Below are 72,089 nucleotides of genomic sequence, written 5' to 3' on the forward strand. Positions count from 1 at the left end.
TTCTTTTGCTGACATATCTAGGCCACATGGTCTTCTTCAGTAACAGTCAGAAACTAAACATTTTATTTTATTTGTAGACATATCCTTCAAGTAGGTTCTTACAGTAATTCCCTTCGAGTCCAGTCACATCATATGAAACATATACATACGGGAAGACACAAGCTTCAAAGACAGCAATCCTTTTTGTGCATAAAGATAATCAATAGACTTATGAGCACTTTCTGATAATTCTGTTGTTTTTTTATGGCTGTACTTTCCCTGTATATGGTCATATTTGTATACATTGTACTCACACTACTTTCCTTAGGGTCCAATCACATCAAGTGCTACATATACCTAGGGTAAATAGCAGCTTTGAAACAGAGCAATCATTTATTTGCATGAAAATAATCAGTTCAATTATGAATTGCTTCTGCTACTACTTGTGCTTTTTTGCTAACTTCACTTTCCTTGCATATACCCATAATGGTATGTTTTCTTGTGTCTTTGTGTTTTGTCTATAGTAATGCAATTATGTAATACATGTGTTTTATTAGCTACTTATTACATATTTCACAGTACGCACAAATCTATTAAGAAAACAATCATATCATTATTCAACATATTAACATTACGAATATTATACCTTCATCTTGTACACTGCACACAATTATGTTTCTGTATGAGTTGCTTAGTATACTAGATAGAACCCCATAATAGAATGCTATTTATATCAATGCATCATTCAATGCACTAATTAGGGTATGATATTTATTGCAATGATCCTTGACACTTGTTTCGCAACATTATAATAAGAATCCCTTGTACACATATTTCATGAAAAGTACATACACATGTGATGTCATCAGTGATGTCATCAATGACAGTTGTGATGTCATCTTTGATGTCCTGGGTGTTAGTCTTAGCGGTGCACGGTGGTGGCGCGAGTTATGGTTGCTTAGCTTACCATAACTGGCGAATTTCAAGGGTTTTTCGGTTTTACTTGGAACCATAACGTCCCTTTGACAAAGTTTTTTCACTGAATATATATATATATATATATATATATATATATATATATATATATATATATATATTACATGGTATGCGGTAATGGTAACTTTGTCCCCCTTGACGAATCCTCACCAGATCTCGCAAAAAATGGATATGGCCCACTCTGAATTATTTTGCAAAGTTTGGTGAGGTTTGGTCCAGGGGGCGAAAGTTATGAGGGGGTCCCAAAATGTCTTTTTTCCCCATAGACATAATGGGAAAAACTTTGATCACACCTACAGCTCAAACCGCTGGACAGATTTCCACCAAATGTGCGGCAGGAGTGGTGGCTTCGTCCCGAAAGCGTGCTTTTGTTAATTTGTTGTAAGACCAATCAGTAGTTTCTTTTTTTTAAATGACCAAAACATAAGGAAAAAAAATTAGTGATATCTATGTCCGCTCCGTGGACACGTTTCCCTGTTCTCGCTACGCGGACAGGACACCGATTGGTTAATCTGCTTGCGTCATGTCCGCGGACACGCAATGTGTTCGCTGATTGTCTGGGGTGAGGTGTGTCACATTATTTCAATGTGCCTGCCATCTTGCATCCACGGACAGCACGGCAGCAAACAGAGGTGGAATGCAATTTTGGGGAGTGTGTTGATGTGCAGGAGTGCTTGGGGAGGGTTGGGGAGTAAGAGATGCGTCAAATACTGTATTTGTTTAGGTGGCAGGTGGCCCTGATATGTTTATCATGTCTGAGGACATAATAAATTAACTACTGGCTATTTTACTTTAGTATTGTGGTGGTTTTGGGTTGTTAGTAGAGCATTGATTGTAATAAATATGCCCTATAAGCAGCCCACATACCACAGTCAAAATGTTTGGTAGCATAGGTGTGTTATGCTGGAGTGGTTGTGGCCAGGGCATAGAGTTTTGGGTGCATGGCTGAAGGCCTTCAGCCATGCACCCAAACCTCTAGGCCCTGGCCATTACCACCGCAGCATAACATACCCATAGAATCAAACAGCCATCAAATATCCACAACCCGAAAGTTTGTGTACCGTTTCATTTGTAGAGTTTGTATGTGAATTTTTGGCTAGGCTATGCAGTTAAGATTGTAGAGTTTGTAACAAAGACTGTGTCATAAGATACCCATGGAAGTAAACATTTTGGATTGTGGTGTATGGTTAGATGTCTGCTTGAATGGGTGTGTTATGCAGCAGTGTTTGTGAGTCAATTTATTTTACACTTACTGGTTGATTTTTTTGTGGTTGTATTCAGTTTTTTCATGATACGGGTAATTGGACCCGACATACTTTTTCGATCTCTGTGATAAAAGAAAAGATCATATTAATCAGTTATTGCGTTGCATAATAGACATTTCTATATTTTTTTTACTCTCATATTTAATACTTTACAAGTACTGCAGTTCCAACCAGTGTACTGTGCAATTTGCTCAAATTATGTGTCTGTTTTCTAAATCATTGGATCTTTGAAAAAATAAATAAATAAATAAATAAAATAAAAATCGATGCTGGATTAAAAAAGACCTCTGTTGTGGTACAATATCATTCTTTCATTGGTTTACTGTTTATTTGTTTCTTGCAAATCTTCTATCTGTTGGCTTGTTGCAGATTTTTGGGGCAGTTAGATACATGTTGACATACTCTAATTGTGCATAGTTTTGAAGTTGAAGTTTTGCTTATGTTCATACACAGATTACATATAAAATGTTGTTTTTAAGAATATTAAGTATGTGTTTACAAGATTTGCTGGTAATCTTGGTTTTAGAGTAATGGTACTATCATTACATTCAAACCATCCAAAAATTATTTTTTATATATGCAGTTTAGTGACCTGTATTGGTTGTGGCTCCTGTGTGGTAGATTATGCGTATTGTTGTGAAGGTTTTCTTACCAAGTCATATTTGAATGTGTGTGAATCCTGTCAGCTTGCAGTTGTTTTTGGTACCATCTGCATTGTAACGTAAAAGCATTACTATTACGTATTTATTTACTATATGTCTGTATTTGTCTGTATTTGTAAGGTGGAACGATTATCTGAATTGCAGGTAGTACATAATCTGCCATGGTTTGCATTTTGTACAAGTTGCTGAAATGGAATGGATTCACAGTTAGGTATGGATACATACACAAAACAGTCATTAGGGACTTGTTCCTGTGCCACATGGCTACAGGGAGTGCATGTATGTTTCCACATGTATGAAATCTGGAAGATTTTTTTTGTAGGTATGTTTTTGTTTTCTAGTACTTGTAGTAAGTACATTAGAAACTCTTATTCCATGAACACCCCAAGTGTTGTCAGGATTGTTGGTTGTATTTCTATGAATGAATAACATGTGCAAACACAATTGGTCTGTACTGTGTAATTAAATTTTGTCAAAAATTGGTGGCAATTGCAATAGAATATTTATTGCTACATTTGCGTAGCAATTTACACCAGTTGTATTTGAAAATTTGAATGTACCTGACAGTTCTGTGGCGAAGTCATTTGTTCAGAGTATGTGTTGCTTCTTTGAAGAAGAAGTAGTTAAGTTACTTTGACCAGTAGATTCTTTGGTTGTGGTACTTGATGAAGTATTAGTTTCTTTTTTTTTCCTTTGGAGGAATTGCAGTGAGATCCTGTATCATTTCAGTTTGAAGTAGTTTTCTTTTGAAAAGTTTTGAGTTTTGTGGAACGGGATAGGTTTTTAGATGGGGGGGCTGTAGAGTGAACACAGTCCATTGTATTCTAGAATTCAACGAATATCAGCATTTACTTTACTTGCATCAAAGTTGATTAGAAATAGCCCGTCAAGTGAACTGCTGTGTGTAGGAAATAGAGCAGGTGGCTGCCTCAGATTCCTGCCAGTCTGACCGCAATAATGGTGTTTATGTATTGTAAAATGGACAAAGTAAGTTCATTTCGTACAATGAGTAGCAAGTTTCACTGTACCGTACGACAGTGCTAACAAGAACACTTCAATGGTTCACTTTCTACTATCAAGTCTCATTAATGCTCACCCTTCGAAACAGTGTTCCATAAGTGTAACAAGTGCATTGGTGTCTTCTTTGTTTAGTTATATTAGCGGCGATGGCTGCGTTCAACAGAAAACGAAGTAAACATGGCGGACGTATCGAAAGATTAAGACGCACTTCACGCTGTGCCACAACCAATCGGTGAATGCGCAACATGGTCACGGCCAGCTTGCCACGGAATAGCCCATTGCAATCTTCTCCATGACCGTGGAGCGGACATAGATATCACTATATTGTAAACACATACGTTTTGATCATTTTTAAGGAAACTACTGAACAAATTGTCACCAAATTTACAAAAGCACACTTTTGGGACCAAACCCCTGCCTCTACCGCAAATTTGGCAAAAATTCATCATCCAGCGGTATGGCTTGTAGCCGTGTGCAAAGTTTTTCCCTGATTCAGTCTATGGGGAAAAAAAGAAGTTTTGGGACCCCCCCTAGACGAATACTCACCACCAAACTTTTCAAAAAATTTCAGAGTGCCCCACATACTTTTTTTGCAAAGCTTGGTGAGGATTCGTCGAGGGGGAGCAGAGTTATAGGCCGCACAATAGGTGCTCTTCCTATGGAAACAGCAACTTAACCATAACTACCCAGGCACTACCGTGGCTGTGTAATTATATATATTCAAAAAAGTACTCACTCCCCACAATACCAATAAAATTCAGAATAAAGGACACATCCCAGTAGGGAATGAGACCACGAGAGATGATTGCGAGTTGTCAAAGTTTTAAATGAAATTCAGCATCCAGAGAACCATGCTGCCTCGAGGCTCTGGCAAACAATACAATTACAATAGGTTTATAAAGTGTTACAGCGTCATCAGTGATGAGCTGTATACAGTCTGAAAGTTACAATATCATTGGTTAGAAAAGGGGTGCACATATAGTTCTTCATGGGCCGGCTTCACGGGATTGGCAGATGACTTAGCGGGAGGTTGGACATCACGTGATTCAGCTGGGCCGATCCATGCCAGGTGAAGGTTAGGCCAGGTAGGAGAGGCGACTGGACCTCACTAGCTAATCTATACACTTATTCTAAACATGCAATAAACCATGAACATCAATATACCTTGAATACATCTTAGAGACCTGTAAAGTACGCACACATGATTATATTGTCATACATTGGGTTATTCATAAGGTGTGGTGTTCTTGCCTTCTATGATAACCTTGGGGCTGGGTTGGTCTGGCACATGAGGGTGAGGCAGGGAGTGGATTGACACATATTAGGTTAGGACAGGTTATACTGTGACAGCGTTCTGGTCTTATTGAGGGCACTCAGGGGTGGTCAACACAGTGGGGAACACTTCTTCTACATCAAGAGAATACCCTAGGAGGCCACAAGGTTACACAAGCTGTAATTTTCCAACAGCAAGGGTGAGGGGTGCAGGAACAGTATCAGTATGGTTTTCTTGGGTAAATGGAGGCATTCCTTGTTTTGCTATACTCCACACAGCCCTTGTCTGTTGTGTTAGATATTACTTAAATTCATCCCCCAGCACTGTAGCAGCTCTGTGAGCGTCTGATACTCTCCTTACTGGAGACAATGGCATTTGAATGCACCTTCCCGTCACTATTTCATGCAGGCTCAAATGGTGGTCCTTACTTGGCTGCGTTCTGAGTTGGAGCAGTGCTAGAGGAGAGCAAAATATCCAGTTTTTCTTAAGGCTGTGACATAATTTAGACAATCTTCTCTTGAGGAGGCCGTCTATTTTTTCTACCAACCCATTAGCTTGCGGGTAATAAATCAAACAAAGTTTATGTTTTACCCCTAACAATGTGGTCACTTCTTTGAAAAGGTCATTTACAAAGTGTGTGCCATTGTCTGAACGGATCACATATCCCCCACCTCGGGAATATGTCTCTTACCAAAAATGTGGCCACGCACTTGGCTTCTGGGTGCGTGCACAGTCCTGCTTCAACCCAATGTGAGAAGGGGCACACTACTAGTATGAGGTACCTTGCTCCATTACATCTCTCTCCCATGTCGGCATAATTTATGTGTAGTTCTCAAAATGGTCCCGATGGGCATAGCAGTGTTTCTCGCAATGTTCCAATTGTCATCCCTGAGCTGTAGGTCTGACAGGTGGTGCATTCTATTAACTTTGGTTCATATCCAATCTGCAGGAACATCTAGCATTCTTCTTGGATGTCTGCTGCAGTATGTGGTTTTGTAACATGTGCTGGAAGTGAAGCTGTTGGAATGCTATCTGTAATAACTCTACTAGCATTACCACCTTTCATGTAATTTCCTGGCACCATAGTCGGTCTGTGGGTGATTGTTTGTACCCTCATTTCTCCCATGACTCGTGCTCGCTGGGTGGGGCGCTCCTCTGCACTCTATTATTTGAAGTATGGGTGTAGAACTGTACCCCTCTTCTTTGTCGTCTGGTGCTGATGTTTTCACTATGTATTATGTGCTGGTGGGATGTTAATGTATGCTGCTTCTTTCGTGGTGGCGTCTGCAGCCGCGTTCCAGTGTGAGATTGCATCTGTGTTATTTCATGTGCCTGGCATTTCACTAAGGCCACTACTGATGGTTCTGATAATGCATCAATGAGGTCATTCAATAACACTGCATGTTGCACAGGGGAGCCATCCGCTCGCCTGAATCATCTTCATCACCATCGTGACAAGCCTGAGTGTACCATTGTTGTCACGCATACCGAGTCAGTGTATATCGTTACTGCACACCCCTTGGCTATAGGCAATGCTTCAATTAATGCAATGAGTTCTGCTGCTTGTGCTGAAAAATGTGAGGGGAAGCGCTTCTGCACTATCAATTTGTTTTCTTCCCCTTCAATTCTTACCATCTACAAAGTATATTTCACCTCCTTCTAAAGCGTCTTCCCCTTCATATGTAGCGCAATTGTGTGCTTGCATATCCGCCACTGTGCAGGGCTCTGTAATGAATGTGGCTGGGTTCACAGTTTTGCATTGTACAACGTGTACATTTGGGTTGGATATTATTATTTCATATCTAGTTGCTCTCTGTGCGGTGAGTGTGGATTTTGACCTTTCTAGTATGGCAAATAGAGAGTGTTCGCCAAACAGTGTGACTGAGCAGCCCATCTCTATGGTGGCACTTTTCTCTATTGTGAAAGTGGCAGCTGCGTGGGCCTGTTCGCATGCAAAGTGTCCTTTCATGACTGAATCTAACATGCTGCTGTAGTAGGCCAATGGCTTGTGATCTAGTGATGTTTTTTGTGTGAGTACTGCTGTCGTTAGTACTCCATCGCAATGTGAGAACAGGTAAACTCCCGATCACAATCTGGGGTCGCTAAAACAGGTGTGTGTGTGTAATGAGATCTTTAATTTTATAGAATTGTGTGATCATTTCTTGTTTCCATTTGAAATTAGCTGTCCTAGGTAAAATATTTCTGCTAGGCAGTTCTGTAGTTTACCCTTATCCACTGTGTACCCTTTTGCTGCCAGTAGGTTCAGTAGTGTTGTTGAATCTACTCTACATTGCTCTTCACTTTCGCCGCAAATAAGGAGATTGTCTACGTACTGAAATATTGTGCTTTTTACATCAATATTGCAGAGGCAAAATTCTGTTAAATATGCTGGGACTTTCACAGTACCCTTGAGGTAGCCTGTAATGTTCATATCTTTCCCCCTAAGGTAAATGCTGTCAAGTATTGGCAACTGGGGTCGAGTGGTATTGAGAAGAAAGCATTCTTCAAATCCACAACTGTGAAACAGGTGGCATTTTTTGGTACGCTGCATAAAATGGATGCAGGGTTTGGCACTAAGGGGAACTCTTTGTATGACATCATTAAGTGGGGGGAGAGCCTGCATTTACCTCCACGCCCCGCCCCTTGCCTTTTTTATCAGATTAATCACAGTATTGCATGGTGAATTTGATGGCACAATTATACCCTGCTGTAGTAATGCACATAATGTCTCTTTTATTCCCTCTTCTGCTTCCCGGAACAGTGGATATTGTTTTACTCTAGGCGGTACAGCACCTGGTTTTAGTTAAATTTTTATAGGTGTTATACCTTGCAAGAGTCCTACATCATGGGGTACTGTTGTCCATAATTCTGGTGGTACCTCTCTCATATATTGATCAAATATGGAAGTCGGTGTACTGACACTGGCCATGAGGGTTTTATGCATCTCACTGTGTTGGATCATTATGCCACATGGCATGCCGATTTCCATTATTATTTACCCGTCAGTGTCAGTGAACAGCTCTTCATCTGTCAGATCTCTCAGCGCTATGTTTGGGTCTATGCATAATACTGTTCTCCACTCGCATCCATGAGTGTCCAGTCCTATTGCCACAATATGCCTGCATGGTATCTGCACCCCCTGCAGGTCAATTGAAAGGATGGTGCCGGGCACAACTTCGGGGCTTATCACATGGCAGAACACAAAATCAGATGGCACCCTCCATTCTTTCTGGGTGATCTCTGGTACCACTCTAGCCACAACCTGTATCCCACAGATGAACATATCAACATCCGTGGGCACCCCCCTTACTGTAACCTCATTTGTCATGGTACTGATCATTAGCATTGCTCACATTGGACACACCCCTGGAGTGGAACACACTATTCCCCTTTCTCTAAAGGAGATGGTCATACTAAGCTTACTAAGGAGGTCCCTCCCCAGCAACTTTATTGACAAATCTTTGTGATACAGCAGGCGCACCCAACCGTTTTTCGTCCCACTGTTATTTCCAAATCTTTTGTGTAAGTAACTTTTAAAATTGCCCCAGAAAACCCTGCGTTTCCAGGTTTTTCCTGAGAGGGGAAACCGGCCCTCCTTGAGGCACGATTTTTCTGCTCTTGAGTCCACAATAAATCTCCGCCCCCACTAGTGGTTCCTCTTCTGCACATAGGGTAGTCGATCGGACTGAACATGCAAGTGCTTTCCGTGGGGTATGTGTTTGTTCCTGGGACGGAGAAAACACTGTCTCCAATTACTGCTGTACCGTGAAACGGCGCCGGTGCGCCATTGGCGGTTGTGGCGAAAATGTTGAGGTGGGCATTCCCCAACGTGTTCTGGCATGCTGGTTGAGGCTGCACGTTTTGTGCTTACACTTGTTGTCTGTGTTGATTTTGTTGTGTTCCTTGCGGGTAGTCATAATAATTTTTCTCTTGTTGTACATTACCACCCATTGGTAATCCATAGGGGCTGCCTGGGAGAGGGTGGCCAAGTTGTTAATTTCCCATGGGAGGGGGTCCTTGATAATATCCCATTGGTCGTGCTCTACATTCCCGTGAAAAGTGTCCCCACCTCCCGCAATTCCAGCAGGGCCCTTGGCCCCTCCTCGCATCCCTTGTCCTCCGTACCCTCTATTTCCTTGACCTCCAAATCTCCCCTCTGTCCCCTGTACCCACCTCATCCTCTGGTGGGCCTTCCCTGCCATTGGGGACCTTCGTACTGTTCCTCTCCAGCCCATTGTTCCTGTCCGTTTGCAGACCATGTGGCTGCCATCCTTGCCGGTGAACCTCCTGACCCCCTCCTCCCCATCTCCCAGTAGGTAGGGCTGCGTTAATCGCAGCAACCTTCACCAATTTAGTCTGAACAAGCTTCTCTTTGTCAGCCAACCTTCTCTGTGCAATTTCTTTTTCTCTTTCTTTGATCCTCCTACAATGGTGTACTATAATGCTCTGAATCTCAGGCCAGCCTTTGGCTTCTATCCCAGCTATTTTATCCAAGGCCTTCTGTACCTCCTTTGGGTAGCCTCTCTTGATGATAAAGTAAAAAAAAAAGGGATGTGAATTGGCCCCAAGCTATGCCCGTTTCTGGTCTCCACAAGTCCTGCACCCGAAGAATGAATTGCGCAGCCTCTTCCTCCTCACCCCTGGTATATTGCATTACCAAATGTAAATCTGAGGTTTCAGGGAAGGTTCTCCACAGTGCATCCCACACTTGGGCTCTCACATTGTTAAGGGCTGACCCATCATGGCGGTCACAATTTATTGTTACTCCTGCAAAACCTGCCTCCACCGCACCCCGCCTGCTTGATCTCCAACCACAGACACTAATAACCTTTTTGCATCCCTTATTGCCGGTGGCACTCCTGCTGTATGTTATTCAAATGCATGTATCCACTTTACAGCCCCTCCTGACGGGGGGGTGGGAGGGGAAGTAGTTTGAACAGGTTATTTTTGTCCATCTGTGCCCATGGTATGTAGTGGGGTCTCCCTGCTTCCTTGTGGATGAGAGGCATTTTCAACCTTGCTTTCACTCCCTCTTTACATCACCATTACTCCTTTAGCTTTGCCCAATGACATGTTTCCCAACCTGCTCCTCAGCCTTCCCTGCCATCTTTGCCTTACTACCCCATCCTCTGGGTCCTCTCACAGTGGTAGGGATAAACCTCTTCATACTCATCTAAATCACGCCATAACTTGTCTATTTCTCTGTCCGAGTCTCTGCATCCTTGTTCCTACCCTGCTTGGCTGCCTCCTTGTTCTGTCCGCACAATTCTTATGGGGGTATCATTAAGGTGGATGAAAAACTCTCTTGATTTCCACTCATGTTCTGGCCCTCTGGGTAAATTCCCCTGTGGTAGCGTCAAAGGTATTGACCCACCCACTGAACTTGATGGTGCCTCCCCTTCCCCAAGCAACAATTGTCCTCTGTCACATAGTGCTCGTAATCGTGTAAACTTCATCTGTGTGGAGGCAAGTTGATTTTCCAAATCCCCAGTGAGGCAGGCTATGTTTACTGGAGCGGTGCTAGTAGGTCCGTACTGCCCTCTATGATCATAAGTAGGCGGGGCTGTGGCTGCGGGGGTTGAAGGGGCACTCGATTCGGGCAAATAAAATGGGTCACTGTAGACCGCAGCGGGCCTAGTTAGTAGTGGATATAATCTAGTGACATCATGGTCCCCCATTTTTAGCACTTTTTCTTCTGTTGTTACTCCCCCCTCCACTGTTGGGGCTGGTGCCACTTCTGGAGTTACTTCTTTAATTCCATCATTACTAGGGAATGCATCTTCAAACATCCTCCAGAGATCCAATATTTCACGTTTATTTTGAAGCTGCTTACCCCGATAATTTGCTAGCAGGTGGGTAGTCACAAAGTCTAAAACTCTTATCCAATGGCCCTCCTTCTGGCCATACTTCTTTTAGTTCTGTGACCCACTGCTCATGATATTTTTGTATTTTTTCACTATACAGGGAGAGGTGCTGGCAAGTATGAGCTAAAGGTGTGTCTCCTCATGGCTCCCCTGTTTACCATTGTATTTACTTGTGTGTGGATAGTGCGTCACTAATACAATTGAAAAAATGATCTGTTTACTTTGGCAATGCTTAAACACTCACAGCATAATATCTCAAAAACTTTGTTACTTACACCTTCTTGCTTCTATGTGATCGACAAAGGACACACTTTCAGAACTTCTTACATGGATGACAAACTTACATATACTTTTTGAACGGACCAACAAATTTGACTTAAACAGTTAACATATAACATGTATTTTGCTTTGGTGCTAGTTATACTCCTACCCTATCCTAGTCACACTTATCCATATTCTGTTTTCCCATTCACTCTTCTTGCCCTCCTCCCCTGGGCCCCTTTGGGCTAAATTCTAAAAGAGTTACACTTACAAGAAAAAGAATTTACTAAATGTACTAATATCTCCCGAGTCTACTCAATATATGAGACTCCTCATCTCCACTTATTTCCTGCACTGGTTGAGACAATGCTACGTGGCGCTGCCTTCTACCCCCCTTCAGAGCTATGTTCCCATACTCTTCCCTTATTCCATTACCTCTGTATTCACAACCTAATGGCCATATAAAGAAAAGAGAAGAAAGAGCCTATCAGTTACAATCACAGTTCCTAGACCCAAAATCTTAATCCCCACTATTTTCTTATCGCTATCCTTACACCAATTATATTCCCCTTCTTTGAGATTCTCGCAACCAGTACTCAAGCGTCCAGGGTGATCTGAGAGCCTCCATTCACAGTCTATCCACAATCAGGGCCGCTCCCCAACCAAGCCGTGACCTGCCTTGGCGAGCAGTCGGGTATTCGCAATGCAGGGACACTTGGAACTGCTTCTTTTGTGTGCACACTGGTCAGCCACAGGAGGCGATGGTTTTTCTGGGGGCATCCCGGATCTTGCCGCATGGCATGGGAGTTTCTCTCGGTGCACCCTCGATCATGTCCCAGGGGTCACCAAGTGAAAGTACTCACTCCCCACAATACAATTAAAATTCAGAATAAAGGACACTTTGCAGTAGGGAATGAGACCACGAGAGATGATTGTGAGTTGTCAAAGTTTTATATGAAATTCAGCATCTAGAGAACTCTGCTGCCTCGAGAGCGCTCTGGAAAATGATACAAATACAATAGGGTTTTAAAGTGTTACAGCATCATCAGTGATGAGTTCTATATAGTCTGAAAGTTACAATATCATTGGTTAGAAAAGAGGTGCACATATAGTTCTTTATGGGCCAGCTACACGGAATTGGCAGATGACTTGGCGGGAGTTTGGAAATCACGTGATTCAGCTGGGCTGGTCCGTGCGAGGTGAAGTTTAGGCCAGGTTGGAGTGGCGACTGGACCTCACTAGCTAATCTATACACTTATTCTAAACATGCAATAAACCATGAACATCAATATACCTTTGAATAAATCTTAGAGACCAGAATATTACACACAATTATATTGTCACACATTGGGTTATTCATAAGGTAAGAGGTGTGGGGGTCTTGCGTTCTATGATAACCTTGGGACTGTGTTGGTCTGGCACATGTTAGGTTAGGATAGGACATACCGTGACAGGGGTCTGGGTTTATTGGGGCACTCAGGGGGGGGGGTTGGTCAACACAGTGGGGGCACCATTCTGCTACATCAAGAGAATACCTTAGGAGGGCACAGGGTTACAGAAGCAGTAATTTTCCAACAGCAAGGGTGAGGGGTGCAGGAACAGGTTTGTGGAGATGGATCTACAAGTCATGGTTCTGGCTGGTTCACACACAGGACAGTGATCTCAGAGGAAGAATGATATGATACAATTAAAACTATTTATCAGTTAGCTTTAGCAATCCATGAGAAAGGCACTTGGGCTGTGCAGAAAAGGTGGGGCGGTTAGTACTCACTGGGTGCAGCTCTGCAGAGGTGAGAGAAGACTTTGTAGTGCCGGATTCCAGCCTAGTCCAAAGATGGAGTCGAGGGCACACAAAATGGAGTCCAACTGTGTCTTGCAATAGCCCCAACTCTGCTCCAGCTGAGGCCTTATTCCTCGTGGAAGCAGAAGGGCGATGGAGGCGTCCCCACTAGTTCAAGAACAAGTGGTTCATTTTGTGTAGAATGTATGGGGGGCCTACTTCGCCCCTTCCTTCCTTCCTTCCTTACAATATATATTCAGTGAAGTAATGAAAATGGGTGTGTCCTACGCACACTTAACCTGTTTGTACTATGCGCAATTAATATGGAGGTGCCCGTAGAACACCTACCCTGTCCGCAAAGTTGGGACACACATTTAATTAGTTCAGGGACCCTAGCCCTGTCTGTCAGACACCTGTGCGCAAGTGCATTCCACCTTTGGGACCCTACAAACAAGCTGTCTGGAATGTTCATAATTAATCAAAATGGGGGTGTCCTACAGATACTTGACCTGTCGGTCTGTCCGCAATCATAATGGAGATATCCGTAGAACAACTGCCCTTGCAGCAATGTTGTGACACAACTTTAATTAGTTTTGGGACCATAGCACTGTCCGCGGGCGCATGCTCATCCTACCCACAGGGTCCTAAAAACATCACACCTGTCCGGAACTGTCTTCTGCATGTGATCGCACTTTTAATTAGTTCAGGGACCCAAACCCTGTCTGTAGAACACGTATATGCATGTGTACAACCAATCCCATGTAATAGGTGTCCTACGGACAGCCATCCCATTCGTGAACGTGTCCGCAATGTCATGATACCACATCCACGCTGAGTGTAGGCCCTTGACTGCGGACAGAATCTAGGTCACCGGACACCGAAAAAGCACTTTTTTGAGCAATCCAAGATGTTTTACTATGAAACTTCATCCTTGTAGGGGTCCCACACTATGCCCTTAATACTGGATACTTTTTGGAACTTTGAGCCCTTTTTGGTGTTTAAGCGTCCATGGACAGCGTGGCTGTCCACAAAGCACTCCCCAGCACCCCTATAAAAGGCTACACCCCAGAGCTTCTCCTTATTCTGTTTTTGGACTTCCAGGACAGACACTGCTCCACATTGCTGGATTGCTCTTTCCTGTCTACAGTTTCCTGATATCCTGACGGAAACGAACACCTTTGAAGAGGGCATCCATGACTGCTCCTGGTGCTACTTCTGCCTCAGTACCACCCCCACCCCCTCCACCATCACCTTCCCAAGGACCTGAAGAGTGGAACAGGCATGATGATGTAGAGAGGGATGAGGTAGTGGAAGTCCCCACTACTGCTGGCCAGCGTGAGTCTGGAGTGTGGAGGCTCTTTACCAACATTAGAAGGGTACCCAAAGCACCTGCAGACAAGGTGCGCTGCACTGAGTGCAACATGGCAAACCGGGTCTGTACAGCTAAAGGACCACTTCCGTGCGGCGAAACCTGAGGTCGATCCACAAGGAGGTCGTCCCCTTTGAACAAAGTAGTAGGTTGAGTTCCTCTACAGCATCCTCCATATCTGCTCCTGCCACCACAAGTGACACTCTTGTGGGGCAGCACTTCCCTGAACCAGCCTCACAGACCTTACGCGACAAAGTAGACCCATACCTTTCGAGGGTCAGTGTATTGTGCATGTACTGCAACATAGTACTCTTCAGGGAGGAACAATTTTGGAGTGCTTTCGAGGCTTCGGTCCCTCTATCCAAGTGAGGCCCATCCAACATATTCCTCTCTCCACTTGCCCTCTCTTATCCCTGTGGTTGGTGCCCCTACCTTCCCTTCCTTTCCAAAAACCAAAAAAACACTCTTTTCAGAGCCACCTTTCACAGTTTAAAAATAGAAGTGGCAATAAATTAGTGCAGGCCCTCATGCAAACTGCAAAGCCTGGACAGTCCAGATTTTTAAAATCTTTGGGGAGGTGTGCTATCAAAAACATGGCACTCTTCTCCGGGAGGAACTGGCGGCTCTGAAAGAGCCTTTTTGTAGTGTTTTTTGTGTTTCAAAAAGTTCAAGTGGCCAACACCTACTGAAAAATGGTTGCTATACTTATAAAAAGGGTTGCAATGCAATTTGGATATTTCGCAGACAAATCTGATTTCTAGCATCAGTAAAATGTACTCCATCTCCGCGAATAAGGTTTGTGCTACGAAATATAATATTTTCATTGTGGAAAAAGGACCTGCCAACATCTCTCTAAAAAGTGCAAACAGCCCTGTTGACATTGCGCCTCGCTTTCTCAATTTGCGGACCAAATGAAGAAGAACGCAGCCATATTTGTCTCTGCATAATACGAGACAAAATTACTCGGGAAAATCATGGACATGTTTCCAAACTCCTAAGTCCCTCTGTCATTGCAAACTGAAAGGAGACTCCAGTAACATGTCCTAAACTGTTCCCTCTACAATGAATAATAATAATGTCTGGATGACGGTGTCATCAAAGTGGCACAAAGCGGAACAAAGCGGAACCAAATCCACCCACTTCATTCGGTGTACTCCATACCAGTGCACATCCACATGATGGAATCCAAGATTTGCAGCCACTCCACAGTGGTCTGCATGCACCTCCAACCAATTTATCCACAAGTCTCCCAAAATCCAGACACTCTGCCTCCTGATAGACACGGCCATAGCCATCTGCTCTCCTCTCAGCAAACCGACCTTCTGCCAAAGTCTCTCCTTACACATCACAACCACTAAACCTTATTGACCAATCCCCTGGCTTGCAGAGTCCCATTTCCATACCTGCCAGCCTTTCAGGAGACCACAGTAAGGACACAGAGTTGGTGAATAGGGTGCATCTTATCATTCAAGCATGGATGGCCACCCATGGCCTGTGCTTGAATGATAATACAGAGTTGATAATCTTGGGCACACATGCAAACATCAACAAACTAGGCCAGGAATTGTCTTCATTCAATATTGATGGAAATATTATCAAGGTTTCCAAGGAAGTAAAAACCCTTGGCTTCTACCTTGATTCTACTCTGTCATTCGACAAACAATCAAAATCTCTGGCCTCCACCACTGCTTACACTAGTAAGCTGATAAGAGCTGGGAAGCCATTCCTTTCTAATGATAGTTGTATGATCCTGGCTAGAGCCTTAATACTCTCTAGAATTGGCTATTGCAATGCCCTCTACAGTGGCACTAACAAAATGACTATCCAGAGACTACAAACACTACAAGATAACACCTTGAGAGCAGAGCTTGGCATAAACAAAAGAATACATATCTCCGCCATCAGACACCAACATAAATGGCTATCCACACATAATAGAATACAGTTAAAATGATCTCACTGACCCATAAAGATTTAAACAATGCTGCCCCCAGTTACCTTATGAATAGACTACATAAAAGAACCTATATTTGACCAACCAGAGCTGGGAACGCCAATTGCCTAGTGGTACCTAGATACAAATTAACTACGGTGTGGCAACGGTTTCCCAGTGAAGGCTGCCAAAATTGTAAACTTACTACCATATAACTTGAGAGCAGTCCAACCCTACCCACACTTTAGAAGGAATGCCATCCAACACATCTCCAATGACCCCTCGTCACCCTATCTCCTAAGCCGTACCTGCCATTTGGGCCCACCCTATTTCTAGGCCATGGCACTATCCCACCATTCATATACTCCTAGCTGAACTATGTCATACTATTGGCACTGTTATCTGTAACTTATTCTGCTACTTTGTGATTCCATGTATATTATTGTAACTGGTATAATTTGTAACATTGTAAGCTTTGCATTATCTTATTGCTGTGCCCTGTTACCCATGGATTTGGTGCGCATTAGAAGTTTATAAAAAGACAAGCAAACAAAATCCCCAGATGTGGGATGTGCGCTCTACGTACGACCGCGGTGTCGGCGGACATATCGTACAATGTGTGAGGGTGGGGACAGAAATTGCAACCAGAGAAGCACATTTCCTCTTGGGTGGTGGATCTGAAAAAAATCCTCTTTTTTGGGGCCTTTTTCAGATCTATATTAAATATCAGAAGCATTCATGCGCTCTACGGCCATAACTCATGTGTTACTGATGTCATGGAACAATTAACAGACAAAAATGCAAACTGTATGTCCTTGATAACAACTCTTGCAAGCTGTGTCCAATTCAATGGAACAATGCTGAAAAAAAGAAATGCAACCAATAATTCAAATTTACTTCAGACAAACTGGACATGCACAGTATGACACTACCCATGTGTCAACATGCCACAGCACGAGTAAATACCTTAGAAAACTCTACGTTGTTAAAATGTTCTCTAAACCATCTGTTAGAGAGATGCTCAAGCATAACCCTGATGTGGAGCAAGGATTAGTTAATGGAGCAATTGATACAGTTGTTGGCTTCCAAACATACCCACGTGACAACAGCATTCAGTTTGTCAATATTCACTTTGACAAACTTCCAGAAGTTAAAAGGATAGGACACTCAATGGCCCGATTCCTTCTTTTCAAATACATGTATGTATGCAGAGAACAATTTTCTCTAACTCTAGCATACGCACTCACCATTCATAAATCACAAGGTCTTACCCTAGATCAAGCATTGATAGATATTGGCAGCTCAGTGTTAAAAGACGACATGAGTTACGTACTGTCACGCCTACATACACTTGTAGGACCATTTCTAGTCAATTTTGATGCAAGTAAAGTCAACGTTAATATTACTTGCATTGTAGAGTACAATAGACTAGGTGCACTATGCACCCCATCTCAAAATGTACCCTGTTCCTCAAAAATGAAAACTTTGTGAGAGAAAATAAGTGCAGACTCAACTTATGTGATCTCACAACAGTACCTCCAAAGAAATTCAAAGCAGCTGGTACTTCATCAATTACCACAACCAAAGAAGGATCTACTGAATGAAAATGGATACCCAACAGTACAAACAAAGCCAACTACCTCTTCAAAGAAACAATGTGTACTTCCATCAAACAAATGAGACAACTGTGTGGTCCATTCAAATTTTCCAGTACAAGTGCTGTAAATTGCTATGCAAACGTAGCAATCAATATTCTATTCCAATAGCCACCAATTGTTCACAACATGTACTTAAACGGCACAGACAAATTGTGTTTGTAAATATTAGTCCTTCACAGAAATGCAACAATCCGGACAACACTTACAATGTTTCAGGAATAAGGCAGGAATTGGACTACCGTGCAGGAATGGTGAGATTCACTATAAACACAAGAAGATCCACAAGAATTTCTAATGTACTTACTACAAGTACTGCAAAACAAAAACATACCTATAAATGAAATCTTCCAGATTTCATATATGTGGAAAAATACATGCAGTGTCTGCAGCCATGTAATGCACAAACAAGTCCCTAAAAAACACTTTGTGTATGTATCCACATCTAACTGTGAATCCATTTCAACAGCTTGTACAAAATGTACTACTCGCAATTCCGATTATCGCTCCACCTTACTGATAGTCACATAGTGAATACGTAAAAGTAATGCTTTTGTGTTACAGTGCAGATGCTACCAAAAATTATTGCAAGCTGACTGGATTCACACATGGACAAGGATCACTTGGCAAGCAAACCTTCACAACAGTAGGCATAGTCTACCACGCAGGAGCCACAACCAATGCAGGTCACTATAATGCATACATTAAAAAGAAATGTGGTTGGTTTGAATGTAATAATACTTCCTTTACTCTGAAACAGCGATTACCAGCAAATCTTGCAAACGCTTACTTATTATTAAACCAAAATGTATTCACTCATATGAGTATGAGCGTCTACAATAACCTTTAAATCCACAAACTGATACAAGACAACAGCTATCTAACATTGAACATGTACATCAACCAACAAGAGAAAACATGCTTGAAAACATACCATGTAGAAGTGAAAAACTGTAAACAGTTAGACTACGCCAACTGGTATCTAACTACAACCATATTACTGCAAGGTACGTTTTTCTGAGGAAACCGTGCAACACTTATTACATATACATACCCTCAACAACTTTGAAACTATCAACTATCAACAATTAGACTACTCCAACAGGAATATGACTGCCCCAAAATTCTGCAACATTACCGTACAATACCACAATACTTACAAAAGATCAACAAAAAACGAATAAATGAACACTGCTAAAATGCAACAGGAAATACACAACTAGAATATGCCAACTGGTATCGAACAGCAACAATAGTACCACCACTTTCAAACCAAACACCATACACCTTTTCAAGTCCTCCCACTACAATTGAACACCAAAAAGACTACCATATTACAACAAATAAACTTAGAAAGTTTTTTTTTAATCCTGCATGGATTTTGTTTCCTCACAGACTCCATGATTATGCGAACAAACACAGGAACTGAGCACATTGCACAGTACACAGGTTTGACACATAGTAGTTGTATAGTACTAACTATGAGGGTCCACAAAGTACACAAAGGTCTGCTATGCAATAACAGATTACAAAGTACTTGCCCTAACATATGATCTTTTCTTTTATCAAAGAGAATGCAAAAACAATTTCTGCTAAATTTTCCCATACCATGCAAAGAACTGCATACAGCATCAACAATGCAAACAGTAAGTATTCAATGATTGGAGTCACAACATTCATGGCATATCTGCATTATACTACGATATGTGTAGCCAGCCATACAATATCATACACCCAACATTCTGAACACAGTCCAACAAACAAACTGCCACACACCATGTCCACTTTCCTACAAATACTATTACATTACTGGCAGCCAGTGGACAAACTTTTGAGAACATACCCCCTATGCAACCCACATGCCTCTGTCAAAATATTTGGTTACATGGCTGTGTTATGCTGCAGTGGTTGTGGCCGGGGCCTAGAGTCTTGGCTGCATGGTCTGGCTTCCAGCCATGCACTCAAGACTATAGAACCAGCCACAACTACTGCAGCGTAACACAGCCATGCAAGCAAACACCTGCCCACTGACCACAACCCTAAAACATTACACAACCACCTCAAGCCCTATCAACTTCACTTGACATATTAAGACAGTAATTGCAGCCAATGCACAAACTCTTCAATGCATGCCCTCTCCACCCAATACTCTAACTACCCAAAAGCAATACATCATAACATAGTAAAATACCTAACATTTTGCCCAGTGGCGCTGCTGTCCACGGACTACTGCGATGTCAGGGAGCACCACGATCACAGCTCAGCCTTCCTCCACCTAAAAAATACATTTGACCCATCTTTCACTTCCCCACCTTCTCCAGCCATTCTTCCACCCAAACACAATCCCCAAAATTGGATTTGGGCTCTGTTCGACGCTGCGCTGTCCGTGGATATCTGCGGATCCAACATGGTGGGCGCATCAGGAAAATGTGACGCACCTCACGCTTCACTCCAGCCAATTGGTGATCACAATATATGTCTGTGGACATGACCGTGCTTTTCTAGCCAATCAGAGTCCTGTCCGTGCAGAAACAGGGAAGTGAGTCTGGGGAGCGGACCCAGATATCACTAATTTTGTTTAGCTACATTTTGCCCGTTTAAAAAAAGTACAGGGCAGATTTTCACCAAATTTACAAAAGCACGCGTTTAGGAAAAAGCCGCCATTCCCGGCACAAATTTGGTGAAAATCCATCCCGCAGCGTGGGCTGTAGGCATTCAGTCTATGGAAAAAATAAAAATTTTGGGACCCCCCTATAACTTTGCCCCCCCCTTGAAGCAACCTCACCGAACTTGCCAAATAAATTCAGAGCGGGCCATGTACATTTTTTGCAAAGTTTGGGGAGAATTTGTCCAGGGAAGCCAAGTTATGAACTGCCCAAAAAGTGCTCTTCCTAGGAGATGAGAAACTTAACCATAACGACACGCCCGCTACCACGGGCCGTGTAATATGCTTCGCTCTGATTCCCAATCACACTTAAGCAATGCCTCCTTATTTCAAGCAGAGAAACAACAAAGATGCCGGGGACTCATAGATAATGCTTGGTACTGAATTTTCCATAAATATAAAGGTGCATCACAAAGTTAAGAGTGGCACTGTGGACAATCGTTGAGTACCAAAGAATAAGAATTCAAGCACCCATCTGGGTTAAAAACGCCACGCGTTCCACTCTATACCTGAGCTTCTTCAGGCTATAGCACTTTACAGTCATTGACGCGTTTGTTGGTTTATAAAGCCAAACAGAGCACCACATTTAGCCTCTCCCCTGGCATTACCAAGGTAATATATGCCATCAGTGTGTCCATTTTGAAAGGGGTTGTATAGTAAATCTATACCAATTTTCTAAATAACACTATCCCAATGTTATCATATTGTGTGGCAGACTGTTTGTACAATTTTTATTATTAATTTAGTCAAAAATATTACACAAGTACATTACCATTGTACATAGATGGGCATGTCTGCTTGATCTAACATGTGCAGTCATGGCCGATACCTGCTAGGCGAGTGAAAAGTTGGGAGCATGGTAGTTTCATCCATAAAATTAAGAGTGTATTCACTTTAACTATTGTAGTATGCATCAATCATCGCATTACGCCTGTACATGATGGCTAAGCAAAGTCCTACTTTATGTCGTGGTCACGCAAGCTTTTAAATCTACATGCCAAGCATCATGGTACACCCAGTCATCTTGTGTCCATGGCATTGAAATCAGTAGCATTTTCTTCAAATGATGGCACTATGTGTGTACCAAATGATGAAACTATGTATGTACAAAGGATGATCAATGAGCTAGTGCACGACCATCTCAATTGAAAAAATACTTAAGCAATAAGCCCTGAGCCGCGGGTCATTACTGAACTAGGTAATACCCCAGGGCCCATAGTTACAGGCCCCGGCTAATACCTGACTCGGAAATGCACCCGCAGCAAGGGCTAATTGCTATTACGACACCAGCCCACAAGACCGGGGTACTAAGAGCATTGTTTTTCTGTTCGGATATGCTCTAGCCTTTTGTACTGAATGGAAAAAGGTAAACAAATAAAATGGCTGCAATGGAAAGGAGAGAAGGGATTACGTGTAGTCCCTTTTTCCTTTCCATGATGGCCTTTTGTGGATCGGGAGTGGACGCGCTGGGGACAGAAGTGTTCCTAGAACTTTCGCTCCTGAAATGGACCAAAAAGCACGTAAGTGGGCTTGGGAGGATGGGGGGGGCGTAATTGTTTGAAATGGGCGTAAGGAAACACTTACCTTGATCCCTGGTGGCAGAAGATTGCAGCCTCCAGCCGTGTGCTGGCTCGGAGCTGGGATTACCCTGCTCTGAGCTTCCTCATTGGCTGAGTGGCTGCCACAACCCCTTGCCAGGGAAAAGAAGGAACATTGTGGGAAGAAGGATTCTAGGGATTCTCGGTCAGGTAATGCCCCAGCGAGGGCCAATGAGATTGTTTTCTACAATCTCATTGTCACTCGCCTGGTGCTAACATGCAGTAATATATAAAACTATTCACTTCCACTACTTTATGTGCAAATTTGCATATGCAAGATGTAGCTTGTATAAAACATCTATATTTAAAAATTAGACAGTAATATTGCACAAAACATACATCAATATATCAACAGTAATTAAAGTGCTAATGCTTATAAAAGTGCTAAATAGTGCATATAAAAGCGCTAGCGTTGTATTCTATTGCTTTCAAAATACTCATACATCCATGTATGTATATATATATATATATATATATATATATATATATATACACACACATATTACATGACCGTATTGTTCGCTGGCAAATTGAAAGTCTTCTAAGAACACTGGTAAGTCTGCGGACATTAAAAGTTTCCATCGGCCATAGTTGAAATGTTTTACTCTATGGGTGTGATATGCTGTGGTGGTTGTGGCCAGGGCATAGAGTGTTGGGTGCATGGCCATATGCCCTGGCCACAACCACAGCAGCATATCACATTTATAGTTGCTTATAACATTGGGTCAAAAACAAATTTATAAGGAACAACGTTATAAGATACTATGGGTGTGATATGCTGTGATGGTTGTGGCCAGGGCATAGTGTATAATATATTTACTGTTTGGTTTAGAAACTGGAGTACATGTATTTCTTGTTAATTTCTGTGATAAAAGAAAATAGCATGTTAGTATTAGTATTTTGTAATGACTTTTTACATTGTATAATCAACTTTTTTTGGACCCTCATATTTAGTAGATTACAAACCAGAATACTGTGCAATTTGCTCAGTTTCTGTGTTTGTTGCTAAAATCATTGGGTCTGTGGGAGAAACAAAATCCATGTTGGATTTTAAAAAAAAACTTTTTCTGTTACGCTACAGTTTCTTTGTTTGTTTTCAGTGTTCATTTGTTGTTTCTGGCTAATGCTTTATACATTGGGTTGTTGCATTTTTTTTTTGGAGCAGTAACATTTATTTGTTTGGATATTATGAAATTTTGGGACAGTTAGATACCATTTGGCATATTCTAATTGTCCATGTTTTGCTCTGATTCAGCGGTATTCATTTATGTGATTAATTGTTGTAGAATCTTTGGGCAGTTAGATAGCTTTTGGAATATTCTAACAGTTTATATTTTTTTCTACAAGTTTACTTGAGGTTTAAGTACAGTTTAGTTATCAAATTTTGGTTTTAAGAACATTAAATAAGCGTTTGTAAGATTTGCTGGTAATCTCTGCTTTAGAGTAATTGTACTATCATTACATTGAAACCATCCACATTTCTTTTTTATATATGCAGCGTAGTGCCCTGAATTGGTTGTGGCTCCTGCGTGGTAGATTATACCTATTGTTGTGAAAGTTTTCTTACCAAGTGATATTTGACCATGTGTGAATCCAGTCATCTTGCAGTTGTTTTTGGTACCATCTGCATTGTAACGTAGAAGCATTAGTATTACGTATTTACTATGTGTTTGTATTACCAACGTGGAGCGATTATCTGAATTGCAGGTAGAACATAATCTACCAGGGTTTGAATTTTGTACAAGTTGCTGAAATAGAATGGATTCACAATTTGGTATTGATTATATATATATATGAAAAAATCGTTCATTGGGGATTTTTTCTTGCGTCACATTGTTGTAGAGAGTGCATGTATGTTTCCACATGTATGAAATCTGGACGATTTAATTTATAGGTATGTTTTTGTTTTCCAGTACATGTAGTAACTACATTCGAAATTCTTGTGGATCCTCCTGTGAGTTTATAGTGAATTTCACCATTCCAGCACAGTAGTCCAATTGTTGTCTTATACCTTAAACACTATACATGTTGTCAGGATTGTTTGCTGCATTTCAGTGAAGTACTAACATTTGCAAACACAATGGGTCTGTACTGTGTAAGTAAATGTTGTCAACAATTGGTGGTAATTGAAATAGAATATTCATTGCTACATTTGCGTAACAACTTACACCAACTATATTTGAGAGTTTAAATGGACCAGGTAGTTCTGTATCTGACTGCTTTTTTTGGAGTTTGTCTTCCTTCTTTGAAGTACCTGGTTTACTTTCCCTAATTGATTCTTTTTTGCTTGTGGTACTTGATGAAGTATTACTTTCTTTTACTCTCTTTGGAGTGTTTGCAGTGACATCCTGTAGCTTTTCTGTTTGATTTATTTTTCTTTTATAATGTTTTACTTTTTGTGGAACAGAAGATGTGTTTAGATAGGGAATGTATAGTGAGGGAAGTCTATTGTATTCTAAAATGCAAGGAATATCAGCGTTTATTTTACTTGCATCAAAGTTGATTAGAAATAGACCATCAAGTGTGCGTAAGCGTGATAGTGCTACGTAGCTCATGCCTTCTTTAAAGACTGTGTTACCAATATCCATCATTGCTTTGTCTAGGGTAAGACCTTGTGATTTGTGAATCGTGACTGCGTATGCAAGAGTTATAGAAAATTGTTCTCTGTGTACATATCTGTCTTGGAAGAGAAGGAATCGAGCTGTTGAGCGTCCTATCGTTTTAACTTCTGAAAGGATGTCAGAGTATATTGACAAACTGAATTTTGTTGTCACATGGGTATGATTGAAAGCCAACAACTGTACCCAGTGCTCCATTAACTAGTCCTTGGTCCACATCAAGGTTACGTTTAAGCATTACTCTGCACTTTAAGGATAATTTTAATATCTGTCCTAAGCCTGCTGTGTTTGAGATTGATTTTTCTAAACTATTTAGTCTTGCTGTGACTTGGTCACACAGAGGTAGTGTCATACCATGTACATCGAGTTTGTCTGTCGCGCTAATTTCCATTATTGGTTGCATTTCTTTACTTAACATTATTTCATTGAATTTGAAACAGCTTGCAAGAGTTGGCATTAAGTCCATACAATTGACATTTTTGTGGGCTAATTGTTCCATAACATCTGTAGCACATGCATTATCGCCATAAAGTGCATTAATTTGCCAGGTTTTCAATATTGTTTCTGCTTCTTTAGAGAGTATACCAACTCTGATACTTTTAAAGATGTTGGCATAAGTGAGATCTGCAGATTGCTGCATGTCTTCTGTTAATTCTCTGTATTGGAAATGTTGCCAAAGGTTGACATTTCCAATGCTGCCAACAGTTTTACGGCAGAGTTTGTGTCCTAATGTTTTAAAAATAGGCTCACCTTTTACTGGTGTCAATTGAAGAAGATCTCCGAAAACAATAATGTGTTTTCCGGTAAAGAGCTCTTCATAGTTTGTTTTGAGTACTTCTTGTAATCTGAGGTGAATTAAAGCCAACATTAGTTTGGAGACCATGCTCACTTCATCTATTAGTAGCATTTTCATTTGTTTCAATACTCTGCGTAGTTCCATTGCAGCTTCTGCAGAAAGTTTTTAATAGTCTAATTTGTTCTGGTGTTCTACTGGCAATAGTAGTAATCAGTGTAAAGTGACACCACCTATGTTGTCGGCAGCTAAACCTGTGGGGGCAGTGACAAGAGCTGACAGTTTGTTTGTCAATTGTTGAAGGAATTTACTGATGATTTTGATTAGGAATGTTTAGCCAGAACCAGCTTCACCACCGACGTACAGTAGTATAGGTTTATAATTATGGCAGGAACATTCTTTATTTTCATGTTGTACACCATGTGCAATTTTTTTGTTACTTCTTCAAAAATGGTACGTTGTTTGTTGTTTAGTTTTGATTGTAGTATAGTTAAGTCTTCTTTATCTTCATACTGACACATGGTGTTTTCTACTTCTATCATAGTTAATTCTGCCTCATTTGCCATTATTGGCTCTCCTAGTGGTTCTTGGCTTCCTGTTACAGAAGGATGACTACTGTCAGGAGTGTCTTTCTCTAGTTGGGCCTGAAGTAGTTCTTCGTGTTGCTATTCATTGTGCAACATTGTTTTGTATTGTGTAAAGTTTACATCAGTTATAGTGCTTTCATTTGCTTTGAAAGCATCTTCATATGAGTCATAGTTTTCTAGTATTTCTTCTTCTTTTCTCCATGGTTTAAAGAGTTGTAGCAGGGACATGTAATATATTTCTTTATGTTGAGGAGTCTTCAATGACAATTTGATATGATTAATTAAATTTGCTTTAGTTAGTTTAACTAAGCCGCCTTCACAGTTTGTCACTCTGTATTTATCTTTTTTTTCCATCAGATTTTATATTATTTTGTATGTGTAGTTTTGGGCTATGTGGTATAGACACATGGTTTCCAAAGTATTACTTATGTTTGGGTAGTAGGTGTCCAATAAATTGTTTTTTAAAATGTCTTGGCTGTTGGGATCATGTTTGGCTATGGTTTCTATATCTTCGTATGTTTTTAGAAATCTTTTTCTAGATTTAGCTGGACCAAGACTTAGCCATACTATATTTTTCAGATTTACCATAGAATGCAGTACCAGATAAACGATCAGCTGCTTCATATGATCCACATTCTCCATGGGAGAGCATTTTTATGCCCAAGCTGTATAATTTCTGAGACACTGTTTTATCTGATGACAGGTCATTCCAGAGGTCTTGGAGCTCTCTCTTTTCTGCTTTAGTTAAGTATGCTGTGACATATCGTGCAACTGCAGTAGAATTGTCTGCAATGTACTGCACATCTATGTTTGCATTCCATAAGTGGGCAATGATTGCATTATAATCATTGATATATTTTTCTTCTTTTCTTTTTATGTAATATGTATTTTTAGGTGACTTACCTTTAACACTATGTCTAACTGAAGACATGCGGTTGTTCACTTGACCTGTATTTGTAACTGGTCTAGGGAAACCAAATCGGCATTTGGTGTAGTATTTCCCTTTGTTTTTGTATTTGCGATGACAATTTGCCACATTTATGTCTTTGAAATTGTAAAATTTGTGCATGAAGATCACTATTTGTGGATTCTGATGGAATTTCACAAGTGAGATATTTTTCAATAAAGTGTAAAACAGTGGCATCACTGTCTTGACCAAATTTAGGATCATCTTTAATCCATAAAAGCATGTAGATATGTGGTGCTCCTCTGGCTTGGTATTCCTTTCTCCAAAAGAAGTGTTGCACTTCAAGGGGAGGAACAGTTTTATTACAAATAAAATGTAGCATAGCAATGAAGCGATGGTGAAAATATCTTGAAACGTTAACAGGATCCAAAGAACAAAGTTCTCCTTGTGTTAGTATATCTATGTTTGTTTAGTTTTTATTTGATATGCGTAGGAAATCATGTACATCTTCCCATGCATGTTCTGCACAACTTAATGTAACAAACTAAGTGGGTGGGCCAAGGTTTCTGATCATACAACGTACATCTCCATGACGTCGAAACCAGTACTCTTTGGTACCACGCATATTTGCTAATAGATTTTTAATATTTGATTGTAAAACCTCATCCTTTTGTAATAATTGTGTTGCTGTCATATTTTGAAAGTGGGATCCTGATTTTAATGTGTGCAACTCCGTAACATAAAGCTGCTAGTTCACTTTCAAAGAGTAGGTGGAATATGTGTTCCACATTTTGTCTAAATCTGGGATCTTCAGAATACATCCGTAATGAGCGGCATTCTGAAGCTGATATTTGAATAGGTCTATCATCATACCGACCTCCTTTGCCAGTAGGAAGTAGAGGAAAAGCATGTGCTGCTATAATTTTTTCCCATATGCTGATTGGTGATCCTTTCGTTTGATGCATTTGGTATGTTTCCAGTGCATCTTGTACGGTGTCATTACAGTGCAAAGGATGAATTGTATAATGGTCTAAAGTATTTGATATTGTAGCAGGATCTAGTAGCTCAAATTGACCAGCTTCTTGTGTTTCTTGAATTATTTCAGTTGTATCTTTCAAGTTTTCTTCAATATTAATTTCTTTGTAATATTCATTATTCTCTTTAAGTTATTGTAAGGCTTGTCTAACTTTATGTAAATGTACCAGCTGTTGCCATTTTTTTTTTGTCTTTTGTAGGTACTCCATTTACTAAGATAATTAAAGATTGCTGCGTTGGACGTTGCACTCCTAGAGTGTGCACCTTTTCTTTTAGATCTAATGGTAAATAAACTACTTTTCCATGAATGCCTTTTACCAATTCAGAGGGAGGTAATTTTACGGTTTTTGGTTGAAGGTGTATTATTGATTGAAATGGGTGTACTCTTTGAATTATGATGCTCTCATATAAATTAAGTTGTTGTAGGGGTTTTGGTAGTGGGTATAATTCCAAATTATTTGTGATAGCACGTGAAGGAGTTTGGTTGTTGTCAAGTTTTGTAGTGCAGTAACTGCAAAGTATTAAGGGGTCACATATTTCGTATTCGTTTTCTGCTACAAGGTAGAGAGCTAATTCAAACCATTTAGAATCTTCATTGTCTTCTATTTTATATGATAGGTCTACAGTTTTCATGTTACGTTTATAAAAAGTTCTGCGGCAACATACACATACATGGTTTGGTACTTCAGCTGATGTACTTTTAAATTTTAGTATTTCTTTTTTGTATGTGTTTAGCAAAAGGTTGCATGTGTAGAATTGTTGCTAATTTGGTTTAAAGCTATTGCATTCTGTAAATGGCTTTCACTTCCAAAATATTATTTCTGCTTATAGTCAATTTCTTCAAGTAGGTCTTTCGCTGTACCATGTAGAAGAATGTTATTTAAATTTGCTAGTGCTAAAGCAGGACTTTTAGCATAGTACAGTTTATAGACTAGATTTCTTATAGTTGAATGATGTGTTGATATTCTTTTGATATCATGGAAGGTGGTTTTACAAGTAGGTCCTGTAATGCAGGCCAATGAATGTCCTTGTAGTCCTGTGTATTTGCGCACTGGATAGGTAGCCATATTTTGCAGTAGTTTAATTTTGTCTTTGCTTTTTTCATATTGATTGAGGAATTGGCGTAAAGACTTGAAAAATTGTTTAGGAATGTTACATATTGACATGCATGGCCATTTTTGTACACTAGACGTTCTGATTCAGTTGAATGGAGGGGTAATTCTAAGTTTTCAGGGCATATTTTTGTAAGGTGTACTTCTTGTTCCATTATGGTATTGTTAACTTTTTCATAACCTCGACCATTGCGATGTATGACAATTGTATTTTTTGCTTTTGTTTGTACGCTTCTTCATTTAAGTATAGTTCTGTGCTCGTAGTGTGACTCCATTCACCTCTGCAGATACTTAAGGAGTTCTTTCTGTTGACATTTCATTTATTGAGAAGTCTTTTGTTATTTAGTGATTAGTTTTGTTAGTGGTTTCATTTTGTTTAACACTAAAATAAATAACTTTCTTTTGAGAAGAATTGCACTATCAACACTTCTCAAATTAATTTCCTACAATAGGTTTTAAGCATTGAACCAGATTTCTCTCCTGTTTTTATAAGATTTTGAAGGACTTTGTGACGGAACATTTTGACTAAAATACTTTTTTTGGTATGCTTACTTTGCACTATATTAAAATTTAAAGAAGTAGTTTGTTCTGTAGTGATAGCTGATTTTCTATTAATTGTTTTTTGGTTTGTTTTACATTTTGATAGAGGTGGCAAGGTTTTTGTACTTGAAACTTCTTGTGTTTCACTAAATGACTATTAGCTGTTTTGTTTCAACTTTTTTTTACAAATTCTGCTAGAGATGGATGCTTATGTTGGGCACTTATTTTCATTTGCTCTACTTCTGCGTTGCCTTCTACGGACTTGACCTTTGGTAGGCATTCTTTAGGGTCTGTTAAAAAAATAAAGAAGGTAATGGCTGGGGTGTTCTGCAATGTATGTGTGCTGTGTGCATGAGTGTTTGAGTAAGATGATAAAGATGTATGTAATGGTGTCCGATTGTGCATTGGCAACTACAATTAGTAGGGATGTGTATTCTTCAAATAGGTTACTAAACTCAGGTTCAGATGACAGACAGTAATAAGCTAGTGGTGTGGAGAAGTACAAATAGTAAATCTAATGTATACAATAAAACAGTTTGTTCTATAATATGAAAACTCTAGCGGTTGAGTTGGGTAATTTGTGTGTCCAAAAGTAGGAATGGGTGCGCCATTCTGGCTGTAAATCACTGTTTAAGACATGGGGATTTTTCAACAGAATTATGCACAGAAATAGCATGAATTAACTTTACAGTATGTTTGAGTAATACAAATATTATGATATTATAATTGTTTTCTAAAATGAGCAGTTTAATTCTTAGTTCTTCTTGTTCTTCAAATTCGGCTGCTTCTTTTCAGGAGACCGGTCTTCACTGCAATTGTAAAAGAAACAAATTAGTAATTTTGTTTGTATATAGCATTGTTTTTAATTTAGATATTGATTTTTTCATTGAAATCTTCAGCGCCTTCCTCAAAACCATTAAAACTATCTTATTCACATAAGATGCGTCGCACCAGTTCAATACATATGATATGTTCTTAATGAACACATTGTATTGCAATGACCAACAAACAAAATATCTTTAGTATGTCTTGTGAAATTCATACTGTACCACTGAATACCACCATTTCTGTAACTAAGCTGTTCTAGGTAATAGTGCCTTAATGTCATGCTTAAAGTAATCAAATAAAAAAATGTAATTGTATAAGTATTATTTTTTGAGATTGGAACATAGTGTGCATGCATGCAATTTTGTTTGAATATATTTAGTCTATACATTTCATTTCAAAAATATTAGTTTAACATGATTTGATAGTGTGTGTATAAAGAAAGTAAATAGTATAAAGGTTTATAAGAGATAGTTGAATTTAAGAAAATTGGAAAAAAGACAGATTCATTTTACAGATTACACAAGCTAAAAGTCAGTTTGAAAATGTGTTCATGTACTGTACAGAAAATATGCATACCTGTAGTTTGTGTTCATGCATATGGATATGCACCGAGCTGCAAGTAGAAATCTTGGAGACTTGTATAGTATTTCTTGTAGATGGTGCTTGCCAATGATATGACACTTGTACTCAGAGATTCACAGTACATTTGCAGTGCTGACCTATGATGATGCAGTTAGATGTAGAGGTCTTGAATGTGATTGGTGCATGGTCATGTGATTTCTTAGCTACATCCAATGAGGGAATGGCACAGAGTGAAGTGGAAATGGTAGAAGGGCTGTTCATGTTACGATATGTCCGCGGACATGGCGGTAGTTCGCGGACATTGGGAGTTACATCCAGGGATTTTTGGGTTCAAAAGTCATGCAAATGCGAATGAGTGGTGAAAGGGATTGGTCAGGAAAGTTTAGTTGGTGTGTTGTGTCAGGAGAGAGTTTCTCAGATACTCTCTTTGCTGAGAGAACAACAGATAGCTATGGCTGTGTTTTTCAGAAAACAGATTGTTTGGATTTTGGGAGATTCGTGGATACATTGGTTGAAGGTGCTTGCAGAAAGCTGTGCAGTAGCTGTAGATCTTGGATTTCCACAAGTGGAAGTACACTGGCATGGAGTATGTGGAATGAAGTGGTTGGACTTGCTACCTCTCTGTGCTACTTTGGAGACAGAGCAACATCCAGACATAATTGTAATTTATTGTGGAGAGAACAGTTTAGGACATGTGTCTGGAATTTCTTTACAATTTGCTATGAAAGAAGGACTTGGGAAAGTCATGAACATGTTTCCTAATTCTCAAGTAATATTTTCACAGATTGCGCAGAGACAAGTGTGGCTTTGTTCTTCATTTGGTCCACAAATGGAAAAAGCAGGGCGCAATGTTAATAAGGCTGTTTGTGCATTTCTAAGAGATTTTGGCATGTTCTCTTTTCACAATGAAAATATGTTTCGTAGTACATACATTTTTCGCAGAGATGGAGTCCATCTTACTTATGCTGGCAATCAGATTTTTCTGAGAAATGTACAAAATGCATTGCAACCTTTTTTAGAAATACAGCATCCATTTTGAAGTAGGTTTTAAGTATTTATAATTTTTGACATACAAACACCTCCCAAAGGCTCTTTTCAGAGCCACCACTTCCTCCCAGAGAAAAATGCAATGGTAACAATAGGGTAGCACCCCAATTATTTTAATGTTCGCTAGACTTTTAAGGGCCCTGCTTTATTTATCTTCACTTCTATTTTTTAACTGTGAAAGGCGGCTCTGAAAATAGGCTTATTTTTTTTGATTTTTGTAATTTTGTATTTTTTTTGGTTTTTTAGACAGCACACTAGGAGAGGAGGGGAAAGGAGGGTAAAGGGGGGCACCAACCACAGGGATTAGAAAGGGGGAGCTGAGAGGAAGATGTAGAGTGGGTTTTATTTGGGTAGTGAGCAGGTCTTCTCGTGCTCTGAGACGATAGTCTCAAAAGCACTCCGAAGTCGCTCCCCCCTGCAGCGTACTGTGTCACAGTACATATATACAACTGTGACCCTCGAAAGGTAAGGGTCATCAGAATTCTGTATGGCCTGTGAGGCAGCTTGAGGAAGACGCTGTCCCACAGAGGTGGTCCTTGTGGTGACAGAATCAGAAACAGAGGATGAAGTAGAGGAAATCAACCTACTACGTTCTTCTCCAGGTACAACCTTGCAAATAGCCCCAGAGTGAAATGACCTCAGGTGTTGCTTCATGGTAGTGGTCCCAAAGCTGTACGAACCATGCTTCCCACGACTGAGTATCATTTTGCACTCATTTCAGATAACATGGTTCACTCGAGCCTTAGGACCATTCCCATAAATGGAAAATAACCGCCACACCCAAGACTCACGTCTAGTGCGGGTAGTAGGGATTTCCTCTACCTCATTCTCGTCATCCTCTTCTTCCTCCTCTGCATCCTCACTCCTGTTCCCCTCTTCAGGCCCCTGGGAAGGTGGTGGAGGGGGTGGGGGGTGGTGCTGAAGCAGGTGCAGCACCAGGTGGCCGTTCTGCAGCCAGGGATGCCATCTCGATGGTGGAATCAGCAAGTTGCTGGAGAAGTAGCTGTGCTCTGAAGAATAGCCAGAAACACAATGAGAATAAACTCTAGGGCGTGGTCTTTTATAGGGGTGCTTGTACGCCGTTCATGGACATGCGCGCTGTCCACGGACAGATCGAACACAGAAAAGGGTTCAAAAAGTTTCAAAAGATATGTCGAAACTCAGGATTACTATGTGGGACTTGTGCCATGATGAATTTTAATGGAAAAATATTGTGGATTACTCAAAAATGTACTTTTAAATTGTTCGGGGACACAAACAATGTCTGCATTCAGAACACGCGATCAGCATGGGCACGGTCACATGATCCCTTCGCGAACAGGTCCGCGAAGGAAGCTCCTGTCTGCAGGACACCAAAAACACGGACATTGGTTTTCGCATGCGCGTTGATGTTCTACAGACAGTGTTCGGGTCCTGAATTAATTAAAAGTGCGTCACACATCAAACAAACATTTCTGGACATCGCGTATGTTCTAGAACAGTTTAAACTTGCTAGCGAACATTACGGACAGGTATAGTGTTTTTTAGGACACCTCCATTTTCGTTTAATTACGAACATTTCAGGACACCAATTGGGTTCTTAGAACAGTTTGAACTTGCTAGCGAACAGTACGGACAGGTATAGTGTTCAGGACACCTCCATTTTCGTTTATTTACGAACATTTCAGAACACCCGCGCTGTCCGCGGACATCTACATTGTTTTTAAAAAAAATAAAAAATGGGAAGTAATTACAACACAATATAAAAATGTAACTTTATTTCACATATATTAATAATTTATTACAGAGAAGGTGAGGCAGAACCAAACAAACAGGAGAATTAGGGGTTTCAACATGGTATCAGGTGAAGAAGGGATGGAAGTCTCATCAAAACGTTTTGGATTATGGAGCGGGTTTGGGGATAATTGACTGGGATATGGTGAGGGGGGGACAAGTACATGTGGGACAATGGTATGAGGTTTTTGTTTTAAAATGATCCTCAACAAAAGTTTTCAAATTATTAAAATTGCTCAATAAATCCATTTTTTCTTTTAAGCTGTCAAGCATGTTTTCCATAACAGTTTCTTCAGACATTTTCTATTTTGGTATGCTCTGTAGAAAAAGAAATATATATGTTAAATATATATGTAAAATAATAACAATTAAATGGTTTATACTGTAAAGTGTGTACCATTAACTTCACTATTTTCTGACATTTTGTCATGTGGGAAGTGCTCCTCTAGCCATTCCAGAGTACTAGACATTTCTGTGAGAAAAAAATATATATTTTAATCAAATGCAGAAAGTTTATAAAGATATGAGTAAAATGATGTACACTTACTATTTCAGGTAAGATATGTTCTGAGTACTCTGTAGGTCTGGTCTTAGTTGTGGAGTGTCTGTGAGGTAATTATGTTGGAAGCCTATTTATCTTCTCTTGGTTTATTCCATTTTAGAATATATTGTATTTAAAATGAATGGTTAGTGTGGTACATATATGGGTTACATTTCTTATGTATTACTACATATAATATGTATTTGTACCACTTTGTGAATTTTTTTAATGTTATGTTGTAATATAACAATTAAGCATACCCACCCCAGACTTTTTAGGTAGTGGTACTGTTGTCCGAATATGTCGCGGACATTACATTTGGTAGAAGTGGTTCAGTATGTTCCATATTACATGTACATAAAGTCAAAGTTACTATTGTTAAGCTTTGCTACTAAAAACCTATGAAATTCATTGAAAAAACTTTGTTAAAAGGGACGTTATGGTTCCAAATAAAACCGAAAAACCCTTGATATTCGCCAGTTATGGTAAGCTAAGCAACCATAACTCGCGCCACCACAGTCCACTGCTAAGACTAACACCCAGGACATCAAAGATGACATCACTGATGTCATTGATGACATCACTAATGACACCTGTGCATTTATCTTTCATGAAAAGTCTGTACAAGGGTTTCTTGTAATTTTAATTAAAAAAGTGTCAAGGATTATTGGAGTAAAGATCAAGTGCTAATTCGTCCATCCAGTATACTAAAGTGCTCATGTAGAAACATAGGCATTGTGTGCAGCATACATGATGGAGGTGCAATATTCATAAACTTGCCATGTTGAATAGTGAAATGATAACTGTTTTCTTATTAGACTTTTGCATACTGTGAAACATGTGATAAGTAGATAATAAAACCCACTTACTACATAATTGCATTATTATAGACAAAACACAAAGAGACAACACCACATACAAATATGAGTATATACAAGGAAATTGAAGTAAGAAAAAAAAACAGCATTAGTAGCAAAAAGTGTTCATAACCTAACTGATTACCTTTATACAGAGAAATGATTGCTCTGTTTCAAACCTGCTACTTACCCTATGTATATATATATATATATATATATATATATATATATATATATATATATATATATATATATATATATATATATATATATATATATATATATAATTACATGATGGGCCTGGACTCTAAGGAAAGTAGTGTGAATACAAGATATAAAAATAGGAACATATACAGGGAAAAACAGTAATAAAAAACAGAACTATCAGAAAGTGCTGGCAACTGATTATTTTAATGCACAAAGGATTGCTGTCTTTCAAGCTTCTGTCTTCCCCTATGTATATGTTTCATATGATATGACTGGACCCTAAGGGAATTATTGTAAGAATATACTTGAAGGATAAGTCTACAAATATACGACCTTTTCCAATTTTAATTCCCGACTGTTACTGAAGAAAACCATGTGGCCTAGATATGTCAGTAAAGGAAAAAAGGGGGAGCCAGACATGTGATATCAGTGATGTCATCAATGACATTTGTGATGTCATCTTTGATGTCCTGGGTGTTAGTCTTAGCAGTGCACGGTGGTGGCGCGAGTTATGGTTGCTTAGCTTACCATAACTGGCGAATTTCAAGGGTTTTTCAGTTTTACATGGAACCATAACGTCCCTTCAACAAAGTTTTTTCATATATATATATATATATATATATATATATATATATATATATGTTACCACATGGAGGATAGAAAAACCTGCACTCCATGCATGAAGTCAGTAGATCCCAACAAAAATAAAAAAAACTCGAATCCAACTAGATGAAAAAGATTGAGTTTTAATGAAAAGTACAAAAATATATATATGAGGCAAGCACACACAGCAGACAATACAGGACGCCTAGGCAGTGTCCTTAACGACGCGTTTCGCGCTTCCCTGAGCGCTTGATCACGTTAGGGGGACGAGCAAACAATGAAGGTAGATATTGTAGATTGGTCCTTCTTCCATGTTGTCACCAAAACTGGGCTCACAACCATGCAAGCCACCATGGCGGCCATTTTAGAGTGTAGTCAAATGCTGCATTAACCGTAGAGAGTGCAAGCTTAGACAGAGCAATAAAATGCATAGTGCATTAAGAACCCACATGAAAAATATACAAAATATACATTTAAGAGATGCAAGTGCATATCTGCGCTAATAATGGCAGTATATAATATATAATGCATGATAGGAACACAGCTCGAACAGACCTAAATGCAACCTTGAAAATAAAGACATGTAGCAAACAAAAATGTAAAGTGCAAGTGCATTGAATCCCAAACATATCACCCTAGCCAGGTAGCCTAATCAACAAGGTTAACATAAGCATAACATTAAGGATTTAAAAATAATCTGTACATGCAGCCTTATTAATAAAACATGTAGCGAACTACAATGTAAAGTGCGAGTGCAGTGGACCGTAAACCTGTCACATTAGCAGCACAACCTGTCTAGAATGGTTGGATGAACATAAAGTGCAAGTGCACTAATCATAGTTGAGCAATCAATGAATGCAGTCTTTAAGATAAAAGCAAGTTGCAGGCTGCTGTGTAAAGTGCAAAGACAAGAGGTCATAAAACTTATCACTCTAAGCAGCATAGCCTAGTTAAAAAAAATATGGTAATAATACAGTGCAAATGCATAGCATGGTATTGGAGCTTATTATGAAAAAAATACAAACAGTTGGGCAATGAAGGAGCAATATCAACCAATGGAGTTTCAGGGTACAAATACAATCATGAACTCACGAACTTCGAACACCCTAAAGACAAAAGAAAGAAAGATAGGGACATGACAGCCAAAGTTCACCAAATAAGTGAACAAACATTAAAAGAATGTGCAATTCCAGGCCAGATCAGTAAACATGTTTACAAATAAGTAAAATGAGAGAAAAAAAGAGAGAACACGAAGCAGTATATCATTAACAGAAAACCAAGATCAAATGACATGTCACAGGAAAGGAATAGGAGGCGTATGTAGGTACATAAAGAAACTGATATAATTAATACAATTAAGTTCCCACAAAGGTATATAACTCCTCGTCCACATTATGCCTGTTAGGATACTTAGAGTCAAAATCCAGAATAAACCTGGTTTCTAGCTGTCTTAATTTTAAAGTGCGATCACCTCCCCTTGGGTCAACCGGTACATGAGCAACAGCAAAAAATGTAAGTAAACGGACATCACTGTCGTGTTCCTGCCTAAAATGTTTAGCCATAGGGTACGTGGGATCAAAATTCTTAATAGCTCTAAGATGTTGTAAGATACGGAGCTTAAGAATACATGTCGTGGATCCCACGTACCATTTCCGGCAGGGACAGGCTAAAACATAAACCACAAACGGGGTCTCACAGTTAATAAAATGTTTCAGCTTAAATTCCATGCCCGTGACCGGATGTTTAAAAGATTTACAGATGGTTGCATGAGGGCAGACTTTACATTTTTGGCACTTAGTAAAACCCTTAGGTAGGGCAGGTAGCCAACTGTTCTTGATGGAATTTTTCTGGGGCAAATAACTGGAAACCAGTCTGTCCTTCAATGAGGGTGCCTGCTTGTAAGTTAAAGTAGGGCATTTAGGAAGTAGTGGACCAAGGTCTTTATCCAACCTAAGGATATGCCAGTGTTTTGCAACAATCTTACGGACGTCACATGAGGCCTTATTGAATGTAATAATAAGGCGTGGTTTGTCCTGATCCTGATTTTTTATCCTACTGGAGGAATTGTGTAGTAACATTTCTCTAGAGATTGACCGTGCTTTCAAAAAGGCCATCTCAATAATCTTTTTTTGGTATCCTTGAAGTAGGAAATCAGCTGCAGCCACCTTGCAACAATGATCAAATTCCTTAATGTCTGTGCAATTCCGCCGAAAGCGAATGAATTCGCCATAAGGGATGCTGTTTTTACAAGAGGGAGGATGACAACTCGTAGCATGGAGTGGCATATATATACACACCATAATTATATCTGTGCAAAAAAGCATGTGCAAAATTACTTTGAATAGTTCAAAAGTAGATTGCTACACACAACCATAGACATCTCTTCCTGTCTCAGACACTACTTCTTGTCCAAAATTCAGTTAAAAAATACATACATTTCAGAATCCACATGTGTGCCTTTCGTTCTAAGCAGATTTAATTTACAAATTAGCTTATCTTCAGGTTACCTAATTTTTAATTATCTATTCCCTTTTCTTTCATGCTCTGGAATGTGCACCAAACCTAGGAATTTCATGTCTAATACATTGCTTTTGTGCTTCTCGATGAAATATTGAGTGAATAGATAGTTCAGATCTGCCTTTTTCATGGCTCTGTAGTGTTGCAAAATTCTCAATTTCAATGGCCCTATGGTTGAGCCAGTATATTCCAGACCACAATGAAATAAAATGACAAACTTTCCCACAATTACCAAACTGAAATCCGAACAGTTCTCTAGAAACAGAGGCAGAGAAAGGACCCTGGACTGGTTTTTAAACATCAGCTTTATTCAGACATCAGAAACCAACAGCACAGAGTTCCTAAATACACTGCATTTTATAAGTTTTGCAGTAGGCACAACATTTAATTTCATGATGCAATACATTTTGATTGGGCCTGAAAATTAGAACATGCCCTCATGTGCCTGTGATTTGCTGTAATAACTGCCACTAACCAGGTCCCTATGACATCACTTGGCATACAGGCTAATTACATTTGTGTGAGAACCTTTTGACCTTTATTATAAATCTTTCGATGTCTAGAGAAAGAAAAACCGTGGCAGCCTCTTCGAAGTCCTTTTGGCAGGCTATACCCTATTTTTCTCTCAAAAAGTCTACAGCTGCAGTGGACTGCCCATGAACCCAACACAATTTTTGCTAGTTTGACAGCTGCCTGCTATAATTGCTACCTTCCCAGCTCACTACCTGGCCTCCCCCGGCTCATTGATGTCAGAATTGCTGCCAAGAAGTCCAAACAAAATGTTCCAGACATGTCCTTCTTCAATGAACATTTAATGAATGGCCATCAGAGAAGTATTTAATTATTTCACCATGACTATGTGAAATTTGACCATCTTGTATTTCCAGCAACCATTTCAACATCTGCCTGATCTTCTCTTAATCAAAATGGCTGACCACTTCTACTTTAGAGAAGAACTCATTTTCTGTTCAGTTTTCAGCCTAGATTTTAAATATTCATAATATATGCATAGGGCCCGAGATACCCTCCACTGCATAAGGCATTGACCATAAAAATACATATTCCCCTCTGTGCTTTATTGGCCTATAAAGCACTACAATTCTGATTTTTGCAATCCTGGAACTATTGATGATCCTGACAAGTTATCTGCACATAGTTTGAAAGGGGGGGTGGGTCTAACACCTGCTGTACACTCCCCCTCTGGTCTGTATTGGACACCTATTCAATACATAACACTACACCCAATGTCCTCCCGCCACATATTCAGCGTACCTATTTGCCACAATCAATCACCCTCAGTGCGTTCAACAACATCTCCCACAGTCTGCCCCATGCACATTTTCAAAATGTGTTTATCTTTTATTTTTCTTCCACCGACACATCTTCCACCCCATTTTTCTTGGTTTAGCCTCTTCCATGTCCACAGATCTTTTTCCTGATTTGGTTATTTTATATTTTTGTCATTTAGGCTGCCTTGCAGCAAGTCTCCCAGGGCCTTAAATGCCTAGGCCAGGAGTCTATTGTCTTTTTCTAGCAATTTGACCGTTCAATTTGTACTATCAAAGAACAATTGATCGGAAAGGCAATTGATCACTTCTTCTGGGGCACACAAGGATGGGGCAGTTTTTTGCAGGAACATTTCAAACAAAGGTGATTATAACTGGGCATCTGGTTGGGTTCCTCAATTTCTCTGCTCGCAGGATCTGGTGCTGCCAATCTCCTGATGTATATGTCTTTTGCCCATCTGAAATATAAAACTGAATGAGTTTCATTTGAAAAATAAGTGTGTTCCTATCGTCAGTACTTCCTCCTCAAACCCCTACCCTTTAAAACCTATGTGTGTTTCCTTTGAACATTCCTGCCTCCTTAACAATCTGCAGTACTTCTCTTTATTTCTAATAAATAAGATAGCTGCTCCTATATCCAAATACATGCAAGCTGATATGGGGACTTTGCTCATATTCTGGGTTTTTGTAATACACACATCTACCTGTGCCTGGTATTTGCACTTCTTTTCCATGGGCTTATTTTCTTCAAGCATTATGTATCCTTTTAAAGGACACATTTTCTCGCTAAAGTTGATATTCTCAGACCAAGGAGTCAAAAATAAACGACAAACGAATGACAGAACAAATAAAAATATTTTAAAAAGGGATGTCTTCTTCTTGTGTTGCTCTCCTGTCTTGCTTCCTGCAGAAAACAGAAATAGAGACAAAGTAATTTGGGGACTGACAAGGGTGTCAGGTTTCTCCCTAACATAGAACCTTGCTCCCTTCGGTCTACAAAAAGAGGTTCATTAAGATCATCTTTTACTTGTTCCAGTCCATTTAACTATACGCTCTCTTTTTATGAATTCTTGGTACACAAAAAAAATGTCATGAATTTGTGTCACTACTCACGTCGGTACTCAGCTTCTTCGTGCTTAGCTGAAAGTTCTTCTCTGTTCTTTCAACATCTTCTGTCTGCTCATGTAGGACCACAGCCATCTTTTATTTGCGGTGTCTTGATCCTGTTAAAATATAATACCCATATTTTTCTTTGCATCGCATGCTGCTTTATCGCCTGCTGCTCTTGCTTGCCCTTCGCTAATCTAGCCTACCAATGTGATTTAGAATCCAGCACTGTTCCTAAGTGCCTACAAGTTTTGACATAAATACATTATTTGCCCATTCTTAAACATTGCCTTCATTTCTGTCAAATCTATCCAATTGTCATCTCACCAGTTCTCAAAATTTCAAAAGAGGTTACTCCACCTTTTACCTGAAGTTTTCTGTGTCCTTTGTCATTAGAGTTGGCCATATGTGCATATACATACCATTCTAAACTCACACCTATTTGCACCTAAATGTGTAGAATGCTACATTTTTGTAAAAGACTATCCCTTACTGCCTTCTTCTGAACTCACCTGGGTCCTCTTACTCCTAATAAAGATCAGTAGTGTAACCACACACCGCGATGTGAATCAATATTCACCTCTTTCTTCTCTACTTGTACACTAAATACTTACCTTTGTCATAGTACGTCGCTTCTCTTACTAAGGCCACGTAGATATTCCTCCCATGCACAAGAAAGAATAGGTTTCACCTATAAAATAAAAATCACATTCATTTTATACATTCAAAGAATGTTTTTATTAATTACTCTTATAAGTTCTTTGAGTCAGTCCTACAGTACATTCTCTTAAATAACGATCTTGGCTCATCATACCCCTTTGGTCCTTATTTAATCATTATCTTTTTTACTAAATTACACTAAATTGTTCAATTATGGGAAGTAACCTCAATGATCTTTATTTTTTCCAAATCCGAATTTTGTCTATTTATACTTTTCTGCCTAAATATCCCATAATTCAATCATCCATTCCTTCATTAATTTTTATTGGGCTCCCTAATTTTTTGTCATCAAACCTCTAGTTTGTTTCTTACTCCTGTGCTGTTTTAGGTCAATCACTTATTTTCATCTTCCCCTTTCATTTTACTGGATCTATGCCATGAGGCACACACTCCAAGCCTTCCTGAAATTATGCTACATGCTGCTACATTATTGCCACATGCTATAAGATTTGTCCCTTTTCTTTCAGTATGTGATGCTCCTAAAGAAACACCACTTTCTCTTTAGTTCACTCTTGTCTAAATATGTCACCATTAGTGACGTCAATCAACCTAGACCTTTTCATGAGAACCATCTGTCCTCCACAGTCCGTTCTTATTGTCTATTCCCTTGAACATTGCCATTTCCTTTCGCAATATGGTTACTTTTCATTTCACGGTGGTTATCTGTCCCCCCTCTTTATCCATAGATATACGTGGTTTAAACTAAAATTCAAACATTCTCACCACTTCCTTTGCTATGCCAAATAGCCATGTATAACACAAAGCTTTTCTCATAATACAAAAGACCTCTAGCTTCTAAGAAAAGCATCTTGCAGAGCGCCAGTTGCCCTTCACATGCCAATATAAATTCATCCATGTTCAAATAGTGTACCCCAAAAGCGGAACACACTAACCCATGATCAATTAAATAAAATCACCATGTTAGACTTTGTCATCCAATCCCTTCCCAAAATACTGGCAGGTACCTGTCGCCAATATAACAAAGATCAGTCATAGCACACAGAGAATGATGATTCATCAACAAAAAGAAACTCAATCTGTGGTTTCCAAAGAACCCTCAATCTTCTGATAATTCCAATCATCCAACACCTTTCCTCCCTTGTTGCATGTATATGCAGTCCCAGTGTCCATCAATAGAACAAAGATGTTTTCCCCTACTGCCATATTAATTCTTAGCACCTTTTGGGGCCTAGCATCATTTAATAATTCTGAACACATCAAGTCACCCTGTAAAAGGATTTCATTTTACAATAATGGCACCTCATATCCTCGGTGTCACTACCTATTCTGTGTCTGCACATCACTAAATCTGCATGAGGCTCACCACAATTGCCCCTGAAAAAAATCAGTTTTACACTTGCTCTAGCTTGTTATTGCTTGTTGCACTCCCAGCACTTGTGTCTGATACACTGTGTTCCTGGGCAAACCCTTCCTTAGCTTGTGAGCTATATATATATATATATATATATATATATATATATATATATATATATATATATATATATATTGGGGTGTGCTGGCACCCTTGTTACTAAGAGGTCACCTTTTAGGTTGATCTGGCCATGCCAGGGCCTCTGGCGTCCTCGGTTTAGGTAGGTCCAGATCTGACCACCTCACTTCGTGGTCTATCTCGGAATACCCCTCGACACCAAACTTACCAGTGCCCTCCTTCCCTTGAAAGATATCCCTTTCTTCGTCCGACATATCTTGTCCCCAACTAGTGTGGCTATTGCCTTTCTAGTCTGTGTAAAGTCAGCCTGTCCAAAGCCAAGGCTCTATGCTCGAGGCTGAACAGGCACCCCCTTTTGAGATTTGTCCATCTTGCATATCCTTGGCTTTTATATGTGCACACAATGTGCTCTGTCAACCTATACATTTAATGTACAGGAGGAGCTCTTCTGTCTAGTCCCTCTCTTTATTAAATCCTCTTTGTACATTTTGGTCATCATTCTGCATATTCTGAAACCTGCCTTGGTTAATTTTTTGAAAAACCACCCCTTCCTTTGTAGGTCATTCCTTTATTTTGTGGCATGAATCCCCAATTGTCCTTCACTCTTCAGTACTGCCCTTCCTACAGCATACCTTGATATTCTCCCTTTGAACTGTCTTGCCTTCCTCAAGCTTTTCTTATTTTTCTCTGCTTGCAACATACTGCAAAAAATGAACGGTAGTCGCACAGATGCATGCATACACAGATGCATGCACATGAGAAGGCATGCATTCACAGATGCATGCACATGAGAAGGCAGGTACACACAGATGCATGCACCCAAAAAGGCAGGTATACATAGATGCATGCGCCAGAGAAGACATGGATATATACACATGCATGAACACAGGTACATGTGATTTTATGGAAGTATAGGCAATCAGTGCACTAGAGACAATGCATTTAAGAAAATACATGGTTAGTCAGCAGAGGTAATTCAATTTTGTAATAAGAAACATGTACAAATGCAGAATGGTTTTGTTTTATATGTTGAGTTCTAGATGGAAATATTATGTTATATTGAAATGATAGCTGGACTTTTTCAAGAGATAAATGAAAAGTAAAGATGTGTGTGTTTATATTTAAGAACACTAAGGGCCTGATTCATGGAACGTTTGCCTATAGGATTGCACCATTATAAAACACTTCCATGAATCAGGCCCTGAGATTCTTAAAGTGTGAAAAGCTATGGTGAAAAGAGCAATTATATTTCACTACAGTTTATGGCAGAGACTGTTTGAAGTAGGTACAGTGATGCTTGGGAAGCAAGGAGGAGTAAAAGGAGGTCATGAGAAAGGATACAGCATGCATCTGTGTATGCATACCTTCCTTATTCTTAGAATCCAAATCATCAGGGTATGTGCTTCTTCAAAAAATGTTTTTTGAACCTAATGTTTTCTTAATCCAACTGTTGAAGTATACCATGCCTTTTGCTCATTTGGTGTGCCTTTAGTCTGTGCGCCTTGCGAGCACCTTCCCTCATTACTCACTGCTTCCTTATGCCAAACACAAAAAATGTCATTTCTACATACATGTCTCTTGTTTTCCTAAAAGGTGTTTGTCTTATTTATCCTTGTCATTCCACATAAATATTCGCTATGCTTAGTTTAGTGTCATCTACTAACACATTAGTCTACTTTTTACTGCAATTTGTACTCATAATTACATTTTAAATCTCGGCAACACTTGTGACCCTGGATACATTTTTTTTTTCAATTTTGTCTCTAAATGTCTTTATACTTCAGGAGGTATATTTTATAGTGAGAAACATTGTTCGCTTGCTTGGCACCTCTTCAATGTGCTCCAAATGTTTCAGTGCAAATTTTAAACTTGCATGCATAGCACTGAATGCTTCTTTATTATATTGCAATACCTGTCGCATGCCGTCTTTCTATTCCCAACTATTAATGTTGTCACCACTGGTTACCCAAAGCACTCCTCTTGTTCTTCTATTTGGCAATCTGTCTTTTTTCTTTTCATAGCGCACTGAAGATTATTATTTTTTTTAAAGAATATTTTTTCCTCTCTCATTTGCACAATTAACCTGTGCATGTCTCAAAACTCATGTCCATTCTAAATTTCCCATTCCCTTCTCAACAAGGGACTGCCATTTGCCACATATCAAATCAAAAAATCGGGGGCACTTTTAATGTGTGTTCATCAAAGAAGCCTCCATCACCACCCAACTAATATGACCAAACAATTCCTCTACAATGGGAAATAACCTATGCAATCCTAAAACAGTGTTTCCATGAGGCTCCATCCAGCTCACACATGTCCACTAGCCGGGGATAGCCTTCAATACAAAAACTATATATTTTCAAAACATGGTTTCAACTATGAAGCTCTTCAGCTTGAAACAATTCTTCAGAATAACCACTTTAATTCAACCAAGGGTTAAAATGCTTCACAGCACATCACTTTTGAAGTCAACGCTTCCGTCAATATCTATTTTTTTATAACCGTGCACTGCTATTTTCTCCTGCGCAAGTTTGTCTAAGTTACATTAAACTCCAAGAACTATCTCTGTGATCATAAATAACCCTCTGGAATTTACCATCGTATCTCTCAATCCTTGAACAGGGCATCATAGCTCCATCCAGCAGCGAGCAAATCAATATTGACTATGTGTTCTGCACTGGCAGGCTGCCAATATGCACATTGCACTAAGAAAATCTCTATTTCTGCTACATGTTATCTTTAAGACATGTACTGTGTTTTATTAGCTCTGCTTTTCTAAGCAAGAAAGGAATGTGATGACGGATTTACACCCTGTCCTTTGCAACTGCATAGCTGGCTGTTTAAAGCCAAATTAACATTTTTAATTTCTGTCATAACTTTATTTCTGCTTCGTTTATGTGAAAGGAATCAAATTTCTTTCATTCAATGCTTTCTGGCTAGCCAAGAACGTGTACTATGCAGAAATATAAAAATTAACCCTGTATTTACCATGGCCTGGCAAGGATTCAACTAGCCATATTTTCTGGCTATGATTTTTTCATTATTTATCAGGTTTTTCTTTTATCACTTTTTAAACATGCACATAAGTGCCCTCATCAATAGCTTATTCTTACTTGTCTTTTTTCTTCACTTTTCTTCACTTTTTGGAATTTTGCCAATTTTTCTTAAGTAAAGAATGTATTTTCTAAACATGTTTCAATTATTTACACCTCGTTGTTTTCCCTCAACATCTAATGTTTCTCCTCTCTACATACAACACATACAATACACACACAGGAAGACTGGCCGGCCCCAACATAATTCTCTGCCAACGCTCCTCATCTCCCGGACTCTAAATAATACTCCTGATGGTTTAAGTTTAAGATATCTCCATTAACAGACCGGTCTGTTTGTTGCCTATACATCTACTTAGATTTTGAGATATCTTCTTCTAGACATCTCTTGATGTAGGATAAAAAAAAATGTTTCATCTTCTGGATCACTCCTCGTCCACAACTTAAACTATGATGCTCATCCTCCTTACATCATTAATTAGACACTAAGACAACCCTCCCGTTACAGACCCCTTAATAAGACATGTTTTATTCTCTCCCTTATTACCTTTCAGACCCCCATATAGACACCAAAATTCACAGGTGCCACAGTGCCATGCTATCATCACGTGCAAACAGCTACAGGAGACCCCCTGTCAAGGATGGGGACAAAATGCCGATTTATTTACTTAACCTGCCACCCTTGCCAGTTCTGTGAACATGTGCCTCTCTCTGTGTCCTTGACCCTGGAAGGACAATATTTAGGGTCCCTTTGTGCGGTTGCCAAGACAAGAGGCCCCAATGCCCTCCTTGATGGCATCTGTGGATCAGGCATGCAGAGTCTGGACACAAAAGGCAGAGAGGCAGAGACGGGAACCGGGAATGGTTTTCCAACATCAGCTTTATTCAGACATCAGAAAATAGCAGCACCGAGTTCCCAAATTCACTGCCTTTTATGCATTTTGCAATTGGCACAACATCTCATTTTATGATGCGATACATTTTGATTGGGCCTGACAATTAAGGACAAGCCCTCAGCCTGTGGTTTGCTGGCTTAACTTCCACTCACCAGGTCACTATGGCATCACTTGGAATACAGGCGAATTACATTTGTGTGCAATCCTTCTGACCTTTACTATACATCCTTTTGATGTTTAGAGAAAGAAAAACCTTGGCAGCCTCTTAGAGGTCCTTTTGGCAGGCTATTCCCCGTTTTTCTTTCAAAAGGTCCACAGCTGCAGTGGATTGCCCACAAACCCAACACAATTGTTGCTAGTTTAACAGCTGTCTGCTCCAATTGCTACCTTCCCAGGCTCATCAATGTCAGAATTGCTGCCAAGAAGGCCAAACAAAATGTTCCAGACATGTTCTTCAATTAACTGTTAATGAACTGCTATCAGAGAATTATTTAATTATTTCAGTATGTGAAATTCAACCATTTTTATTTCCAGCAACCATTTTAAAATCTGCCTGACCTTGTCTCAATCAAAATGGCTGACCACTTCTACTTTTAAGAAGAATTTGTTTTCTGTTTAGTTTCAAGCCTAGATTTTGATATTTATAATATATGTATAGGACCTGAGATACCCTGTGCTGCATAAGCCATTCTGACCCTAAAAATATATGTTGGCCTATAAATCGCTACAACTGATTTTTGCAATACTGGAACTATTGATCATGCTGACAATTTATCTGCACTCAGTTTGAGGGGTGGGTGGGCCCAGGGCCCAATACGGGCCCAGGGCCCAATACCTTCTCTACATTGATACCACAGGCTTAGCCTCATCACCTCAACTCTGTCGTTCACCCGGGAGGGTCACTGGCATCCTTCAAACACAATGCAGGTTTTTTTTCTTGTCTGGAATTCGGCTTTCTCCATGACTTCCTGCATGGATCTTCAAGGTTTTCCTACCCTTTTCTCTGGTCCATTGATCGGTCATCCTATCCAATGGGTTTGCCTTGGCCCTGAAAGATAGTTTTCTTCTCGTGTCTCACCTTTCTCAGAGTGTGTCTCTATGTTCTGCCTTTCATCCATGTGGGGGGAGCTAATGGGTGTCAGATGTATGTGATTAAGGTCAAATGCCTGACTTAGCCTGTCCTGGTTGACGGGACATGTCAAATGAGATATGTGTTAGCCTCTTTACTCTCAGCCATCCTCTTCGTCAGCCCAGTATTTGTGTAGAAAGGGGGGAATTGGAACAATGGAGAATCCTAAAAAATAGGATGGGGTATGGGCATGGGAAAGGGGGGATATTGCATCTCACCATCGGTTGCCTCACCCCAACGCCCCAAACATCCCCCAATCTGGTGATCCTCCTGCACTGGTCAACCCACAAGGGTCTTGATCTAAAGGTGATGACAGACAGACAGAGACAGAGAGACCCCTGGGGACTAGTAATAGAGACACCCTTTGGTTTCTCTCAGAGCATTTTATTGAAAATTAAAAAAAATGAATTTGTGCATTTAAAACTGCAACATTTGTAACTTTGATTAACAAGGGAAATACAGTTGCAAATTATTTGTCCAACACTGTTAAGTGGCAGTTGGTGTGAGGAAGTCCAATATGTGAGCAGTATCTGTATGTAACTACCACAATGTGAGCAGGTGCACAATGTCGCAATACATGGCATTTGATAGCAGCGGTAAAAAATAAAAAAATAAAAAATGTATATGCTTATTGAGATGCTTCTACGGGGTAAGTGGCAGCAACCCTGTATACATATTTATAACGGTGTTGAAGAATATTACTTTTAAAAATAGAAGCATAACTGTACCATGTCTTGTTAGATGTATTTATTGTTGAATCTGCAAATTGAAATCTGAGAGTTTCACAGTAGATTTTGATGTAGGAGGCTGTGAATGACAGCAGACATGTATTCTGAGAGCTGAAACGTACATCGGAAGTGACAGGGTTACATGGAGTCTTTGGATGTGATTGGTGGATGGATGCATGACTGTTTGAAAGTACTCAATGAGGTAGTGTTACAAACATAAAAGTAAAATGAGTAGACGTGTGCAGTAATGTTGGGGAATTTATCCAATGCCCTAAATGTGTGCGAAAATAGAAGCTGCAAACGTCAATGTGAAAAAGGCCCAACAAGGCACTAGTAACCATGCTTCAGCGAGTCATAATAGATACAACTTACATTAAAACATAAACATGTGTCCTGAGTAGATAGAGCATCATTTAACATTAGGCAGAGAAACATTTGGGGGCACATATAAAGATAGTAAATGGCTGCTACCCCTTACACTACATGTAGGACTCAAGATATAGTTAGCTATCCCTGAAGCATGAAAACCCCCAAAACCCTCAGTAGAAAGCATCAGCCAAGCCCTTGTAGAGATATGCACACATACCAAGTTGCAAATTTCCGAAGTAAGACTATGCTTAGCAGTGATTGGTTTAGGCATGGAGGGCGAACATCTTCCCGGACCTGAGATGCAGTAGTGAGGTCATGAAAGATCAACAAAGATAGATAGACTTCAGCTAAAGGATACAATCCTGCACATTCATTGGTCAAAACACATTAGCTTAGCTGAGTTCCCAAGGCTATGTTCAAAAGAGAACAATTTATGTTCCTAGGTAGTTTATCAAAATGTATCATAATGAAGGTCACAAGCTGATAAGAACCCAAAAATTAACAGTGAGGGATATGCCTATTCAGACCGAATTATCAAGCAACAATTGTCTTTTGTAGTTGAATTCTCAATAGCAGAGCTCCCATAGTTAAGGAAGAAGCCATGGAAAGCATGATTACACAAAAAGTAGAATTAATTAGGAGTTAGTAATGTTTATGAAAACTCACAAACAAACCTCACAGCATATACATGATGGTCGTAAGTGCAAATTGATAAAAATCACAAGTTACATAAGCACGCACGCTATATATATATATATATATATATATATATATATATATATATATATATATATATATATATATATATATATATATATATATATATATATATTATATATGGTCTGCGGTAACGGCCATGTAGTTATGGTTAAGTGGCTAAACCCATAGTAAGAGCACCTTTTGGACATCTTATAACTTCGCTCTCCCTGGACAAATCCTCACCAAACTTTGCAAAAAAAGTATAAGGCCCATTGCAAAGTTTGGTGAGGTCTGGTCCAGGCAAAGTTATACTCACGGTTGGCCTATTGTAATTCGCTTTACTTGTCACAACCGATTGGTCTTATCCATCGCCTTCAGCGTATGCAGAACCTTGCAGCCAGGTTAGCCACTGGCTCTCCCTATGGGGCTCACTTCACACCAACTTCACTCTGTGCATCGTCCACCAGGCTATTCATGCCCAGGGAGCCAAATTTTTACAGTCTAAATTTTTTAGATACATACCGGATCGGGTATTCTGCTCCGCGACTTCTAACCGGCTTACTTTTCCTAGAGTTAACCGGGAAAGGCTTGGCGGCAGAGCGTTTTCTATTGCCATGCCCAAACTTTGGAACAGCCTCCCCTTGCTACTTAAAGTCACTGCGGATCACCTTGGTTTTAGAAGAGCTTTGAAAACGTACCTACTTTAATTTTCCAGCCTTTCCATTGGTCCCTCCTCGACTGAGCAGCTCCCTTTCTAGCGCCATGAGGCCTTTGGGCGACTGTGCGCTTTATAAGTTATAATAACATATGGGGGTGCCAAAATTTGTTTTTTCCCTATAGTCTGAATGGAGAAAAAAATGTTGCTCACGCCTACAGCCTAAACCGCTGGATGGATTTTCACCAAATTTGCAGCAGGAGCTGTGCCTTGGTCCCGAAAGTGTGCTTTTGTAAATTTGGTGAAAATCCATTTAGTAGTTTTTTTTTTAAATGACCAAAAAGTGGGTCTGAAAAAAATTTGTGATATCTATGTCTGCTACATGGACACACTTCCCTGTTCGCTCCGCAGACAGGACACCGATTGGCTAATCGGCTTGCATCATGTCCGCGGACATGTGACGTGTTCACTGATTGGTTGGGGTGCACGGCGTGGAAGTAAGCATACATCCAATTTTGTGGAGTGTGTTGGTGTGTAGGAGTGCTTGGAGAGGGTGGGGGGAGTAAGAGATGGGTCAAATACTGTATTTGTTTAGATGGGAGAAGGCGTTGTGTGTGTTTGCGGTGTCCGCAGCCATACTAAACACTGGGCGCACTACTGGCTATTTTACTTTAGTATGATGTATGTTTTGGGTCATTAGTAGAGCATTGGGTGAAGAGGGTATGTATTGAAGAGTGTGTGTGTGTGTTGGTTGTAATTATTTTTTAGAATGTTAATTGAAGTGCTCAGTTTTGAGGTGGATATATTATGTTTTTGGGTTGTGCTTATTTGGAAGGCGGCCTTCGGTATGCCCCCCAAGACTATAGGCCCGGACCAAAACCACCACAGCATTAGAAACCCATGCTACCAAACATTTTAACTGTGGTATGTGGGCTGCTTAGGGGATATGTTTTCAAAAATGTGTGTACTGATTGCAGTAGTGTAATAGTTTTTACAGGATAGTGATGTGTGTTCGTTTGTTGGATTGTGTTCAGAATGTTAGTATTGAAGACTGCAGGCATTTTTGGTTGTATTTATTGGTGAGGTGTTCGTTTGCATGGCTGTGTTATGTTGCGTTTTTTGAGAGTCTAATTATTATATATTTACTGTTTCCTTTGTTGAGGCTGTATGTAGAGTTTTGGCCAGGTCATGCATTCAAGATTGTAGGGTTTGGCAAAAAGCACTGCAGCATAATATACCCATGGAAGCAAACATTTTGGATTGTGGTCTATTGTCAGGTGTTTGATTGAATGGGTGTGTTATGCTGTGGTGTTTGTGAGTCCAATCAATATATACTTATGGTTTGACTTTTTGGGGTTGTATCCAGTTTATTTATGACATGGGTAATTGGAGCAGACATTCTTTTTCAATCTCTGTGATCAAAGAAAAGATATGTTGGTATAGGTAGTTCATAATGAATTATTGCATTGTAGACATTTCTGTATATTGTCAACCCTCATAGTTAGTACTTTAGAAGTACTATAGTTCAAACCAGTGAACTGTGCAATTTGTTCAGTTCCTGTGTTTGTTTATTAAACATTTTTTTCTGTGGGAAATAATCCATGCTGGATTAAAAAAAAAAATACCTTTCTATGTTGTGGTACAATATATTTCTTTGATTGTTTTCAGTAGGAAGATTTGAATAGGTGTATGTTTTTTGATTTGGAAGTGGTGGTAGTAGTGTTGCAATTAGGTAGCAGTTGGTGTATTCTATGTGTTTATTTATTTTTTCATTTTAGTCGTATTTATCCATCTGTTGGCTTGTTGCAGATTTTTGGGGCAGTTAGACACCTGTTGGCGTATTCTAACTGTATATTTCTGGTTTGATTTTAGTGGTATTCTTTTATCGGTTTCCTTGTTGCAGAATCTTGAGGCAGTTAGATACCGGTTGGCATATTCTAATTGTTCATAGTTTTGAAGTTGAAGTTTTGTTTATGTTCATACACAGATTAGTTATTAAATTTTGGTTTTAGGAATATTAAGCATTCACAAGATTTGCTGCTAAAATCTGTTTTAGAGTAATGATAGTACTATTACATACAAACCATCCACAATTATTTTTATTTATGCAGTGTAGTGACCTGCATTGTTGTGGCTCCTGCGTGGTAGATTATACCTATTGTTGTGAAGGTGTTTTAACCAAGTGATACTTGACCATGTGTGACTCCAGTCAGCTTGCAGTTGTTTTTGGTACCATCTGCATTGTAACAAAAGCATTACTATTACGTATTTACTATGTGTCTGTATTTGAAAGGTGGAACGATCATCGGAATTGCAGGTAGTAAATAATCTGTGATGGTTTGCATTTTCTACAAGTTGCTGAAATTGAATGGAATCACAGTTCGGTATGGATACATAGACAACGCGTTCATAAGGGACTACTTGTGCTACATGGCTGCAAAGAGTGCATGTATGTTTCCACATGTATGACATCTGGAAGATTTCATTCATAGGTATGTTTTTGTTTTCTAGTACTTGTAGTAAGTACATTAGAAATTCTTGTGGATCTTGTGTTTTTATAGTGAATTTGACCATTCCAGCATAGTAGTCCAATTCCTGCCTTATTCCAGAAACATAAGTGTTTGTCCCGTGTAAGTAAATGTTGTCAATAATTGGTGGCAATTGGAATAGAATATTGATTGCTACATTTGCGCAGCAATTTACACCAGTTGTATTTGAACATTTGAATGGACCTGATAGTTCTGTGTCCAAGTAATTTGTTCATAGTGTGCGTTGTTTCTTTGAAGAGGTAGTTGATTTAGTTTGAGCAGTAGATTTTTCTTTGGTTGTGCTCCTTGATGAAGTATTAGGTTCTTTTACTTTCTTTGGAGGAATTGCTGTGAGATCCTGCATAGTTTGAGTCTGAAGTAGTTTTCTTTTACAACGTTTTGCTTTTTGCGGAACAGGATAGGTTTTTAGATGGGGTGTAAAGTGAACGTAGTCTATTGTATTCTAGAATGCAAGGAATATCAGCATTTACTTTACTTGCATCAAAGTTGATTAGAAATAGTCTGTCAAGTGTGTGTAAGCGTGATAGTGCTACATAGCTCATGCCTTCTTTAAAGACTGTGCTACCAATATTTATTAATGCTTTGTCTAGGGTAAGACCTTGTGATTGGTCAATGGTGACTGCGTATGCTAGAGTTAGAGAAAATTCTTCTCTGCGTACATACATGTCTTTCAAAAGAAGGAAGCAGGCTGTTGTGTCCTACCCTTTTAACTTCTGATAGTTTGTCAAAGAGAATATTGACAAATTGAATGTTGTCACGTGGGTATGTTTGAAAGCCACCAACTGTACCAAGTGCTCCATTAACTAGTCCTAGTTCCACTTCAAGGTTAAGTTTAAGCATTACTCTGCAGTTTAAAGACAATTTTAATATTTTCTCCAACCCAGCTGTGTTTGAGATATAGTTTTCCAAGGTGTTTAGCCTTGTTGTGGCTTGTTGACACATGGGTAGTGTCATACCATGTACGTCCAGTTTGTCTGTGGAGCAAATTTGAACTATTGGTTGCATTTCTTTTTTTTAACATTGTTTCATTAAATTTTTAACAGCTTGCAAGAGCTGGTGTCAAAGACATACAATTGACATTTATGTGTTCCAATTGTTCCATGACATCAGTAGCACATGGATTATGGCCATAGAGTGCATGGATGTGCCTGGTTTTTAATACAGATTCTGCTTCTTGAGATAGTACACCAACTGTAATATTTTTTAAACTTTTAGCGTATGAGGTCTGCAGACTGACGCATATTTTCAGTTAATTCTCTGTATGGGAAATGTTGCCAAAGGTTGACATTTCCTATGCTGCCAAGAATTTTACGGCATAGTTTGTGCCCTAAGGTTTTAAAAATAGGTTCACCTTTCACTGTTAGTTGAAGAATATCTCTGAAAACTATAATGCGTTTCCCTCCAAAAAGTTCTACATAGTCTGTTTTCAGTACTGCTTGTAATCTGAGGTGTATGAAGGCTAACATTAGATTGGAAACCATGCTTACCTCATCTATTAGCAGCATATTCATTTGTTTGAAAACTCTGCATAGTTCAATTGCAGCTTCTGGAGAATGCCTGTAATAGTCTAATTTGTTTTGGTGTTCTACTGGAAGGAGTAGTAATCTTACAAAAGCTGACAGTGTGTTTTTTTAATTGTTTGAGAAACTTGCTGATGATTTTTATTAAGAACGTTTTGCCTGAACCAGCTGGACCACACACCTAGCAGTATAGGTTGATAGTCTTGGCAGATACAATTTTTACTTTCATGTTGCACACCATGTTCAATTTGTTTTGTTACTTGTTGGAAAATGCTACTCTGCTCATTGTTTAGTTCTGATTTTACTACAGCAAAGTCTACTGTGGATTACTCATACTGACACATGGTGTTTTCTACTTCTATCATGGCTAATTCTGCATCATTTGCTATTAGTGGCTGTCCAAGCGGTTCTTGGCTTCCTGTTACAGGTGGTGACTACTGACAGGCGTGTCCACATCTAGTTGGGTGTGGAGTTGTTGCTTGTGTTGCCGTTTATTGTGCAACATTGTTTTGTACTGTGTAAAGTTTACGTTTGTCATAGTGCTTTCATTTGCTTTGAAAGTGTCTTCATAGGAGTCAAAGGTATCTAGTAAATCTTTTCTCAATGGTTTAAAATGTTGTAGCAGGGACATGTAATACAGTTCTTTATTTTGAAGAGTTTTTAATGACAATTTGATATGATTAAGATTTGTTTGGTAAGTTTCACTAAGCTGCCTTCACAATTTTCCACTCTGTATTTCCCTTTCTTTTAATCTAGTTTAATATTTTTGTATGTGAATTTTTGGGATGCGTGGTATAGACACATGGTTTCCAAAGTGGTACTTCTGTTTGGGTAGTATGTGTCTAGTAAATTGTTTATCAAAATGTCTTGGGTTTTGGGATCATTTTTGGCTATTGTTCCTAGGTCTTCATATGATTTCAGAACTCTTTCTAGATTTAGCTGGTCCTAGACTTTATGGTTAAACAGTCTGCAGCTTCAAAGCAGCCACATTTTCTATGGGAGAGCGTTATTATGGCTAATTTGTACGATTTCTGTGATACCGTTTTGTCAGATGATGTCATCCTAGAGGCCTTGAAGCTCTGTTTTTTCCACTTTGGATAAGTAGGCTGTGACATATCGTGCAACTGCAGTGGAATTGTCTCCAATGTACTGCTCATCTATATTTGCATTCTTTAGGAGGGCAATGATTGCATTGTAATTATTGATGTATTTTTATTATTCTGTTCTTTTTATGTAATATGTGTTCTGTAAGGATATTTGGCGTGTTACAGTACAGAGTACAGCAATACTGCACAAGTAAAAAAAAAATTTTTTTGCAGCAGCACCACCACAAGGGTGCGGTGCATTGCTATATGGGTTGCCAGATTAACAAGGAAAGACAGGCTATTCAGTCAAAAACGATTTTAACATATAAGATGCAAATCTAGTTTTACAGTTAAAAGCACACGTGTTCATTTAAAAATGCACACTATTTTTCACCTGAAATGCCTATATTGCTAGAGACACATTTGAAAATTAACAGCTAACCTATTAACCATTAACCTGACTAATAATAATATAACCCACTAATAAAATGTGTTCTCCACTGCAGAATTAGGCATACTCTGAAAACCATTTAAATGTGTGTGCAGATTTTTTTCTCTTCTCTTCTCTGCCTGATTCTCCGTGTTTTTGTGCACAGTAACTGCAGGAAGGAGGAAGTCAGATTTGCAACAATTGCAAATGTATAAGCGAAGCTATTGTTGAAGAGTAGGAGGATGAGAGATGATGGATTTCATTGGGACACGTCATACAGAGGGCTGAGAGGAAAGTTTTAGTGGGCAGTATCAGGGAAAAAGACAGGCAGACATCTTTCTGCACTACTGGGGAGAAGACCTGGCTGTGGGGTCCTGACTGAATGCAGATTCCGGTGTTTTGCTGCAGTCGAGACTGGGGAGAGCTGAAAGAAAAACCTTTCCACTGGCTGAGGCATTCCTATCTGAAAAAGCTGAGAATTCCAGGCAATGACCCCGGCTTGAGAAGGCAAGCGTTCCTTTTTGCTGGAGTTAATCCAAGAGAGCCACATTCACAAAGAGAACAACTGAAGAACACTCAGATAAGGTAATTACCTAAGCGTGGGAGCCGGGTGTGTGCACGAAAATATGCAGTCAGTGTAGGATTCCTGTGCGTGTCTTAATCAAATACCAATGTTGCAATTTGAGTTCTGTTCTCCGCCACGCTCTTTACAGTGTGACATAGAAAATGCTTTTACTGTACCATTTTATTTATTTCTGTAAAGAATGAGATCATGTCTAAAGGCAACTTTTATAATACAGAAAATATTTGAAAACAGACGGGTGGTTTATTTTCTATTTACCATTACAATGCCAATGATGTGGGGAGATTTTAAACAGTGCAATGGTCATTTTAAGACAGATGTGTGCATGTCAGAATCAGTATGAATAATTGTGAGCGACTGTAGCATAACTTGTTGGAGGTACATGAGCCAACGGGAAGAGAGACTCTCTGAACATAGCTCCCTACCGTATATAAGGTAGTGGAAATTACCACAAGACTACCACATATAGCTCTCTGTCGTAAATAAGTCAGTGAGTTCGCCCATGGTGGCACACCAACACTATCACTGGAAATGTGGTATTCCTAGAATGCAGGTCTGAGGTCTCTCTAGTGATCACACGAAAAATCTAAGCAAAGATAAGGGATTCTGGACATTGGGGCCACAAATAAAACAAGGGAAGTATGCTCACCAAAATACCACCAACCACGTATACCAAATATGCAGGTCTGGGTGCTGAAATAATGCATATCCATTGTATTATTGTTGCACATGGCCAAATCTGAATACAAAGAGTGATTATTGCTAAGTTATTTTTCGGCGGTAATAAAATACCGTCAGGCCCCAAATCTCCACAAAATACCCTACAGTTCTTAGGTGATTTGCCTTTGGCACTATGTCTAACTGAAGACATAAAGTGGTCTAGTTGACCGGTTATTGAAACTGGTCTAGGGAAACCAAAGCAGCATTTGGTGTACTATTCCCCTTGTGTTTAGATTTGCGACGACAATACTTCCCACATTTGTGTCTTTGAAATTGTAAAATTTGTGCATGAAGGTCACTGTCTTGTTTGTGAAGGGATTTCACAAGTGACATTTTTGGATGAACTGTAAAACAGTGGCATCACTGTCTTGACCAAATTTAGGAGCATCTTTAATACACAAAAGCATGTGGATGTGTGGTGCTCCTCTGGCTTGGTATTCTTTTCTCCAAAAGAAGTGTTTCACTTCTCCGAGGGGAGGAACAGTTTTATTACTAATGAAGTGTAGCATAGCAATGAAGCGTTGATGGAAATATCTTGATACATTTAAAGGATCTAGAGAGCAGATTTCTCCTGGTGTTTTTATATCTATGTTTGTTTTGTTTGTTTGCTATGCATAGGCAATTGTGTAAATCTTCCCATGCATATTCTGCACAACTTAATCTAACAAACCAAGTGGGTGGGCCAAGCAAGTTGCCTATCATATACAGCGTACATCACCAGGACGTCGGAAACAGTATTTTGTACCACCCCTATTTGCTAAAAGATTTGCAATGCTTGACTGTAAAACCTCATCTTTTTCTTGCACTTTTTGTAGTAATTGTGTAGCTGACATATTTTGAAAATTGATACCGGATTTCAATGTATGTACAACTCTGTAGCATAGTTGTTAGTTCACTTACACAGAGAAGGTGGAATATGTATTACACGTTTTGTCTGAATCTGAGGTCCTCTGAATACACTTGTAAAGAGCGGTATTCTGATGCTGTTATTTGTGTGGGTCCATCATCGTACCTTCCTCCTTTTCCATTAGGAAAGAATGGAGGAAAGGCATGTGCTTCTATACTTTTTTCCCATATGCGGATTGGAGATCCTTTGGCTTGTCGTATTTGGTTTCCAGTGCATCATCTGTGGTGTCTTTAGCGTGTAATGGGTGAATTGTATAATTGTCTATTATATTGGTATCTGTAGCAGGATCTAGAAGTTGAAATTGACCACTTTCTGATGAGTCTTGAATTATTTCAGTGGTTTCCCTCAGGTTTTCTTCAATATCAATTTCTTTGTAGTATTCATTGTTGTCTTTTTGATATTGTAGGGCTTGTCTAACTTTTTGTAGTCCCACGAGTTGTTGCTAATTTATTTTGCTTTTTGTAGGTACGCCATTTACTAAGATAATTAAAAAATGTTCTATTGGATGTTGCACTCCCAGTGTGTGTACATGTTCTTTGAGATCTAATGGCAAATAAACTACTTTGCCACAAATGCCTTTCACTAATTCAGAGGGAGGTAATTTTGCTGTTTTTGGTTGAAGGCGTATTATTGCTTGAAATGGGTGCCCTGTTGAATTATGATGCTTTCATATAAGTTAAGTTGTTGCAGGGGTTTTGGTAGTGGGAATAATTCCACGTTCTTTGTGCTAGCACGTGAACGTGTTTGGTTGTTAAGTTTTGCAGTGCAGTAAGTGCAAACTATTAAGTGGTCAGTAATTTCCTATTTGTTTTCTGCTATAAGGTTGAGAGCTAATTGGAACCACTTGGAATCTTCATCGTCTTCTATTTTGTATGTTAGGTCTACAGTTTTTGTTATTTTTATAAAAAGTCCTGCGGCAACACACACGGTTTGGTACTTCAGCAGATGTACTTTTAAACTTTAGTATTTTTTTGTATGTGTGTAGTAGAAGGTCTTTGGATATGCTCCATATCTTCGAGTAGTTCTTTGGCTGTACCATGTAGAAGATTGTTATTTAAATTGGCAAGTGCTAAAGCAGGACTTTTGGCATAGTACAGATTATGAACCAGATTTCTTATAGTTGAATGATGTGTTGATATCATTTTGATATGGTGGAAGGTGCTTTTGCAAATAGGTACAGAAATGCAGGCTAATGAATGTCCTTGTAGTCCTGTGTATTTGTGTACTGGACAGGAGTCCATATTTTTTAGTAGTTTCATTTTGAATTTGCCGTTGCCTTTCACATACTGATTGAGGAACTGGCATAAAGACTTGAAAGATTTTTTGTCTATGTTACACATTGCTGTGCACAGCCATTTGTAGATTGGAAATATTGGTTCAGTGGAATGGAGTGTTGATACCACGTGTTCTGGGGATATTTTTGTGAGCAGCGTTTCTTGTTCCATAATGGTATTATAACGTTTTTCATACCCTCGTGCACTGCTATGTGTGGCAATTGGCTTTATTTGCATTTGTCTGTAGGCTTCTTCATTGAAATATGGTTCTGTGCTTGTGGTGTCACTCCATTCACCTCCACAGATGTTTGTGAAGCTATCTATGTTGATATCCCTTTTAATGAGAAGTCTTTTCTGTAGTTTAGAACTTAGTTTTGTTAGTAGTTTCATTCTGTTTAAAATTAAAATAAATATGTTCCTTTTGAGAAGGATTGCAATGTCTATGGGAAATTCTAGGAATAATTGTCTACGGTAGGTTTTAAGGGTTGTGCATGATTTCTCTCCCGTTTAAGGTTTTGAAGGACTCTGTGGTGAAACACTTTGTAAAATATTTTTTTTTGGTATGCTTACTTGTGGCTACATCAAGATTTATAGGTGCAGCGTTGCACTAGTGGTAGCTGCAGCCTTGTTAATCACTATGTTTTGTTTTACATTTTGAAAGAGGTCGCAATGTTTCTGTACTGCAAGCTTCTTTTGTTTCGCTTAATGACTATTAGCTGTTTTGTTTGAATGTTTTGTACAAATTCTGCTAGAGGTGGATGCTTATTTTGGAGACTTATTTTTATTTGGTCTACATTTTCATTACTTTCTATGGAGTTGTGTTCTGGTATGCATTATTTGGGGGCTGTTGGAGAAAAAAAGAAAGTGTGTTCGGATCTTGTGCAGTGTATGTGCTTTGTGCATGAGTGTGAGTATGATGGTAAGGATGTATGTAGAGGTGTGCGATTGTGCAATGGGCTGCTACTAGGTTGGGAAGGCTATTCTTGTATTTGTGTGTTACTATACCGGTGTTCAGATGACAATACAAAGTATGCAGCTGGTGATGGGAAGAACTAATACTGAATCTAATGTGGCAGGGTTAATACAATGGTTTGTTCTACAATACTAGAATTCTACAGTATTTGAGTAACAGTTAGAACATTATGGCAGTAATGCACTAACTTTTTTGGATGGAAAGAGTAGGTTTCTTCTGAGTTCTGGTTCGAATTTCAGACACTGCTGCTTTTCAGGAGAGTGGTCTTCACTGCAATTGTGAAAGAAAGAAGTTAGTAAATGTGTTTGTTAATAGCACTGTTAATTTAGACATTGATTTCTTTGTTTTTGCAGTAGTAGTGCATTCTGATAACTGTGCATAGCATGTACATGCACTTTCCTTTGCCTATGTGCATTCTGTATATTTTACTTAGAATCTGTTAGTCGAACGTGCTTTAGAAATAATTACAATAGTAAGCGCACAGAGCACACTTGGCTTCTTAAGGCGGTGTTATTGGATGTTAGGAGATAGAAGAAATAATGGTATGCTTTGATATTTCTACAGGGCAAATGACAGGAACTGTAGGGAAAATAATGCAATTTATGCAATTTGTGAAGGTGTCGGAAATAAAGCAGAAGGATTTGATGGGTTCAGCAGCTTATTACTCAGTAGGTGATTACCAAACTACTGGGTGATCCTATGGTGCTTGGAGATGGGAAGCGTCTGAAATAAAGTAAGGGTTGCATTGAAGGGAAGGGGGGAGGTGTTGTATATCTTGCTTTACAACACTGTACATAGTTGTACATGATGTGATAGACATGACCACCTGTGCATAGTTCAATTCTGTTGTAATTTCAAGAATGGAATGGGCAACCAGCTGGAATGAGAGAGATGTCTAGATTGGAAGAACAGATAGAGGCAGCAGTGTTTCAGCTGGAAGCCTTTAAAATAATATTGGCTATCTGTGTGCGTGAATAAAGATTCATGTACTCATCCTGGCTGCGTGTCATTTTATAACACACTAGAAAGCCTTTTCCTATAATTATACTGTTTTTGTCTCATCTTTTAACATGAAATGACACTTTGTTAGATAGCTGTGTGTCGTGTCTGATTACTATTATAATAATTCCTAAAGGAAGTACAAATGATAGAATGTATGTTAAATATGCATCATGTATAGAAAGGAAATTATATGTGCATCCTATGCACTATAATGCATTAAATGCTATTATGGTTCAAATGTGGATACACAGGTGGCAGCGGTTACACAAATGATGGATTGACAGAAAATAATAGTTTGCAGATTACAGTTAGTAATATGGGTAAATAGAATTTGGGGAAAAGACCTGTTTGCAAGTTCCACTTGATCATAGCAGATTGGAGAAATGACAGCTTTTTTTAGAGGTCATACAGGGTAAGTGGCAGTTACTCTGTTTGTATGCATTTATACAAGAGCTGTACATGTACTGTGCAGAAAATAGTAAAACCTGTAGTTTGTGTTCATGCATATGGATGTGCATGAATCTGCAAGTAGAGATGTTGGAGAGTTTTGTAGTAGTTGCTGTAGGTGCTTTGCAATCACAGCCCAATTGTAATCAGAGTGAGCAACAGTACATCTAAAGTGCTGAACTGTGATGGAGTTAGATGTGGAGTTCTTGGATGTGATTTTTGGATGGTTGTGCGATTGCTTAACAGTAGCCAATGAGGGAATGGTGCAGAGAGTGAAGTGGAAAGGGTAGAATGGATGCCCCAGTGTTACATGCTCCACGGACACCGCGGGTGTTCGCGGACAGGGCGTGCCCCATCTGGGGATTCTGAGCATGAAATGGGAGTGTATTTTGGGGATTAGCCAATCAGGTGTTGAGGTTCTGCTTTGTATTGGGAGAGGCTGTGTGTAGTGAAGATTGCAGAGGTGGAGATAGTCAGGGTGTTGGTGCTTGAATATATGTTTGTGAATGGTTTGGAGCAGTGTGCTAAATGCAGGAATGTGGCTAACTATTTTGACATAAAAGGAGTGGAGCTGGTGTGGAACACTGTGCCTGGTTTCAATTTGCAGTAATGCTAGAAGTTTGTCAAGACACGGCTAGGGTTAAGAGTCCACATCTGGTTGTCCTGCACTGTGGTGCTTTGCATTTGGGCTATATCAGTGACACTACTTTGTTGGAAGATATGGAAAACTTGGTTCAGGCAGCAATGAAAGTATTTTGAAATGGCAAGGTTATTTTTTTCTGGTTTGGTACCTAGGGCAATATGGGATAATAGTTCTGTTTTTTGTCCTCAGCAAAATGTTGCTAGGTGTTTAATCAACCGAGGCATGTTTGCTTTCATGAGTAGAGCTGGCATGTTATTTTGCAACAATGACAACATTGATTCTGGTAATGTTGTTTACTTTAAAGCAGATGGCAGGTCTATCTTTAATGGGAAATGCCATGCTGTTTTGGAAGATAAGGATAACTTTGGAGAAGCTCATGTGAAGATATTTGGAGGAAAATACGGAAAAAAACAACAAAATAAATGTACAAAATGAAAGGTGTTTCCGAAGCATCTTTAAATAAAAAGGTTCTTTTCAGAGCCAACCTCAAAGGGGAAATGGGTCTCACTATTTACATTTTCATTCCCCACTCTTTTTTCAATTTGTCCACAGACACCGCATATTATACACAGGGATTTTGAAGTTGAGACATACAAATGAGACTAAGCAGAGCAAGTGATTGGTCAATTAGGTCTACTGGGTGTGATGTGTAAGGGGAGACTTTGTCAGAAAATCTTTTTCCTGAGAGGAGAGCAGATAGCTATGGATGTGTGTTTCAGAAAGCAGATTGTCTGAATTTTGGGAGATTTGTGGATAAATTGGTTGGAGATGCATGCAGATCACTGTGGAGTGGCTGCATATCTTGGATGGATTTCTTCGTGTGGCAGTGCACTGGTATGGAGTGCATGGAATGAAGTGGCTGGATTTGGTACCTCTTTGTGCTACTTTGCTGACAGTGTCATCTAACATTATTCATTGTGGAGGTAACAGTTTAGTACATGTCTCTGGAATCTCTATGCAATTTGCAATGAAAAAAGGACATGGGAAAGTCATGGACATGTTTTGAAAGTCCCAAGTAATTATTTCTCGTATTGCACAGAGACAAATGTGGCTGCATTCTTCTTCATTTGGTCTACAAATGGGGAAGGCAAGGTGCAATGTCAACAAGGCTGTTTGTGCCTTTGAGAGATTTTGGTATGTCCTCTTTTCACAATGAAAATATGTTTCGTAGTACACACATTTTTCACAGAGATGGAGAACATCTTACTTATGCTGGCAATCAGATTGTTCTGTGAAATATACAAAATGCATTGCAACCCTTTTTGGAATTACAGCAATACATTTTGCAGTAGGTGTTGACCATTTGAAGTTTTCAAATCACAAAAAAAAAACACAAAGCCTATTTTCAGAGCCACCACTTCCTCCCAGAGAAAAGTGCAATGGTTCTGATAGGGCAGCACTGCAAACATTTTAGAGGTCTGCGACTTCTAAAATTGCACAGGGCCTTGCACTATTTGCAACTTCTATTTTTAAACTGTGAAAGGAGTCTCTGAAAAGAGCCTTTTTTTATTTTTGTTGTTTTATATCTATTTGGTTTTTTTTAAACACGGCACACAAGGAAAGGAAGAGAAAGGAGGGTAAGGAAGGGACACCAACCACGGGGATAGGAAAGGGCAGGTGGAGAGAGGAAGATGTAGGGTGGACCTTATTCAGGTAGGTCGCAGTCCTTCTCATGCTCCCAGACCGCATGTCACGACTCGTATCAAAAAAAAAAAAACCTGGCCACCCCATGGGCAAGGAGGGGCCTTGGATCGGGTCTCAAACAAACTCAGGCATCCTTTGCTGAAGCCCTCTTGGGGCCAGTCTTCATGAGGACTTGCGTTTTGGGACTACTTTATTCCAGTGCCAGCCAACATGGAGGCACCCACATAGCTTTGCTCCCTTAGAACCAAGATATTTGTTTTGGGTGTGATAGCCTAGGAACTACTTTACCTGGACTACTTTTCTGAAGCTATTTAAACCACACCCGACTTGAAGAACACGCTTCGTGTTACTTTGCAATCCTGCAACGTGACGCTCTTCGTGTCCAGTGTTACCTGCGAACCTCGGAAGAACAGAATCTGAAAAAACAAAAAGGACATCGTTAATAGCAGCAGCTTACCTGTGATTCCATCGATAGCTGCCCTCCGCTCCTGCAAAACAGCATCCAAGGATCAGCAAGCTTCCCGGACCGACTGATCTGCAAAAAGGAGAGAAACAGGGCATTAGACATTTTACATTCGTGCTGGAAGCTTACCTCATGAGTCGCCCATCGACCGGCATCACCTTAAGACTTCTTGCTCTGGTGAGCACCGCAATCTACGGGGAACAAAGAAACAGGTTAGCAAAGGCAAGGCATCATAGCGCTGTGCATAGCGCCTACTTACCGCATCAAGGCGCTCTCAATGCACCATCACCTACCGGCAAGCCCCAACTCAGCCAACGTTCCACAGCAAACTTCCGCGCACCTAAAGAAAGAGAAAAGACATTACTTAAACCAAAGAAAGGCATACAAGTATAACAGTAATAAGACCTACCTGAAAGACTCAAAAGGGCCGGCATCAGTGAAGTAACTAGATCGCACTTGCCCATAAAGGACAACGCGCCCCTGCCAAGAAGGCAGGACGGTGAGCACGCCAAAACCCATAACAAGGTGAGGAAAGGTCCGGGGAGGGGCTGCAGGTTTACGGGGTGTTGGAAGGCTCTTACCCCAGTTGCCCAGTCTTGAACATTACCCACCTGTATTGCAGGCAGAACTTCTCCTCTGATCATTCCTGGGAGCGGCTGAGAAGAATACCAGAGTCCCCACAGCTGGGTGGCGTCCCCGTGGATACCAGGTGAGTAACACTGCAGCCTCAAAAGCACTTTGACAGTTCTGCCCCCTGCAGAGTACTGAGTCACAGTACATGCACAATACTGTGACTCTCGAAAGGTAAGGGGTAACAGCATCACGTTTGGCCTGCAAGGAAGCTGGAGGGATGCGCTGCCCCACAGGAGTGTCTCTTGTGGTGGCAGGAGCTGAAACAGAGGATGCTGCAGGGGAACTCAACCTACTACGTTTATCGCAAGGTACAACCTTACGAATAGCCCCACCATGGAAAGACCTTAAGTGTGCTTCTTTGAGGTAGTACCGTAGCTGTACATGCACGGATGCAAGTGGTGAACAGTATTGTCTATAGACCCAAACATAACGCAGCGCGACCTGACCGATGAGGAGCTGTTCACTGATGATGACCGTGATGGCAAAATAATAATGGAAGTATGCATACCATGTGACATAATGGTCCAAAACAGAGGAGTGACAAACCCCCTCATGGCCACCGTCAATGCACCACCGTCATTCTTTAATAAGAACATGCAACAGGTATCCACCAAATTATGGACCACCAGCCCCCATGATGTAGGGCTGTTAAGAGGTAACCCAGTTAAGAGTAAATTCAAACCTGGTACAGTGCTTACCCCCAGTAAAACAAAATACCCTTTCAAGGGAAGCAGAGGAAGGAATAAAACAAACAATACATGCACTACTACAGCAGGGTATCATTGTACCATCAATATTGCAATTTATCTGATTAAGAAAGCAAAGGGAGGGGATACGAGGATGTTCCAGGATTTACACCCACTTAATGACGTCATACAGAAGGAGTTTCCCCTTGTCCTGTACCTGGCATCCATTTTGTGCAGCATTCCAAAATCAGCAACCTGCTTCACAGTGGTAGACTTAAAAAATGCTTTTTTCTCTCTCGGTACCAGTTGATCCCAGCTCACAATACCGGAGAGCATTCACCTTGGGAGGGAAAAGATACAAGCACTGCAGATTACCACAGGGATACTCCAAAGCTGGAGCATTTTTAACAGAATACTGTATGAAGATCTGGGCAACATTGATGTTAAATGCATAATATAATACGTAGATCTCTTGGTCTGCAGTGAAAGTGAGGAACAGTGCATAGCAGATTCTATAGGGTTACTGAATTTGCTGGCAGTCAAGGGATATAACGTGGACAGAGGGAATCTGCAGTACTGCCTAGCAGAAGTACTGTATCTGAGACAGCTAATATCCAAAGACGGCAAAACAATACTCCCAGATAGGACGGCAGCAGTACACGCAACAATCAGAACCCACACAGTAAAAGACATGCAAAAGTTTGGCATATGTAACTATTGGCTAGCATGGATACTCAATTATGCAGCATACACAAGGCCCCTATTACAAGCACTAAAGGATGCACAAAGAGAAAACACAGCGATCACATGGACACAAGAGATGAACACTGCCTTCGATACACTGAAGGAACTTCTTTCCACAGCCCCCGTTCTAGCAACCCCAGACTATGAACCGGAGTTCTACTTGTTCTCACACTGCAATGGGACACTCATGACAGCTGTCCTAACACAGACGACATCGCAGCAGCCGCCTTTGTGATTGAAAAGCATGCCACCATAGTAATGGGATGCTCAGTGACACTGTTTGTTCAACACTCCTCATGTGCAATTGTAGAACGGTCCAAATCCACACTCACTACACAAAGAGCAACACTGTATGAAATAATTTTTTCCAGTTCTAACATCCACATTGTGTGGTGCAAAAAAGAAAATCCAGCCACATTTACCACACAACCATGAAAAGTAGAAGACATACAAAATCACAATTGTGCCACATACGAAGGGGAGGGTGTTGACATTACCAAAGCAAATGAGAATGCCTTAGAAGAAGAGGTGTATTTTGTGGATGGATCAGTTTCTCTTTGCCCAGAATCAGGTGAGAGGCACGTAGGTACAGCAGTAGTGAGACTAGAAGGTGAATATGAAGTCATTGTACAAACATTTCTACCAATACATTACTCAGCACAAGCTGCAGAGCTTGTAGCACTAATTGAAGCCTTGTACGTGGCAAAGGGATGCACAGTAACAATGTATTCAGACTCAGCATATGTAACAAGGATGGTACATGCTGGATTGTCAAGATGGAGACAAATATGTTTTAGAAGGGCACACAGGTCTCCAGTACAGCAAACAGAACTTTCAAATGAGCTGATAGAAGCCCTAGGAGAACCATCAGCTGTGGCTTTGGTAAAATGCCAAGCCTATACCAATATCAATGATGTAATATCCTTAGGAAATGCGGCAGCAGATGCTGCGGCAAAACAAAATTAATATTTCCAAAAGCCCCAAGCAACAGAATATTTAATAAAGAACCACACAAGAGGAAAATATAAGTTGGATATAACTCACTGCGCATCCCACAAATAATCAACTTACAAAAGAAAGCCCCAATAGTAGAACAAGAGCTGTGGTTAAAGAGGGGTTGCACACAATCACCCACTGATCTTCTCTGGCATCAAGACAATACGGGGAAAGTAGTAATGCCTGTGGAATTGTTACAGCTTGTATTCCAACAATTACATTTTCCAGCACACACAACAAAACAACACATAGCCATGGACATCTAGGAAAACTGGTTTGTCCAGAACACGCAGGAACACCTCACTAAAATGACGCTTGAATGTGTAACATGTTAAACTTATAATTCTGGAATGACCCACAGGACAATGTGAGGAACACTGCCCGCCCCATCTGACCCTTCAGTGAACTGTACATCGACTATGCAGACATGGGGGAAAAATGTGCAATGGAGCAAGATACCTAATAGTGGTGGTATTCCCCTTTTAATGGTGGGTGGAAGCATGACCCTGTGTCGACCCAGATGCAAAATGCATGGCAATAATTTTGGTGAGGGAAGTGTTCACACTTTGGGGCATTTGTGGTGTAATACGCTCCGACAACAGAACTCACTTCGACAACAACCTCTTTAAAGTAATAACATCCTTGCTAGGAATTAAACACAGTTATGTTCCATTTACCACCACAAGCACCAAATAGTCGAGAAAATCAAAGGCCTCCTTAAAAGTAGGTTGTCAAAGTTATGCCACACCCTCACAAAGAATTGGGTATATTGCCTGCCCTTAGCGTTGTTCCGATTGAAAATACAACCAAGTAATGACCACCACTTGTCCCCGCACGAGAAAGTAACAGGAAGATGCATGCACACGCCATTATCCCCCATAAGAAGAGATGCTCATACAGCAGCCACAGTATTCGGGGAGGAATTCAGGGAATATCTGACATATCTCACAAGGGCAGTAAGAAGTATAGCTAAGCAGATGGCACTAGCCTTCACGAGAGAAAGCAAAACAGATAACCACTTCAGCAATAGACAGCCCCATGACACAATTAAGTGGGTGTATGTTAGGAGTTTTGTGAGGAGATGGAATTCACCAAGATTTCACAGCCCTCACGTGGTGGTATATTGCACCCCCTCTGCCGTGAAGGTTAAGGGTCTGAAATATTGGATACCCCTCATGGATGTTAGAGAAGCACATGGCAGCGTAATGCAAGATGGGGAAATGCAAAATGACCAAGAAGTGGCTGTACCATAGGGGAAGTAGCTGAGAAGAAAGGAATATTTCTAAAAATACCAGCAATATGCAAAAGTGTAAATATAAAGGCAATTAAATTACTAATGAGTACATTAATTTGAACAATGATCAATTGTATATACATATTTCTCTTCCTCTCCCTATAAATGGTCTTTCTTCCTCTTTCTCTTCTTCTCTTTCTCTCCCTATCTCCCTCCCTCTCATTACCTCTGTCTCATTCTCGTTATGAAATACAAAGTTTCTTTACATAACGGAGTGTACTTAACCCATTGTATCTCACTCTATAGGTACAAACATAGGTGAATAGTCTTCACCTAGGAGCTGGGGCTCCACCTAAACTGCAGGAGCAGTGTCCCTAGCCCATCTGGACCCCTTCCTGCACCAAAGGTAAGCCTGTGGGCTTCGCTCTATTCTCGTGTGTACTGCTGATTCCTATCATCAAATACAGACAGTCTTGCCCCCACAGCATATTCTACTTTTATTGGGCAATCACCTGCTTAATTTTAAAAGAGGCTACCTGCCCGCCAACGGTGCATTATTCACTATTTGCACCTCTTCTGAATCCATCTAAATGAGGCTCATCTTCGCTAAGATGGCCGCTTTGACTCCCCTACCTGCATTCTAACCAGTCTTTGCCTGGTTGCAGCAGCCCACATCTGATTGACCATAGCTTTTGCAAAAGCCAATCACCATCCGCCAGCAGGTGAGAACACTGGCCCTCAACGAATGCACAAAACTAAGGAGCCTGTCCTGATGCTGTCCCGAGACACCAGACGCTGGAGGCAAGACATACTGCCAGATCTCCACCTCACCACTCCTTTCTGCTACCTCTCTTCAGCACACCACGCCTGGTAAGCTCAACCCCCGATCCTAGAACTGTTTCATGAATGTCTGCCACCATATTCTGCACCCTACTTGTCTCATAAAAGGCAACTGAGCCCAGCCAATGGTCAAGCAGCACTTCTGACCCCCATTCCATGGCAATACTAGGGGTCCTTTAACTCTGTGAGCATCTTAACATGCTACTTCCAACATATGTTGCACCAACCCATGTTTCTTTTTCAATGTCTAACCGTCACAAGCATAGTGAGCATCAATGCAGTATAAGGATCCACTCCTATCTTGCTTGATATATGACTGCCTCATTCTGCCTAACTGTTACACCTGTTGAATACTCCACCGTGCATTGCTTATCACATGTTAGCACCACAGGGCATACTCTGATTAGTCCTGAATGCGGTCCTACCAATGTGATATCTGCCTGATTGTAGCTTATTACATACTCTATTCTGCATCCTACCAACAATATGCTCACGCTCCACGCTGTTCCTTAAATAGCAGCTGTAAGTAACTCTGATCCTGCCTTTGCTCTATGAAGCACCCCAGCCACTACTTTGCACACAGCTTCTGACCTTTCTAGCACAGCTGCTGCATACCTATCCCCCGCTTCAACTTTAGCCAACCATCCTTGGCCATCAATACTAGCCGCATGTACCGTCTCTGTATGTGGCTGTCTGCATACACAGTGTCCCCTTTTACCCAGCACACTATGCATGCCTGCCCTATTTGCATACTGCCCTACATCAGTGAGAAGACCAGTGTTCAAACATGACAGTTTTGTTAGCTTGCACCTCAAGTGAACCAGCCTATTGTGCATTATATGAACTAGCCTCCTGTATTGAACTAAATTAGCATTCTGGATGAAGTGAGCTAGCCTATTGTGCCTAACTGAACTAGCCTACTGTATTGAAGTGAACCAGCCTACTGTATCAACATTAACTTGCCTATTGTGCCTAATTGAACTAGCCTAATGTATTGAACTGAACTAGCCCATTGCCCAGTCTACTGAACCTTAGTGAACTTTTCATACTTGAGTGAACTAGCGCCCACTTCATTCGCCACCAACCTTACTAAGACCTGGCTTTCATGGCATCCTTCTGCAGAACTACACCAACCATGATATGATTATTTATATAGCGCCTATACACAATGTGTTTCAAAGCGCTTCAAGGCAAGGGCGGGAACAAGGGAAAATACAACCACATTCTTACAGGCCATGAACAGTAAGGATGTGAAATTAACTATCGTACTTGGCCTGACGATATTTCAGATAGTGCAAGAGCTAAGACATATATAAGGAAAGGAGGGGGAGAGTGGGAAGGAAATGGAAACAGACAGGCGACTACCGTACTAGGCCTGACAACATTTCTGGTAGAGCTGGAGAAAAACAAAAGGTGAGGGAGAGGGGTGCAGAAAGGGAGGGGAGGAACAAAACAAGCGACTATCATACTAGGCCTGACGACATTTCAGATAAGTGCTGGAGCGGTGGTGGGGAGGAAAAAAACAGTAATGGGAGGGTGGAGGAAACAGACGAGGTTGCTATCATATTAGGTCCAGGGACAATTCTGATAGAGTAAGTGCATAGAAGAAAGTAAGGGAAGGAGATAGGAAAAGGGAGAAGGGAAAGGAGGGGAGGAAAGAGTAAGCAGTCAAAGAGTGGAGAAGCAAGAGTGGAGAGCGAATACAATTGGAGAAGTCAGTAGTAACACATAATGTTGCAAGCCAGGATACAAGATGA

This window comes from Ambystoma mexicanum, chromosome 7q (assembly GCF_040938575.1).
Source record: "Ambystoma mexicanum isolate Mex_15411 chromosome 7q, UKY_AmexF1_1, whole genome shotgun sequence".
In the NCBI taxonomy this organism is placed as follows: domain Eukaryota; kingdom Metazoa; phylum Chordata; class Amphibia; order Caudata; family Ambystomatidae; genus Ambystoma; species Ambystoma mexicanum.